Below are 72,089 nucleotides of genomic sequence, written 5' to 3'. Positions count from 1 at the left end.
GGGGAGCGGAGCCTACCGAAATGAATGGCAACAATCAATAACAATCATATGCAAACAAGATGATGCATGAGCATGGCATGAGAATGCAAGGTGATATACTAATATAATGAACATGTATTGGGTTTGAAGTTGATTTGAATCAAATTCAATATCACTTCAATCGAGGTATTCTCGGATACCGATTTAATTGATTCGACCTGATGCTCAGATCAACTTGATGTTAGCATGCATGAGATGTCATGTTAAGGTACTGGTTTGTTATTAGAACAATGTTTGACCATGTCAAGCAAGAAGAAATTTAAATACTTTTCATGTTCTAATTAAAAGTATTTATAAGAATTGACTTATTCATTAATCTACATGTTTGGGTTCTGTAACTTTTTCAAACATGATTGAAAATAGCATATTCAGATTCCTTGAATTTTTCTGATACTTTTTCATATATAAATTATTTTCATTGGAGTTACAGATTAATTTCTATGAATTTTTCAAATTTTAAACATTTCTGGAATTATTTTTATACTAGAAAATACTTTTATTGCATCAGCATGACATCAGCAGGTCCAACTGGCCGTTGAAAGTCAAACCTGACCAGTGGGACCCACTGGTCAGTCTCTCTGGTCAATTTTAGATTAGGATTAATCTTATTTAGTTAATTAAACTCATTGGACCCACATGTCAGTGTCTTATTAATTTAACTGATTTATTTTTATTATCTCTAATCTTGCCAGAGGCTGGCCCCACAAGTCAGTGGCTCAGGCCAGCCGAGATCCACCGGCGGCGAGGTCGTCCTCGCTGGCGGGGAGCCTCCGGCGAGCACCAGAACGTCGGGGGGGGGGGGGGCTCGGAAATGACGCACAGAGGGCCAAACGCACGGCTGAGACCATGGGAGGAACGGCCACTCGATGGCGCGCACGATGGGACAAGCCCTAGGGGCTGGGGTGGCCGGGATCAACGCCGGCGATGAGCTTGGCGGCGACCAAGTTCGGCCATCGTCGAAGCCATCTAATACAGGGGCAAAACGCGCGGGGCTGGGAACTGAACGCATCTACAAGATGTCCTGGGGCTGTTGGTGGCCTCAGACTGACCATCCCGTCACCGGAGGGCTGCCGGCGACGAGCTGCAGCGGCGGTCCTCGTCGGGCTCCGATGGAACTAAGCCTAGAGGAGGGGATCGACGGGGAGAGCTTAGGGGAAATGACCGAATGCTCACGGGGAGTGCAGTGGTGGCGCTAGTCTGCTCGGGGATGGCCTGGAGAGGGAGAGCGTCGGTGGCGATCTTCGGTGACCCGAGGAAGAAGACGACAGCTGCGCGTCGATTCACTGCATCTGGGCGTCGGGCTCGTGGCTAGGAAGCTTCAGGGGGTTGCGGCGGAGCTAATGCGCGGCTCAGAAGGAAGGGAGGTCGGTTAGAACGACGACGAGCTCGAGCTCTGCTCGGGCTCTAATGGCGGCAGAAGGAGGGAGGAGAGATCCGAGAGGAGGGGGAGAACTGGCATTGGGAATGGATAGGGGCGGCCTCGGGGAGCTTATCCCCGGCCTTGCTAGCGCGAGGTGGCGGCCAGGCAGGCCCACAGGTGCGTGGCCGCGTCGGAGAACGCGGCGGCCACCTCCTGCTCCTACTGGCGCGGGGGAGGACACGACTGAGGAAGATGGGCTGGGCCGGCTAGGCGACAGGTAAGAGTTTTCCATTTTCTTTCTGTTTTGCTATTTCACTGATTTTCTATTTATTTCAACTCCCAAATAAAATGTAAAAACTATGTTGAGCATCTTAGAATATTTGTTGGAATATTTCCAACCTTCATAAAGTTTTCAACATTTTTGAAGATTTAAAGTTTCTGATTTCAAATTTAAAATTTTGAAACCAGTAGCTTTTTGCATTTATTTAAAATTCTTAAATTGTCAAGAAAAAGGTTTACTTCATTGCTCATTTACTTTCATGATTTATCAGAAAGTTTGAACTTTTCTTGAGGGCATTTTGGATTCATTGATTTTAACTAGTTTGAGATTTCCTTTATTTAAAGAAGTGGCTAGGGTTTGAGTTTTCCTTCACCTCTTTCTTTGATCTTGTTGAAAATTCTTAGATGCAAATGCAAAGAAGACATGAGCACAAGACTAACTTGCTTAAGGTGTCAGGGATGTGACAGCTCACCCCCACTCAAAAGAATCTCGTCCCGAGATTTAGAAGTCGTCGGGAATAACGCAGGATACTCAAGTCGGAGACGATCCTCTCTTTCCCAAGTTGCCTCCTTTTCAGAATGATTTGACCATTGAACTTTAAGAAACTTGAGGTTTCGACGTCGAGTGGTACGCTCAGCTTGATCAAGAATACGCACGGGGTATTCTCGGTATGAAAGGTTATCTTGGAGATCAAGCGTCTCGTGGTCCACTTCACGGATAGGATCCGAAAAGCAACGCCTGAGTTGCGAGACGTGGAAGACATCATGAACCTTGGAAAGATGTGGAGGAAGTTCCAACTGATAGGCAACTTCTCCTCGTTTGGCAAGAATGCGAAAAGGACCAATGTAACGAGGAGCCAATTTGCTCTTGATACCGCATCGTTGGGTACCCTTCAAAGGTGTAACCCGAAGGTAAGCCTTCTCGTCAACTTCAAAGGTCACAGCCGTATGATGACGATCATATTGGCTCTTTTGACGAGACTCGGCTGTTTTCAACTTTTCACGAATAATGCGAACCTGCTCTTCTGCATCCTGGATCATATCCGGGCCAAAGAGTTGCCTCTCTCCGGTTTCTGACCAATTAAGAGGTGTTCGACATCTTCGTCCATAGAGAACTTCAAAAGGAGCTTTGCCCAAGCTTGATTGGTAACTATTGTAATAAGCGAATTCGGCGAATGGAAGACACTTCTCCCAATTCATACCGAACGATATAACACAAGCTCGGAGCATATCTTCTAGAATTTGATTCACTCTTTCTACTTGACCACTTGATTGGGGATGGAAAGCAGTGCTAAAAGATAAGTGAGTCCCCATGGCATTCTGAAAACTTTCCCAGAAGCGAGAAGTAAAGATACTTCCACGGTCCGAGTTAATCTCCACGGGAACACCATGAAGAGACACTATTCGGGAGATATATAACTCTGCTAGCTGGCTAGCTGTTATACTCTCACGAACAGGAAGAAAATGAGCCACTTTGGAAAGACGGTCAATGACCACAAAGATAGCATTATTTCCTTTCTTGGTCTTGGGAAATCCGGTAATGAAATCCATACTAAATTTATCCCATTTCCATTCAGGAATAGCTAGAGGTTGAAGGGTGCCAGCAGGCCTTTGATGTTCTGCCTTAACTCGACGACAAACGTCGCAGTTAGCGACGAACTCAGCAATTTCTCTATTCATCCTAGTCCACCAGAACCTCTGGCATAGGTCCTGATACATCTTAGTACTACCGGGATGAATGGTGAGAGGAGAATCATGAGCCTCCTTAAGGATTAACTGCCTTAGATGTGGGTTCTTAGGAACCACTAGACGATTCTGGAAGAACACAACACCTTGATCGTTCATGGAAAATTCTTTAGCGTTTCGGCTAAAAATATTCTCCTTGATCCGTGATATACCCTTGTCACGTTTTGGCCAGCTATAATTTGATCCTTAAGAGTAGGCTTCGCCACCAGGGTAGAAGGGAATCCTTGAGGAACAATATGAAGATTCAACTTCCGAAAGTCCTCATGGAGATGTGGTTGACCTTGTTGTAGCATCAAATTGTTACAATAAGATTTACGGCTTAGTGCATCGGCCATAACATTGGCCTTCCCCGGGGTGTAAGTTATCCCTAAGTCGTAATCCGAGATCAACTCAACCTACCGTCTTTGCCTGAGATTCAAATCCGGCTGGGTGAAGATATATTTCAGACTTTGGTGATCAGTGAATATTTCGCAACAATTACGCAGAAGGTAATGTCGCCAGGTTTTTAGTGCATGGACCACAGCTGCAAGCTCAAGGTCATGTGTGGGATAATTATCCTCATGTGGACGCAACTGTCGAGATGCGTATGCGATCACATGACGATCTTGCATGAGAATGCAACCTAATCCTTGTCGCGATGCGTCGCAATAGATAACAAAGTCCTTAGAAAAATCTGGTGGTAGCAACACAGGTGCGGAAGTCAAGCGTCTTTCAGTTCTTGAAAACTATGCTCGCACTGTGGTGTCCACTCGAACTTTTTGTCCTTCTTGAGGAGTTCAGTTAGAGGCTTTTCAACCTTGGATAAATTCTCGACGAAGCGGCGACAATAGCTCGCTAGACCACGAAAACTCCTAACTTGCTTAACCGATTCAGGTTGAGTCCAATCAAGGACAGCTTGAACTCTCTCGGGTTTGACAGCAATATCCTTACCAGAGATTACGTGTCCTAGATAGGTCACTTCTGGTAACCAGAATTCACATTTTGAAAACATGGCATAAAGGCGATGCTCTCGAAGTTTCATCAATACCAGCCTTAGATGCTCGGCATGTTCTTGTTCGTTCTTCGAGTAGATGAGAATATCATCGAGGTATACCACGACGAATTTATCCAAATACTCCATGAAGATTTAATTTATCAGACGAGAGAAGGTGGCTGGGGCATTGGTTAAACTGAAGGACATGACGGTGTACTCGTATTGGCCATAACGAGTAACAAAAGCCGTTTTTGGAATGTCCCCGTTCTTGATCTTGATTTGATGGTAACCCAACCTCAAATCCATTTTGGAGAAGAATGAGGATCCAGCGAGCTGATCATACAGGTCGTTGATCCTGGGGAGCGGATACTTGTTCTTTATGGTGACCAGATTAACTGGTCGGTAATCTACAACCATCCGATCCGTTCCGTCATTCTTCTTAACGAAGGGGACGAGACAAGCCCAAGGAGAAGAGCTAGGACGAATGAAACCTTTGTTCAAGGCCTCATCTAATTGCTTCTTAAGTTCGGCTAGCTCCAGGGGTGCCATCTTATATGGTCTTCTGGCTATTGGGACAGTTCCCGGAACAAGGTCTATCACGAACTCTACATCTCTGTCAGGTGGAATTCCTGGCAGTTCCTCTGGAAAAACATCCGGGAAGTCACGGACTACCGGAATGTCTTCAGGTTCCGGAAGAGGGTTGGCATTTAAGGAATAGAGTTGGCATTTGGCAGCTCGAGTAGAGACATTTACTATCTCACCCGAGGGATGGGTAAGCTGGACATTTCTAGAATGAGTATCAATCTTGGCATAGTGAGCTGACATCCAGTCCATGCCCAAGATGATATTAATATCCAAAAATTTCAAGGCTATCAATGAGGCTAGAAAAACTAGCCTGTCTACTAGAATTTCATTGTCATAGGTTATCCTAGAGGTTCGCCATTTACTACCAGGGGTTTGGACAACCAATGGGATTGGCATATCAGAAAAAGACATGTTATGCAACTGTGCATAACTTTCTGAAATGAAGGAATGAGAAGACCCAGTGTCAAAGAGAACGGACGCTGGGTGATGATTAACAAGAAGCGTACCCAGCATGACGTCGGGATCCTTTGCAGCTTCTTCTGCTGACACATAGTTCACACGGCCACATGCAGGAGTTGGCTTCACATAGTAAGCTTTGCCCGACTTGGCTTGCCCGACAGACTTTCCGGGTTGCTTGGCACCCACATTCTGAGGACACTCACGGGAATAGTGCCCTGGTTCTGCACACTAGTAGCATATCACTTGGTTGGCACGTGGTGCAGCATTGCTAGCTGGACCACCATAAGCTTTTGCTGGAGGGTTGGCCTGATTCGTCTGAGGCGCCATGTAGGATGGCCTCAGAGTGTATCTTGGCGGCAGAGAACTGTTCGGAACCCACAGCCTACGTTTTGGAAACGGGGAACCAGAAGACGAGCCGAAGTCATGGGAGTGCTTCCTTGTGGCTTCGAAGTCAGTATGACCAGTCTCGGCACTGATCGCTTTGTTGACCGGGGCTTGAAAGCTTGCACACTCATGGAGGCGCAGATCACGATGGAGCTCAGGGCTCAGACCCTTACGGAACCTTGCTTGCTTCTTGGCATCAGTAGACACCTCCTCTGTTGCGTAGCGGGCGAGGTTACCGAACTCGCGGCTATAGGCATCCACAGACAACTTGCCCTGAGTGAAGGCACAAAACTCCTCTCTCTTTCTGTCCATCAGGCCCTCTAGAATATGGTGCAGACGAAAAGCTGCACTGAAGTCTGCCCAGGTGGCGGCTGGTTCAGCGGGACGCATAGCTTCAAAGTTTTCCCACCAGAGATTGGCGGGTCCTTCCAGGAAATATGACGCAAAGGTCACCTTGTCGGCCTCAGACACATTCGCAGAGCGAATCTTGCGTGAGATGCTGCACAACCAGTCATCAGCGTCGAGGGGATCGACGAAATGATGAAACTTTGGAGGATTCAGCTTCACAAAGTCGTTGAGGGACACTGCAGCGTTCCTAGGCTGATGAGTCGTATTCTGCTCAATAAGCTCTAACAGTCGGTTAGTCTCCCTTTTATTTCTCTCTGCCTCAAGCATCACTTCCGCCAGAGAGGGCGGGTGAGGCAGGTCTTCCTGCGACGCTTGACTACCCTCGCCTTGCTCATGACCAGGGGCACGGTTCAACCTGGTGAACACCATCCTGACAAACAAACTCACAGCTTAGACCAATATCATATCAATACTAGCTATGGATTAAGAATGTACTGAACACACGGAATGAGGAAATGAATATCCGAACAACATGGTAACAAGCATCTGCTATATATACACCATGGTTCATACACACCCTTACATAGTTCAGTACAACCTTAACCGGGGAGCAACTACTGAAATTATGAAACTACTCATCAGAGGCTTACAACCTTCCTATACATTATTTATCTAGGCCTCCAGAATTCATTTCACATTACAGGGATACTTCACAAGTCACGCAGGACTGTGAACGTACGGCTACTACCATACTATCCGTCTGCTCATAGCTCAGGCATCCGCATAGAACATCTCAGAGAGATTACCTCCATGACCTCGAAGCTCAACCTGGGGATCAGGAAACACTCTAGCCTGAGATCCCCGGGATCCATAAGGACACGGATGTGGCCTTGGTCCCCTGACTGGTGGTAAGAGGGGTCCCCGAAGAGGTGTGACTCCTCCTATAGCTGGCCAGTCAACGTGAGCCGGAAGATGGGTCCTAACAGGGTTCAGCATCTCCAACTCTCCATACCCTGTCTGGACTACCGGTGCTAGCTACGTCAAAGTCGTCCACAGACGGGCACGGGTAGCATATAGCTCCATGCGGAGAGCACGAGCATCCGTGTCTCTGTTCTCTAGCATCTCAACAGTGGACTGCAGTAGTGGATCCTCCATAGAAGAATCAAAATAGACTCCATTGAGGTATCCCTCTTCACCAGGCTGAGAGGCCGGAACATAGCAGAAATCTGAATTCTGCAGCAGTGCATGTCTCACTCTCATAATGGTCAGCATTGAATAGGCAGCATCTTGTACTGCCATGTCAACAGTGACTCCCAACCCATAGGACCAATGGATTGGCTTCTCAGCTCCAGGGTAGTCTGGAAATACCCTAACAGTGCAGATGTACAGGCTCTGGTTGAAGTCTCGGTACTGTTCCTCCACTGTGTACTCGGGGTACCAGCGGTAACCGCACACCGACATCACCCTGACCAGCATGGCCGTATGACCCGGCACATCAATGCACCTGGTCAGACGTACCACCTGATGGGAAGGACGGCCAGGCATCTGTAAATAGAGAGTAATGCAAAAGCATTAGAGCTCGGAATGCAAAATTGGGCAGCATAACGGGTGTCAATGCTCAAAAACAAATTTTGAGACAACCCAAAATGGAATAGCGTAACCACTCAACTATCAAGTTCAACTCTCTGATCATCAAACTTACTTCCCTTTTCCCAGGAATGAAGGAAACCCAATATCTCTTAACCCGTATTCCTATAATCTACGGATCAAAAACACGAGCCTAGAAGAAGATGAGTAACCTAGTCCTTAATTCCCGTAGAAAAGACGAGGATGACCAGAATAGAATAACTTGAGAAGAGAACAAGAGTCTTACGTCCCCTTCCTCAAACAATTCCCTTATATATAACTAAAGCAATTCTAGACTCAACTTCGACCAGTTTGGCTTAGTAATCCTATAGTCAGTTAGGCTCTGATACCAACGCTGTCGGGACCCTCATTCTAAGCCATAGGAATCTAGCCTGTAACACATCGCATCCCTTTGCGGTCTCACGCACGGTTAACTCCACGGCTGCAGCCTTACCTTAGCCGGCACCGTTTGCGTCTTTTGACTCACGTATGCAATAGTGTCGCTAGCATTCCAATGTCAAAGAACTCGGATCGACATGTCTAGTCATAAACCAAAGTGGCGGTACCGCACAAGGACATGCATACATGACCCAACAAAGCAGGTGTCGGTCATCAGCGAATGTAGACGAGTCGTAGCAAGCTACAAGGACTCTATTACATTGCGTGACATTTCCCTAAAGGGGACAGACACAACAGCTAAGAAGGACACATGCCGGTCAACCAATGTGTCCGGATCAGTAGCGAACTACCAAGGCTCGTTGGATCACAAAGGGGCATTTCCTTGTAAGGAGTGCTACTAAAGTTCACGACTAGGTAATCGAACCCCATACATATCAAGTACGACACACGTACGCATGGCATACCGATATGTATAGATACATCGATGGCATCACAACATAACCATAAACATACAAGCTTTATTTAAGAGGCTCGGAAGAGCGACACACATAATATTACACATTAAGGGTCTCACGACCCATAATAGCAGTCATTTAGTTACAAGCCAACGGAAGAGTTTTAAACTGTCTGAGTACGGACGGGACAACTAGAAGGCACATGGCCTGACTATACTACAGATCCAACGTAGGGCCAGATCGTAGTTGGGACACCAGCTACTCGTCGTCGTCGATGTCTACGAAGAACCCTCCTTTAGAGTCATTAGCAACCTCTGCAACATTTATTAAGCAAACATGAGTATGAAGGTACTCAGCAAGACTTCAGGATATCTAACTACTCATGCAAGGTATCAAAAGAGTATTGTGGGGTTTCATGCGGAAACCCAGCATCTTACTCGTGGCTAAACAACTTGCATTTTTAAATAATTTTGACAACTTGATTTCTCGCACACGACTCCACTAACACCACAACAATACACTATCGTGGAATCATTCCGTCTCCATACGGAATTGATGTCCACGACACTCACGCTTATCTTGACAATTTTATGAGTAGCCATTGAAGTTATCTATGAACAACATATGTTTCCAAGTAGTCCATATCCGCGGACGCGGCTATTCGAATAGATCATAACCCTGTAGGGGTGTACTTCGTCACACACGCTCTCGCCACTTATCGCCATGTGCACGTCATGCACCTCGACAACCTTCAAGCGGAAGCCCAGCGAGGGAGTCGGCCACGACCGTTAACCACACTAGTACCTGGTCCAGGTTTATCGCCCTATCTGAGAGTAACCCGTACAGAAGTCCGGCCGAGGTTTCCGCCACGGCCTCAAACGATGTGCGTAGGGTTCCCAAGCCCACCATCCGGGTGCCACTTGGTACACCGTGCCACTGCCTACCGCATCATAGCCCACCTCTCAGGTCAGCACTATGCACGGCCTCCAGCATTACTATAAACACCAGAAACTACTTGCAACTCCTGGACCGAGTACTAAGCGATTAATAGGCCGAGCGGGGTTTTATTTCAGGGCCCAGCATGTGGTAGTATCTAGTCTTGGATTACATACACGGACCTAGTTACTAAGGACGGTTCCAATGCAACAACCCGCCATGTACTCCTACACAGCCTTTCACCGGTACCTTTACCAAATCAGGATAAACACACAACCTTTGCTTACCGAACACATTCTCACAATTCTTTTCATCTCCCAGATGACAGACCATACACAACTCTAAGCATAGCATGCATAGCAGGATAAGGCACATCATGGCTCAAGCAACTACTAGGTGTGCTAGGTTGCAAGGTTCGGCTATTTACTGTGACAAGGTTAGGTCATGCAAAGGAAGTGGGTTCAACTAACGTGGCAAAAGCAGTTGAAGCATTTGATCCTAATGCAATAAATAAGTGCAGGAGCAAGAACATGGGATTTATCGGGATGATCAAAATGGTTGCTTGCCTTGTTTCTCAAAGGAGGGACAATATCCGTCAGACGGATATTCGGTGGAATCCGGGGGAGCGGAGCCTACCGAAATGAATGGCAACAATCAATAACAATCGTATGCAAACAAGATGATGCATGAGCATGGCATGAGAATGCAAGGTGATATACTAATATAATGAACAGATCAACTTGATGTTAGCATGCATGAGATGTCATGTTAAGGTACTGGTTTGTTATTAGAACAATGTTTGACCACGTCAAACAAGAAGAAATTTAAATACTTTTCATGTTCTAATTAAAATTATTTATAAGAATTGACTTATTCATTAATCTACATGTTTGGGTTCTGTAACTTTTTCAAACATGATTGAAAATAGCATATTCAGATTGCTTGAATTTTTCTGATACTTTTTCATATATAAATTATTTTCATTGGAGTTACAGATTAATTTCTATGAATTTCTGAAGTTTTAAATATTTCTAGAATTATTTTTATACTAGAAAATACTTTTATTGCATCAGCATGACATCAGCAGGTCCAACTGGCCTTTGAAAGTCAAACCTGACAAGTGGGACCCACTGGTCAGTCTCTCTGGTCAATTTTAGATTAGGATTAATCTTATTTAGTTAATTAAACTCACTGGACCCACAGGTGAGTGTCTTATTAATTTAACTGATTTATTTTTATTATCTCTAATCTTGCCAGAGGCTGGCCCCACCATTCAGTGGCTCAGGCCAGCCGAGATCCATCGGCGGCGAGGTCGTCCTCGCCGGCGGGGAGCCTCCAGCGAGCACCAGAACGTCGGGGGGGGGGCTCGGAAATGACGCACAGAGGGCAAACGCACGACTGAGACCATGGGAGGAACGACCACTCAATGGAGCGCACGATGGGACAAGCCCCAGGGGCTGGGGTGGCCGGGATCAACGCCGGCGATGAGCTTGGCGGCGACCATGTTCGGCCATCGTCGAAGCCATCGAATACAGGGGCAAAATGCACGGGGCTGGGCACTGAACGCATCTACAAGATGTCCTAATTTTGTTGGTGGCCTCAGACTGACCAACCCGTCACCGGAGGGCTGCCAGCGACAAGCTGCAGCGGCGGTCCTCGTCGGGCTCCGATGGAACTAAGCCTAGAGGAGGGGATCGACGGGGAGAGCTTAGGGGAAATGACCGAATGCTCACGGCGAGTGCAGTGGTGGCGCTAGTCTGCTCGGGGATGGCCTGGAGAGGGAGAGCTTCGGCGGCGATCTTCGGTGACCCGAGGAAGAAGACGACAGCTGCGCGTCGATTCACTGCATCTGGGCGTCGGGCTCGTGGCTAGGAAGCTTCAGGGGGTTGCGGCGGAGCTAATGCGCGGCTCAGAAGGAAGGGAGGTCGGCTAGAACGACGACGAGCTCGAGCTCTGCTCGGGCTCTAATGGCGGCAGAAGGAGGGCGGAGAGACCCGAGAGGAGGGGGAGAACTGGCGCTGGGAATGGATAGGGGTGGCCTCGGGGAGCTTATCCCCGGCCTTGCCAGCGCGAGGCGGCGGCCAGGTAGGCGCACAGGTGCGTGGCCGTGCCGGAGAACGCGGCGGCCACCTCCTGCTCCTACTGGCGCGGGGGAGGAGACGACTGAGGAAGATGGGCTGGGCCGGCTAGGCGACATGTAAGAGTTTTCCATTTTCTTTCTGTTTTTGTTTCTGTTTTGCTATTTCACTAATTTTCTATTTATTTCAACTCCCAAATAAAATGTAAAAACTATGTTGAGCACCCTAGAATATTTTTTGGAATATTTCCAACCATTCATAAAGTTTTCAACATTTTTGAAGATTTAAAGTTTCTTATTTCAAATTTAAAATTTGAAACTAGTAGCTTTTTGCATTTATTTAAAATGCTTAAATTGTCAAGAAAAAGGTTTACTTCATTGCTCATTTACTTTCATGATTTATCAGAAAGTTTGAACTTTTCTTGAGGGCATTTTGGATTCATTGATTTTAACTAGTTTGAGATTTCCTTTAATTAAAGAATTGGCTAGGGTTTGAGTTTTCCTTCACCTCTTTCTTTGATCTTGTTGAAAATTCTTAGATACAAATGCAAAGAAGACATGAGCACAAGACTAACATGCTTAAGGTGTGAGGGATGTGACAATTTCTATGCAACTTGTGGTAATTTGTGATGGACTAGTTGGAGCACCCCTGGAGGGTTAAATCTTTCAAAAAAGACATGCCCGCGGTTATGTGGCAACGTGGAAACTTTGTTTAACATCCGGTTCTAGATAACTTGAAGTAAGTTTAACATACTGAGTGCGTAACTGTGACTGTCTCTTTCGTGAGTTTCTTCTCCGATCGAATACACAGTGGGGTTCTGTCTGACGTAAGTAGGTTTTCAGGATCATTTGTTTGATCATCAGTAGTTCAAGTCCGCTACGCGTAGATCACCCCCCTCTTATTCTTGTACTCGTAAGTTAGCCACCTCATATAAATCCTTAGTCGCTTGCTGCAACCTCACCACTTAACCATACCGATCACCCATTAAGCTTTGCTAGTCTTGATACCTTTGGAAATGGGATTGCTGAGCCCCCCGTGGCTCACAGTTTACTACAACACTAGTTGCAGGAATAGGTAAAGGGTTACATGACGCGAGCGCGTTGATTGTTCCTTTGGAGTTTCTCATCCTTCTTCATCGATCTAGGATGGGTTGCATGCTAGCAGCCTGGGATAGCAAGGATGGACGTCGTTCTTTTATCGTTTGTTTTCATCCGTAGATGGACCTTGCTCTTATTCATGATGCTTGTATGTATTGTACTGATGTGACTCTGATGTAGCTTGTGGCGAGTGTAAGCCAACTCCTTATACTCATCTTTTCAGTGCATGTACTTGTAACGATGTCCATCCTTGCGAAACGACGAGATGCGTCTCTATCACTGTCGGGGCCCTCGCACCAAAATAAGTATAGGACCACATCTTGGGCGTTACAAGTTGGTATTTTGAGTCGAGTTGAGTCTTGTGAAAAACTATTTTGAGTCTTAGTTATATCAGAGAGTAGGTTTCTTTTTTCTCCTCGTCTCTGCTCTCGTGAGGTTCACGACTTAGGAAATTTTAATTCTACTCCTCTTCTCACTCAACAAAAAAATTAGGATCATGCGGATATTTTTGGAATCTATATGATGTCGATGTGACGGAGTTCTGACTTGGTGTCTCCTGCTGGGTTGATTTAATTCCGGGGAGTTCAGTTCCAAGGGATTCTTGAGCATATCGTTATCATTCAGATTTCTTAGTATCTCAGGACGGAGGATGTTCAAAATTGATTCAATACTAGTAGTGGCGAGATAACCCCGACATCCCTAGTACTGGTGCAGAGAGTTCGGGGGTACTGTGATACTAAGTACCGTTGTGATTACGAGGATCTAAGATAGATGATTTTCCGAGATCTCTGGTTATGTGTTGATGGATGTGATACACTCGATGGGTAGTGTTATTGCTAGGAGTTGAGTGATGGATTTGACTCCTTGTATCTGTGGACCCGATTGCATGACCAGAAAATTTCAGGAGTTCTTAGGCGGGAATTCAAGTAGTTACTTATAGGACAATCTTCCAGCAGATGCATGATGTGAGGTTGGTGTTCGACATCTAGTGGATTCATTTGTTCACGATCGTCTTACAGTGGTTCTCGTTGTGTCTTAAAGAGTCCTTGTAGCTTGCTATGACTCAGGGACGCTTCGTATGTCGTGTGCACTACCTTGTACATGATGGCTAATGTAGGATAGAGCCTGTGGGATCCTATCCACGAAAATATCGGACGAAATCTCTGTCATGAATTTGTTCTGGCTTGTTTCATAAGACGCATCCTTTGTTTTCTTAGAATATGGTAATTCGATTTGCTTCGATGTCAAATAGTGATTCATAACTTTCCAAGAGGTGTTCTCACATTTTTATGGTAATGCAAATTCTTTTGCTCAATCAAGTTCGTTTATCAATTCTTTTCAACCGGTGTGCTTCTCTTCAAGTGAATTCAATCTTCTTCAAGATTTTCATCATCAATCTCTCATTTCTTTCCGGAGTTCATCTCATCTGTCCCAAGTTGTCTTTGGTTTCCCCGCACTCTCTCCCTATTCTTCAATATTTCAGTCGTCATCCAAGTGCATTTCAATTCATTATTGCTTCCACTATTTCTTCTTCTGTTTCATAACCGGTGATTCATTGTGAAGATTCTCATGATTTCTTAGTTCCAAATTATTAATTCTTGTTCTCTTTTCTAGTAAATTCAATTCAAGCTGTTAGTCCTCATCATGTTCTTTCCATCCTGTAAATGATTTTTTTCCATGTTCATATTCTCATCTAGTCTTTCCTGTTTTTCATCCCTCTCTATTTTATCCGGAGTGTTGAAGATATCTCAAGTGTTTCTTATTTTCAGCCCTTTCAATTATTTTGAGGTTCTCACCTCATCAAGTTTTCAGCGTACCGGTGCATAATCCACATGCTTTTCCAGGATCTTATTTGGCTTTCTAATCTATTCCGAAGATCTATAATTATTTTCTACTATGACATAAGTATAAATTTAGTCAGTCATATCCCTTATCCAAGATCGTTTCAAATTCATTTTTATCATTGGCTCAACTTTTATTTTTTTTATTATTCCGGAGTGTCTCAATTGTTCTTGGTTGTGTTCTCCTCATCATTCTCAGCTCGGAAGACCGCGGGAGTGTTTCTCTTCAATCTTGCTCCATTCTCTTAAAGATTGTCATATTAGCTTAGTGTTATCTTCTCAATTGTTTTCGATCATGAGAAATTCCTTCCATATCTAACTGGTGCATTACAATATTGTTTTCTTTTATCGATCCTCCGACGGCCATCATTTCAGAAACAAATTTCGTTCTCACCTTTCAGCTTTCATCCTCAAATTGTTCTCAATTGTTGTTTCTCCGTTTGTCTCTCAATTATTCCGGTGCCTTGTTCGAGTTTTCCTTCTAGGTGGGTCATGATCTCTTCATTCTCATGTATCTCCATTCATTCTTGTTATCCCCATTCATTCCAATTCTTATCGGTGTCTCCTTCAAGACTTCTTCAAGTTTGTTCCCATATCTCTCCTCAATCTTTTCAAGAAGAATAAGTGGTATGCTAAATGCGTTGTTGGTCGTCAATTTAACTTGATGAATGATAAGCATAACATCATTCTTATTCATGTTTCGTCAAATGATTTCAATTCTTCTTTTGGAGTGGCTCATGATATCAAATTTTGTATCCCAAGTGCTTCATCTTTTCAATCCGGAGTTCCTCCAGTGGTTCTTCATGGTGATTCATCTAGGTTTTAATTCATTCTCAAGGTGTTCTTCAAGATTCTTCTGGTAGTACCTCAAGTATTCTTTCTCTGCATTCGCAAGTGCAAATCTTCTTCCGTTTTCCTTGAGGTGGTATTATAACATTCTTGTTAGTGGAGGAATCTCGAGGAGTAGTTGTTGCAAGAATTAAATATGTAAACCCACCGATTCTATGATCATGAGATATTTTCAAACCCATGATTTGTTCATTGAGCTATCTTGGTTAGATTTCACCTAAAGCTTTGTCTGAGAATTGTTGCTATTATGGTGTTGCCATTAATCCATGCTTTCAATGTTTCCTCCTCGCGTAAGAAGTTTTGCCATTCTTGTTGCATCCAATCAATCCTTGTTTCTGTTAGTGGCTGGATGTCACCTCATTATTTTGGAATGGTTTTAATAAGTCCACTACAAGCGTGTTCTCTTCGTTGTTGGTTTGCCAACAACTCCGTTCAATCCTTCTTCTAGATGGTTCTCAAATTCCCAGAGAGGAGGTGATTTGGTCTAGCATTATCCAATCACACCACTTGGGGTTAATGATGACGAGAAAATGGGGCGATAGAAAAATACTAACTTCGCGTCCATGTCATAGAGACAGATAGAATATAGTATTTAAAGTGCGCCAATGTAAACTAGACAAATATCAAGTATTGCAGGTACTTTATTTCCAGCACTCTTACATTTACATAAAAGAACTGTTAATTACATCTCCGAAGAGAAAACCCCTGATTAAGAATTCCAACATTTCTAATACAAAGGATTACATGACATATGACTATTACAAAATATAAAAAAATAAAATGGAAGATCCTCCTCGCTGTCGTCAATGCCGGCATGCTCGGGGGAGCTTTGAACTTTGTTGATGTTATCACATGTAATACCTTTCATTTTATATTTTTCTTCGACTTATACTGATATTGGCAGTACATGTATGCATGCTTGAATGGCTTTATCAATTTATAAATATATTTATATTAGTTTAGGCTCTTATAGCATTGGAGCAATTTATAAATATAATTTTATATGACAATGGCCAGAGTTTATGACTTTAACATTTTATTTGGATTTATATTACTTGTATTACTACTAAGACCATGTAACACTCATATTGTGTCCGTGTGTAGCGTAACCAAGCAAGATCGGTTTATGACATGTGATTTTGGTGATGCTAATAGTTTAGGCTCTTATAGCATTGGAGCAATTTTATAAATAATACTTATATGACGTCGACGCCGGATGTTGGAAGGAGCAGTTAATCTTCTTCAAATAATCATGATGTTTGGTAATATATACATGACATATTTTAACCATCATATTTACTTGATTTTACTCACATTAGTTTGATCATGCGAAATATTCCTAAGTGCATGCATGGGTTATTTAATATGCCCGATCAATTAATCAACCTTTATGTTTGTTTTGTCATAAGCGGATTGTACTTTTGATTATACTATATGGTTTTCCTTAATGATTAATTGTCGCATGCACTAAAGGGCTAAAGGATCATGTGCGTGGTATTTCCTACATGCACGAGAATTTAAGCAATGCATGGTATGCTTGTCATACAATATTTTATTTGAGTTAACATATTTACTTGGCGAGCTTCACTTATTTTACTACCAAAATATTTGGTGTGATAACATAGTTTTGGTTTAGCTAGGCATACTATTTGATTTCATCTTACTTTGCATCATAGGGTAAATGACACATATGGAGGGTGCAACATGATTTAGTGATATACATTTGAAGTGACTTGGCTTATGTCAATATGACCAATCCAAGCACAATCTTTATCTCTAGATACATTTAGAGTACACCTTGGTTTGTGTCAATATGACCAAACCAATGGCATGATTTTATCGAGTTAAATAGTTTTAGTGCAACTTGGTTCATGTCAATGTGACCAAACCAAGAGGCCCAACTTAATGATATGTGAATTTAGAGATATTTAGATACCATCATGAATCAATAAATGTCAAATTTCAGGAATATGTGTTTCTTAGTGCCACTTGGTTTGTGTCAATATAACCAAACCAAGGGCCAATATTTTATCAAGATGTCAATTTTTTATAACAACTTGGTTTGTGTCAATGTAACCAAACCAAGAGTTATGAGGAGAAAACTCCATTGTTGTGTCAATATAACCAACCAAGAAGTAAGAACACATCTGGCAAATATGAAGAAAGATTCCCTAGTTTGTGTCAATGTAACCAAACTCGAGAATTATGAAATAAAACTCCATGGTTGTGTCAATATAACCAACCAAGAAGTAAAAATCATGCATGTAGCCAATATGAAGAAATATTTCCTAGTTTGTGTCAATATAACCAAACTAGAGAATAGGAAGAGGAAGCTCCATGGTTGTGTCAATATAACCAACCAAAGAGCAAGAAAAGAACTACAATCCCATCTTCTTCGAGCCTTTTTTTTCTTTCACGTATGGAATAGTGCAAGGGCAGTATGAGTTCAATTTGCCGTGTTTCTCACCTTGGCGGTAGAGTCGGACGAGCGGCCCGCGGTGATGTCGGCAATGACGAGACGAACGGCCGGCGACCACGACAACAAGCGGACGGCCGGCAGCGACGAAGCGATAGGTGAATGATGTGCTTGACGATGGATCCACCCAGTGGTTGGATTACTGGTGTGTATGGGACCAGTGGCTGGATGTATGAATGAGCAACGATGGGGAGCAGTGGCTGGATGTATGAATGAGCAACGATGGGGAGCAGTGGCTGGATGTATGAATGAGCAACGATGGGGAGCAGTGGCTGGATGTATGAATGAGCAACGATGGAATGAATGAATGAGCCGACCGCTGGATGGATAATGTGATTGACGATGAATCCAACCAGCCCCTCTATACACTGCCGGGTTGGTATATATAGGATCGAGGACACTAGCGGGAGGCCTCCGGCTGGGCGTGGTCACGTCATGTGATCGTGGGATCGTGGGAGTTTTGACCACGTTCTTCTGATTGTGTAGAACCGAATGGACCGTTCCTTTGATTTTTCTAACGGGCTTCAAGAGTTTAATTGGGTAAGCTTCAACTGATTATCATAAGTTAATGCATGCAGGCCTTACGCATTCGGGCCATGGGCTAGCTAATTACTCGATTAGCTCTTAATCTTGCTGCATAATTAATCCATGCATAACATATGCATGTACTTAGCCCATACTTTCAGCGCGTACGTAGATGTTTATTTATGTGGGCTAGCTAGGCCAAATTAGTTGTTGTGACATGGAAAAGTATTTCTTCTACTGATAATTATATGACGGTTTGATATTTTCCGTCATACATCACCGTACGCTATATTATTTTATACGAACATTATTGTGCCAATATTTCTTTTAGCGGTGACAGAATAATGTTCATAAATAACATTTTGGTGATATTTGCATTTGGGTCAACGTTGGAATTTAGCCGCTGATGATGGCGTATGTATATGAAAGTCATATGTCATGTAGTTTGTACGACAATATGTCTCTTTTTTTGTTGTTGTTATTTTATGTTGAGACGCGCGGCGAAAATTCATCATTGTATCCTTTTTTCGTGTATTCGGTGATTCACTATCTTATTTGATTATTTTGTGTAAATGATTTTATTTACATAATATCTAAGCACTATGTTTTACTTCGGCCGAAATCGGTGTCAACAGTTAATCTTCGTAATCATGATCCTGACTTCCTATAGGTCTTCCGCAAGTTTAGCATTGACTTTCCAGACTTCTACTTTCACAATGACATTCTCTCTTTCTAACTGGGAGGACTCCACTTTTTGTGTGAGCATATTGCAGATGAAGTGGCTTTTTGGTTTCTGACATTTGTCCACATGGTGCCCTAGATCACCACAATTATAGCATATCACTAGGGCATAGGACAACAAACCACTGGAAGAAGTAGGAGGGGCCTTAGAAGCTGCCTTTATTTTTCTTCCTCTCCAAATTCTTATTCTGAGTTCTCCCCCCACCCTCGGAACCATAGGATTAATTCCACAGATCAGAACCCCCACCTAGAGCAGGCTGCCCTGTTGCTCATGAGGGGCAGGACCAAACCATTGCGATGGCACTCCACCCCATTATTGTTTGCATCTCCATTTCGTATCTAATATATATGTCCTCTGTTTGTTTTCCTATGCATTGATTCAGAGCCCATGCTTGTAGAATTTACAGCATTTCCCTGTGAGTTCAGTGGTTTAATGAAGGTTTCAGTTCCCCTGTATTTATTTCTTCATCTGTACCTATTGCCATGATGTAGCCCAGCAGAAAATAGAATTATGTTGGTCTGTGTAGTGTGTACTACCAATTTATGATTGGTTTCCTTTTATGTCCGAGCATTTGCATAATTTGACAGGACATGTTGTAGCTTAGCATGCACGCTCAACTCCCTTTGGGGATTATCCGCTACATGCATGGGGGTTGGCCTGATGTGCCACTACTAAGGGAAACCCTACTAGTAGTGCTGGATATATTAGTAGCAGTAGCGCTGGTCCACGCGCTACTGGCAGCGCTACTGGTAAGTCTAGTAGCAGCGCTTGATCACAGAAAGCGCTGCTGCTAAGCAGCGCTACTACTAATATTTTCTAGCGCTACTGCTAACGTTTACTATCAGAATGCACCATCATCAACAATATTAGCAGTATTCAGAATATTCACATAACAACTCATATAACTCATATTCATATAACTCATATAACTCATATTCATATAACTCATACTCATTTAACTCATATAACTCATACTCATTTAACAACTCATATAACTCATATAACTCATATTCATATAACTCATACTCATATAGCTCATACTCATATAGCTCATACTCATATAACTCAAATTCATATAACTCATACTCATATAGCTCATACTCATACAACTCATACTCATATAACTCATACTTATATAGCTCATATTCATATAACTCATACTCATATAACTCATACTCATATCACTAATAATAATCGAGTTGACGCCTCATGGTGCAGGCGGTGGCAACCCAAATATAAGGAACCATCACCGGATCATAGCTCGGGTGATGTCCCTGGAGAACCTGCCAGGTATTGGAGAACCTGGCATCCAACGCAACCATGTATAGATAGACGTGCTGGTCCTCCTCCCTCACACGACAACGTACCACCTCCGTGGGGGCCAGCTCCCTCGTCACCGATAATGGCCCATGCGACCGCCACCAAAGAAGCTCTGAGTAAACGACGAGACCAGGATTCCACACCAAGGTGCGCCCCCCGGAAGGTAGCACCTCCCAGTGCCCGCCCGGCGGAGCCCAGTCCCGCACATGCTGACGCCTATCAAGCAGGTGGCCACAACCGAGTGGACGACGAGGATGCGGGATGGGCATCGTAGACGTCGCGACAAATTCCTCTGAAAAAAATAGCTCATGTTCAATGTTTGAACGGAATATTACATGGCAACATCATATGACAAATTAACCAAATATTACATAGGATATCTCAAGAGAAAATGGCAACATCATATGACAAAAACTACTGGAATCCAGTAATTTGCCATCAGCTAGTTCTTTGTCGTCTGCTGGCTAATGGCAAAGAAGCTCTTTGCCGTCAGCTGACCTAAAGCTGACAGTAAAGGGGTCACTGATGGTAAAAAGAATGTTTGCCATTGGCCAGGGCTTTGCCATCTGCCTATAGACGGCAAATAGACCTAGGGCACACGGCAAAGAGGACAGATGGGTCCCACTAGACCTTGGGCCTGGCCAGGTCCAACGGACGGGCTCTTTGCCGTCCGCCTGGCCTTTGCCATCCGCCGTTGGGCCCTTTGCCGTCCGCGGGTAGACGGCAAAGCTGACGACCGTTATCCCCTAGCCCCTCGCTCCACTACCCCACTCCCCACTCTGTCTCTCTCTACACCATCGTGCGCGCCTCCCTCCTGCACCACCGGCGGCCGGCCACCCCTGCGCCGCCCCCTACACCGACCCCTGCGCCACCCCCTCCGCCGTCCCCTCACCTGGCCCCCACCGCCGACACCACTCCCCCCCACCGCTGCCACCACTGCCCCCCGCCACCGCACAGCACCCCATCGCCGCCACCACTGCCCCCCGCCGCCGCACTGCCCCCGGCGACGCCCCACTTCCCCGTCACACTCATCCTCCTCGCCGCGCCCACGCCCCAACCGCCCCCGCCGGTGAGTCCCCTCATTTTTTTTGCTTTTCCTTATTTTTATTTATGTTAAATTAGTTAGGTTAGTTTTTTAGTTTATTAGGTTAGTTAGGTTGTTAAATTATTTTAGTTTAGGTTCTGTTTTAGTTTAGGTTTAGTTAGGTTAGTTTCCTGTTTAGTAAAGGAGAAAAGGAGAAGAAGAAGAAGGAGAAAGGAGAAGAAGAAGAAGGAGAAAGGAGAAGAAGAAGAAGGAGAAAGGAGAAGAAGAAGAAGGAGAAAAGAGAAGAAAAAAAAGAAAAAGAAAAAAAAGAAGAAGAAAAAAAAAAGAAGAAGAAGGAAAAGGAAGGGAAGGAGAAGAAAGAAGAAGAAGAAGAAGAAGGAAAAGGAAGGGAAGGAGAAGAAGAAGAAGAAGAAGAAGAAGAAGAAGAAGAAGAAGAAGAATAAGAAGGAAAAGGAAGGGAAGGAGAAGAAGGAGAAGAAGAAGAAGGAGAAAGAAGAAGAAGAAGAAGGAGAAAGGAGAAGAAGAAAAAATAAGAAGAAGAAGGAAAAGAAGAAGAAGGAAAAGGAATGGAAGGAGAAGAAAGAAGAAGAAGAAGAAGAAAAATAGGAGAGGAAGAGAAGAATAAGAGGAAAAAAGAAAATAATAATAATAATAATAATAAGATGAAGAATAAGAAGAAGAGAAGAAGAAAACAAGAAGAAGGAGAAGAAGAATAAGAGGAAAAAATAAAAAAGAAAATAAGAAGAAGAAGAAGAAGAAGAAGAAGAAGAAGTAGAAGAAGAAGAAGTAGAAGAAGTAGAAGAAGAAGAAGAAGAAGAAGAAGAAGAAGAAGAAGAAGAAGAAGAAGAAGAAGAAGAAGAAGAAGACAAGAAGTAGAAGAAGAAGGAGAAGAAGAATAAGAGGAAAAAAGAAAAAAGAAAATAAGAATAAGAAGCAGAAGAAGAAGAAGAAGAAGAAGAAGAAGAAGAGAAGAAAAGAAGAAGAAGGAGAAGAATAATAAGAGGAAAAAAGAAAAAAGAAAATAAGAAGAAGAAGAAGAAGAAGAGGAAAAAATAAAAAGGAAAATAAGAGTTAGGTCACATATTTTTTGATTATCTTATAAAAACATCATATTTGTGTTGATCGGGTGAATTTCAATGTGTAGTTGTTCGACGACCTCCACGTGCGTTGGACGAGCTCCGCCCCTACGTTTGTTGGTGTGCGCAAATGACTTCTCCTCCTACCCCCTTAATTTGCTCTGTCCCGGTCTTCGTGCCGATGAAACTTGCTATCTATATATAGGTTTCTTCAACCATGAGTATGCGTGACCAGTATGCGTTTCCCGTTCGAAAGGGCGACATCTATAAATATGCATGTCTTTGCATATTTATAACAGACATCCTTTTGAATTGTCCAACATTATCCATGGACAGCCCGAGTATGTGTAGATTGGGTTCGTTTTCCCGTATGTTGTGCTCTCGATCCGATGCGGAATTTCGTCAGTGCCTCCCTGTTGTTCTCCTGATGCACATCCTCTCTGTTTATTGCGGAGACGTGTATCAGGAGAAGAGCGGGGAGGTGCTGCTGAAATTTTGCGTTGGATCCGGAGCAGAGCATGGGAAAACGAACCCAATCTACACATACTCGGGTGGGATTAGGACCTATCTTTACCTATTAGCATGTAGGTTGCTTGGACGTAATAAAAATGGCGAACCTGATTAACCGATGAATATAAATGCTAAATTATATATAAATATATTTCTTCTGTCTTTAGTAGCTACGCAAGATGAGTGATCGTGCGTGGATGTATACCGGTCACCCTAGTCAGAAAAAGATGACGAAAGAATGGTTTGTAAAAACAAAGGAATTTGTGAAAGCCGCATTCGCAAATGGCCAGGAAAGAAACTATTGCCCCTGTCCTGGATCCGACAACTATAAAAAGATGACAGAGGCTGTAATGATTAAACACCTGCAGAGGAGGGGTTTTAAGCCTAATTATACGGTGTGGAAATTTCATGGTGAGTCTATACAACGCACAAGGGCTGAGGTGGTCCGTCGTCGCACGGACGAGCATGGTACCGGGATCGAACACATGGTGCAAGACTTTGATGATGCTCGGGATTCGGAACATGAGATGGAGGAATCTGCAAAGGCCTTTTATGAAATGTTGGAGTCTTCAAAACGTCCTCTCCATGAGCACACTGAGCTTTGTTAGCTGGATGCAATTGCACAAGTAATGGCTCTGAAGGCTCAGTTCAACTTGGGAAGAGAATGCTACGACGCGATGATTACACTATTTGGACGTTTCCTACCCAAAGGCCATGTCATGCCTGCAAACCTGTACCAGTCGGACAAAATACTTCGTGTACTTAAGATGCCCTATTAGAAGATAGATGCATGTGAGAAAGGATGTGTCTTATTTAGGAAGGAGTATGCACACTTGGACTATTGTCCCAATTGCGAGTCTTGCAGGTATCTTGTGGTAGACAACGGTATGGGTGAGAAGAGGCAGACCAAAATCGCAGTTAGTGTTCTTCGGTATATGCCAATCGTACCAAGACTCCAACGTCTTTTCATGGTCGAAGAGACAGCCAGACAGATGACATGGCACAAATTGGGCAAAAGAACCGAACTAGATGCGGATGGGAATAAGATGATGGTACACACATCGGATGGGGAAGCGTGGAAACATTTCGATGGATTACATCAGGATAAAGCGGCAGATCCAAGGAATCCTCGAGTCTGCGCCGCCACGGATGGTTTTAATCCCTTCGGCATGACGGCAACGCAATACAGTTGTTGGCCTGTATTTGTCATTCCACTCAATCTCCCCCCCGGGCAGATTATGCAAAGAAAGAACATATTTCTCACATTGATAATTCCAGGGCCCAATTATCCGGGGAAGAATATGAATGTGTACCTGCAACCGCTTAAGGATGAATTGGAATAAGCTTGGGATAATGGGGTCAAGACATACGATGCCGCTAGAAAAGAAAACTTCAAAATGCATGTGTGGTACATGTACCCTATGCATGACTTGCCAGCGTATGCGCTATTCTCTGGATGGTGTGTGCATGGAAGGTTCCCGTGCCCCCAATGCAAGGCAGCTCTTCAATTTCATTGGTTGCAGGAGGGTCGGAAGTATTCCTGCTTTGACTTGCATAGACAGTTCCTGGATCCTGACCATCAGTTCAGAAAAGACAAGAAGAACTTTACGAAAGGTAAAGTTGTCAAAAACATGGCACCACCTGCGTTCACAGGCCAACAAATCGTGGATCAGTTAAACGCCCTCGAGACTGATCCAGAGCGTCGAGGGTATAATTCAAAACACGCCTGGACTCACAAGCCATGCTTCTGTGATCTGCCTTACTTCAAAGACCTCCTTCTTCCACACAATATCGACATGATGCACACTGAAAAGAATATCGGAGAGGCTATTTTTGGTACATTGTTCGACATAGATGGGAAGACAAAGTATAATATTAAGGCTAGAGTCGATCAAGAGACACTATGTCATAGACCGTTACAAAACATGCGAGAAGGCAAAGGAAAGTAGAAGTGGTCGAAGCCAAAGGCCTGGTTCAATCTTGGAAGGCCAGCTATGAGGGAAATTATCTTGGGGGTCAAAATGCACTTGATGTTCCCCGATGGGTATGCAGCGAATCTAAAGAGGGGAGGGAGTCTTGAAAAATTAAAAATCTTTGGTCTCAAGAGTCATGATTGGCACATATGGCTAGAGCGGGTGATGCCGGTGATGTTACGTGGCTTTATTCCTGAGGATGAATGGCTAGTACTGGCGGAGCTGAGCTATTTCTTCCGTGTTCTTTGTGCGAAAGAATTGTCGCCTGGCGTGGTAGAAGACATGGAGGAGTTTGCACCAGAGTTGTTGTGCAAGTTAGAGAAGATTTTTCCACCGGGCTTCTTTAATCCAATGCAGCATTTGATTTTACATCTACCGACCGAGGCAAGATTGGGTGGTCCCGTGCAAGATCGTTGGTGCTATGCAACTGAGAGGATGCAGAAGACCCTTCGAGCTAAATGTAAAAATAAGCGTAGAATTGTAGCATCGATGGCTGAGGCATTCATTACTGAGGAGGTGGCAAACTTTGTGACAGCACACTACGAAGCCAAAAATCATCATTTGCATAATCCAAAGCCTCGGCACAATGATGCAGACCCTAAAAAAGGTGGGTCCAACCTCAGCCTATTCAAAGGGAAGCTCGCACCAGCCGGTGCTTCGAAACCAATAATGCTGGATGTCGAAGAATGGCGGAACATTTCGTTGTATATCTTAAACAACCTAACAGAAGTGTGGCTGTACATCGAGTGAGTTCTCGACACATTTTCCCGTAACTTCTAATTCATTTGAACTGCTCTTATTCCCGGATATTTCAAACGGCCGTTACGTCGTCAAATTCTCGGATGGAGCGGTGATCGAAAATGATTCCGTCGAAGAGTATGAGCTTCTGTGAAAGACAGGAGGCGGCTATCCCGGTTCATCTCTTGGTTCAAACAAACTGTAATTATCAATAATGGACCATTTCATTATTGGTCTAACTTGCGGCTAATGCAAGAACTGTTTCGTATTAAACTTGTAGGCTAATTCAGAGTCTATGAATGCCGAATTGAGACAAGTCGCTAATGGTTTTGACTCTAATGTCCGTTCATTTGAGAAATACAACATCAACGGGTATCTCTTTCATACCTTTGGCAAAGAGATATCTATGCCTGACTAGAAATCTACAAATTGTGGTGTCTCTGCTATCGGCGAAGGTGTTATCGAGTATTATGGAAGAGTTGAAGCAATTTATGAACTTCAATTCTATGGTGAAAACCCACCGAAAGTCGTAGTCTTCAAATGTAATTGGTTCCAGCCGAAAAAGACTAGAAGGACTCATGAACATATAGGACTAGTCGAAATCAATCCAAACACCCATTTAGATGTTCCCGATGTCTATGTTACGGCCCAACGGCCACCCAAGTTTTCTATCTACCGTGGGCATGCCAAACGGATAAGAATCTGGAAGGTTTGTGTGTTGTTTATAAAGTGCCGCCACATGTCAGACCACCTGTCCCAAATGAACAGGATTATGAACCTCACATTAACCCACACACATATGATGGAGAATTCTTCCAAGAAACACGTATTTCCAAGAAATGTTTCGAGAACCGCCATGCTTCACCCAAGAACATTGAAGTAGACAGTGACAATGAATCCGACTCCAGCCCTGAGCTGGAACCAGAAGACCTGCAACTCGTAGAGGTTACTGATGCGGATGACCTGTCAATGCTTCAACGATTAAAGGAAGGCCTTTCACAACTTCAGCCCGTTGAACCCGACGAGCACGTCATTCATGAAGACATGCGTGATAGTGATGATGATGATGCATTTATTGATGATGATTATTAGTTTGTAAGATTCACAACTTAAATTATATATATTTTAATCTTTATTATTCATGTACATATTATTATTCATGTCAATTATTCAATTTTTTTATGTTGTACTAATTTCTTTTAATCTTTATCATGGCAGGTCACCAGGTATGGAAAGATGGTGGGCGCTGGTCTAGATCACTCGACGGGTTCTTCCCAGGCGTCCTGCACGAGGGGTGGTACATCCCTTCCACCCCTATCTCTCCGTAGAGCCTTGGCAGACAGTCTGACGACACCACCCGTGGGTTCTTCTTCGTCAGCGGCATTGCCCACTGGGAGAGGTGCTGGTCGGGTAGGGAAGAAGGGGAAGGGTACATGGAGAGGTGGTGGCCGCGGAAGATCCAGGAGGACTGTTGAGCCGTCCTCGCCACCACCACCAGGTCATTCACCCGAGCATAGGACTACTATGGTCGACCCATTTGCGGAGGAGGCTACGGAGACTCCGTTCCAGGAGCTTGTTGTTGACGGGCATTCGTCCCATGAGACTCCGGTCCAGGAGCAGCCTCGGGTCGAGGTGCATTCGGCCTAGGAGCAGCCGGAGGAGACTACGGTTACGGAGGCTTCACCCGACGTGGAGAGGCCCGGATGGGAGACCTGGCCGGATTGTACCGGGTTGCCGGATTGGACCGAGGGTCCCGATGGCTCAGGGGGCGGGGATGGCGGGGATGAGGTTACAGATAGTGAGGGCGATGTGCAGGTGGATGGGGCCACCGTGTACAAGCATGGTAGTACACGTCTCCCAGTCGCGCCGGCTACCCGCGAGCAGAGGCCGGTGATTAAACCTGAAGGAGATAGGTAAGTACATTTACTCTTTTTTTAGCTTTTGCCTTCAAGTTTGTTCAAATATCTAATGCGTTGACCTTATCATACTGCAGGGGATGGGTACACCCTCTTGGAGTCCGCAGGCCGAACTCCGTCCTTGGTGTGCTTTGCCGGACAAATTTCCCGGGGTTTGTCACGTTTCCTGGTGAGGGTCAGGTTCCTACACTAGGATTTTCCTGGGAGCACTACTAGGCTGCGCAGGCCCCGCCGGAGGAGATTATAGATGGTGTCTTCTGCCACACGAGGGCCGAGATGGTGATCAAGAGCTTTTGGGTAAATTATCCTTTTACAGAATCTAAAATTAACAATATAGCTAATTATTGTACTAATCGGTGTTTTCATGTTTGATTGCAGACCTTCTATAGGTGTGAGGATGGATATGAGGAGGAGGCGGCTAGGGTTCTCGAGGCCGAGTGTAGGCGGTTACTACAGAACTTGCGCCACGAGGCTCGGCCGCATGCTATTCGAGATTACTACGCCACACGTGGTATTAAGAAGCAGGATTGCCGCGGAATGTTTCTGAAGAAGGAGCAATACATGAAGGTAATTACCTATTCTTAAGTCCTTCTACGTAGTTTTCTTGATTTCATTCATAGGCGTAGCGCTGAAAATTCTTTCTAATAACTTATAGGTGCCCCAGAGATGGTGTGCGGATAAGATGGATTGTTGGGAGGCGTTGGTTGATGAGTGGTGCACAGGCAGCTGGCGAGCCGTCCACGAGAATGCGAAGGATCGGCGTAGCCAAATGGTTGGTGTGACACATCATCAAGGCAGCGCCAACTTACTTCAGTTTGGACGAAACTGGGTATGTGATTTGCTTCATGATTCATGCAATTCATTCTTGATGCTAATATTTCGTTCCTCTCTTTTAGGCGCATCACAATAAGACGGAGATGCCACACTAGTACGAACTTTATGGCATGGCCCATACTGCCTCGTACAAGAAGGCGAATGCATTCTCTGAGTCTGACCTGGATGATCCCAATAACTTCACCAACATATCATCCCACCAGAAGCTCGTGGCATACAGGGACGCGGGGAAGGCTACGAAAGGGGATGACTTTAACCCTGGCCAGGAACCTTTGGATCCAGAGCTGGTGATGATATCTGGTGGCTGGAGGCCCCATGGCTCGATAGCCATTGGAGATGGGATAATACGTTGTCCACTCACTCTTGCGGAGATCAAGGCGCGCCAGTCGAGCAGCTGTCCTGAGATAACGCGTCATCCACGGCCAGTCGAACTTGCCATCGAGGTTAGTTGTACGGACTAAGAACACTTTCATCCATTTCATTATGTGTGTCACCATATATCATTACTGTGGTAACGAGGAATCACTACAAGAAATATGCTCATACATGACGTTCTTTCAGATGTCGTTGATGAATTCGTCATAAATCTATGACGATTTCATCCGAGATTGTCGTAAGCCGTTTGAGGGGATCAAATCTACATATAAATTACGACGATGTGAGTCAAAAACAACATAACCGCATAAGTTGAGATCGTCATAACTTTTACGACGATTATAAAAATGTCGTAACATGTTCTAACTATGTTGACATGTCACTCGTGGGTCCATTCTATCCCACCTCATCCTAGTTTGTGAAGCAACCTCATCCTAGCTTGATTTTTGCAAATATTTTCGAGTATCTATGAAGAAGTAGATACTTCTATACCTAAAAAATATTTTTGGAAAAAAGAAATAGCAAACTATAATGCACCTACAGTTCAAATTTGACCCGTTTCCAACTGAATTAAGGAAAACTTGTCTTTTTCACGAGAGGTGGATAATTTTTTTTGACACCCAACCATTTGGTCAATTGTACATTAAATATGCCTAGTATTTTAGAGAAATGATTTGGTCCAACTTCGCATCAAATATATGGTAGGTCCTTGACAAAAAAACTCATTTTAAGCATTCCAAAAATGGAAAATGAGGTTAATATCTTAAATGTTTACCGTGAATAAGAGGATAAAAACTACTCTCTCCGTAAAATAATATAAGAGCATTTAGATCACTATTCTAGTGATGCAAACACTTTTAAAATAGTTTATAGAGGGGGTATAAAAGAAACAAAAAACAAAATTATACTCCCTCCGTTCCTAAATATAAGTCTTTTAAGAGATTCCGCTAGGAGTCTACATATAGATCAAAATGAGTGAATCTACACTATATATATCCGTATGTATTTTATTAGTGTAATCTCTAGAAAGACTTATATTTAGGAAAGGAGGGAGTATAAGCTTAACTCTGATTGGTGAAATTAGTTGTGGGATGGATTGATGACATGGCAAACATCTGTCCATCCATCCGTCCGTCCCTCCATCCATCCTAGCACTCCTCTGATCCTCTCTCTCTCTCTCTGGCAGCAACCCCCTCTCTCTCAGCGCACCCGAACCCTAGCCCGCTCCTCGATCCAGATCCCGTGCAGTCGCCTCCCACCGCGACTCCCTCTCCCCTCGCAGCCGATCTACACCCTCCTTCTCCCCCACAAGATCCAGATCCCTTGCAGACTCCTCCCACTGTGGCTTCTGGGTGCTCTCTAGCCCGCCCATGGCTTCTGTGGCGGCGAGATCCGGCCTCCGCTCCCTGGCGGCGCATGCCAGGGCCCCCGGCTCGGCCCCGACCGGACGCCGCATGTCCACCTCCGCCCACGACGACGCAGGCCATGGGCATAAAAAATGTCATTACCACCAGACCGGACGCCGAGCCACCGACGAAGCACAGCTCCTCAGTCCCCACCCCACCACCCCACCTCGCCCCGGAGCGCAGCGTAGCGCGGCCGTCCCACCATCCGCCCTCGGCGCGGAGGCGATGGCGGATGGGTCTTCGTCGTCGTCGTGGGGCCCGAGCCCCACGACGGTGATGGCGCTAGTGGCGCTGCTCGGGCTCGGCGTCCCGGCCTACATCGTCGGCCCGCCGCTCTACTCGCACGTCGCCGAGGCATTCGAACGCTCGTCGGGGGCCTGCCACGCGTGCGCCTGCGACTGCGATGCGCTCCCGCTGCCCCAGCTCCCCGAAGGTACCCCTCTTGCTGTCGGTGCCCCCTGGCCCGACCTACTCGCTCAGATCTCCCTGCAAGCCCACTGCAATTCCTTTATGTCTGTGATTTCGTTCAATGTGCTTGTAGCCGCTGGCTATCGCGTTCCGCTGTGGACGAGACACGATAGGGTTGGGAATAGGCTACGAACTTGGCATGATACATTAAATTAGGAGATCTGTGGATTTTGATGGGGGCGTTCTAACCTGTGAATTCAAAATCGTAACATGCGTGCATAGATTAGCTTACTCCGTTTGTTCAATGCGTATGCATCAGATTTATATATGCCTGGCCTTGCCATGGCTGATTGATTATAACCTTAGGCATGCTTCAAGTTTGGGGTGGGTGGGACAAAGGTGTTTTCAGTTATTCAGAAGTCAGAGCATTGGTTCAGGTTGTAGCCGAGTAATTATGTTTCCAGTTATTCGGAAGTCAGAACATTGGTTAAGGTTGTAGCCGAGCAATCATATATGGTCACTGGACAAGATATGTTGAATGTATAACACGCCATGGTAATGAACAACGATGACAAAGCTGTCATCAGTGCTTCAAGAAACATGAACGCACTCTCGTCAACACACTAAATTCAGCCTAATATCCGGTCTATGCAGGAGACAAAGAATATGAGAGGGAGAGAGAAGGAATTTAAGGAGGGAAGAAGAGAGTGGAAAGAGGAGTGGGAGTCAACGACCGAGCGTCGGTTTGCGTTGGTGGGTCGGGCACACTTGGATCACTCACTTTCTTCGTCCCCTCCTCACCCCTTGCAGCCGCTCTCCCGTGTCCTGCCTGCTGCCACTGCCTCGACGCTCTCTCAACCTTTCATTACCATGGCGTGTTATACATTACCTTTACTGTCACGCATGGAAACCTTTAAAAAATATCATTACTAGTCTGTGGATTTGTGTTCCTTTTTAACTGTCAAGCTCCTAATCGTTGTTGCTCTGTAGTGGCCGTAGATGAGAACAACTTCTTTATTCAAATCTCGTATTGCACACTGAATTAGTCCAATGTGTGCATTTACACCTCTTTTCAACTATGTGATACAACAGAAGTCGAGCCTTCATGAATGAATTCTCTGTCTTTGCTGCATGATTTCAGTTATCTTTCTTCAGACATGGCTTGTTTACATGACTAACTGAGGTTTTGTTGGTTATCTTCACATATGGTATAGCAATGTTCCTCGTACCAAGCTGGTGCAGTACAAGGGGCAGCAGAACTGGGTTAATGTCTCTGGGAGCATCTGGTCTTTCCGGGAGGCGGAACTCAGATCAAGCATGGTGCTCTCGGTGTGACGATGAACGCTCTCGGTGAGCATCTGGTCTTTCCGGGGGACGGGGTGACGATGGCGGCTCTCGGTGTGGACCTCGACGCCGATGAACGCCACTTCCTCGTCGGCCTCCACGTCGCCCATGTCCGGCAAACCCGCCATCTACGACCGTGAGAATCCCTCCTGATCTCCTTTCTATTGTGTATTTTTTCATCTCCGCCTAGATCTGATCTGTACAAGCTACCGCTGCTGCTGCTGCAGGTAGTCAAGGACGCTCTCATCCTCATGGCGGCGGCTGCTACTGCTGCAGGTGGACAAGGACGCCCTCATCCTCATGGTTGTTGCTGCTGCAGGTGGACAAGAAGCCCTGAAGAATTTGGTGAGCTCCACCACATGTGTACATCTGATTTGATACAAATTCGTGCGCCATGTGTGATTATTTTTTTCAGATGTGTGTGTTAGATATTCTTTTAACTTCTAGCACGAGGGTAGAGTAGCGTCAGAGACAAGGAGCTGTATGAGGGAGATTTTTTCAACCTTTTTCGTTAGCGTAATTTATAAGTATTTTCTGTTCCAAGGACTTCTAGTGCTCGAGCTGTCTACTAATGAATCGTTGGACAGGGATAGTCAATAACTCTGAGTTGTCTTTAAGGAGGGGGTAGGGTGAATAGTCAATAGTACTGAATTCTTATAGGCACCTATTTCTGAATCTCTTTTTTAGGCAGAATAGACAACCGACAACTATCTCTTGAATTTCTTAGACACAACCGGCAATAACACTGCAATGTAATTGCAGGCAATTTATTTCTGCATTTCTATAGAACCTGGGAACTATGCTATTGATCTCTCTAACAAGCTGGGAATCTCACCCTGACACTTGGCCATTAATTACTTCAGGTTCCTGGATTATGAACTTTTGCGGGAGCACAGTATGCTCCAACCAAGATGCCCTTGATCATTACTACCAGCACCGCATCGACACCCGTCTGCCCATCGAGATCACGGTCAGCCCTTGTTCCAGAACCCACGCAGATGCCCTTGATTATCACACGCAACAATTGTTCATCAGTTACTTGCCGTACCAAATTTAGGCCTATTTTTATAACTGACTAGTTGTTTGTTGTGCCACTAGATGGGCGAGCTGAAGAAGCTGGTGGAGGACGGCAAGATAAAGTACGTCGGCCTGCGGAGGCCTCCGCTTCCACCATTAGAAGAGCCCATGCCGTCCATCCCATCGCCGTCGTGCAACTCGAGTGGTTGCTCTGGACCAGAGACTCTGAAGACGAGATCATCCCTACCTACAGGTCCAAACCTTCTCATTTCAATTCAGACATATACTGGATACTGCATCGTCATATTGTTCTCTTCTTAGTTCTTAATTACCCTGCGATTGCCAACACCGGTAGATAAAAACCTTGACCCATGGAAACTCCATCGGTAGATAAAAAAGGAACCACCATTAGGCGTGAAAATAGTTGGTACAGGATTAAAGAGAAAGTTACATAATAAAGATGGTCCCTTGTGTTAGTGTAAAAACGCAATTGTCACGATCACCGTTAGCAAAAGAAAAACAAAGAAAACCTTTACCCACAAAGAAAACCTTGACCCATGGAAACTCCACCGGTAGATAAAAAAGGAACTACCATCAGGCGTGAAAATAGTTGGTACTATAGATGCCCATCTATCAGCAGTGTTCATGACTTGATCATGCACTGCACGCTACTAGGAGAACCACCACATCAGTCCGACAGCAACACATAATCCCGATGGTAGCGTTTGCAACTGTCACACCCTAATCACGTTACTCTGCATAATTTGAATGGCTCCACCTTCAAAGTTTTACCCAGACATCAGTGCAGCGTCTTCATTTGATAAATTCATCCCATGATTGGATGGCTGCTGCAATTGGCGTCACTGCTAAGCAAAAGATTTACGCCAACTAGCGGTCAAGCGATTCACCCCCTCGCCACCATTCAGTTGTGTCGCTGGTGACGCCTACTCCCATCGATTGGAAAGTAGTTATGTATACATAAATTAAATGCTCCAGATAATTTTTAGTCTTATAATTTGATTATATATCCTCTTCAAATTGTTCGTGGTAATTAGGTCCATAACTTTAAGATGGAGTTCGTTCTTTTTTTGCGGGAAAATTTAATTAGTTCGTCCCTTAATTTTATAGCTTCAACAGAAAATAGTGCCATTGATGTTACGTCCATATATATATGTGTGTGGTATAGCTCATGTTTAATGTGTTACTTTATATATGTGTGTGGTATAGCTCATGTTTAATGTGTTACTTCATGGTATACCGGTATAGATAATGTTGAATATGTTACTTCATAGTGTCCCGATAGAGGAAAATACACAAATATTTTCTGTTATTTTCTATAGATGATGAAGTGTATGATCCAGTTTCCAATATGTGTATATTTAGTAACTTGATGAGTTATATTATATAACTAGGAACCTCCTAGGATATTTAAGTGTGTATTTTCAGTTATGCTCTCGCATGGGCGATGCACAGCTCTTAGTGAGGTTTGATTAAACGAGAACAACACCTACTGATTATATGTTTGCACGTGCGCCATGCCGAATTCCTTCTTTTTTAGTAAAACGAACATATTACTTCTATATGTTGTAATGCTTCCCGAACTTCTTTGCTCCCAGAAAAGAATATGTGGGCGTTATTTTCCCATCTATATACCGGTCTTGCTGTTTCTAAAAATAGACATTGAGGATCTATTCACATGTTTTTTCTACACCCTGCTGGGATGCTTGATAGAAGTTTCTATATATGAAAAAAAGCAACAGATGCCAAGCACAATTTACCGACTATCTACAGGAAAATATGTTTCTTTCTACATCCATGGCAAGTCTATCTACGGGGAAAATATATGTATTCTTTGTTATACAAATGGAATAATCTATATAATTGTTATTATTTATACAGAACTGTTTATTCAGTTAAATGTGCTTTTTTTTAGAGTGAAAACTGCCGAGAGCCAAGTTGTATGGGTAAACCAGTACAGTAGTTATGTAGTTGTAGTTGGCCAATATAATCTAATTGGGTTATTCTAGGCTAACATGGACCAGTTATTTAATATTCAAATTTTCTTTCAAGATGCTACTTCCTACATACTGGTGTGCCTAATCTCACTCCACACGAAAAAGAAGTTTGCAATTATACAATAACTTCTAACTCTCCTTTCAACTGATTATTTTTTATTTGAAATATATATTTTTTAGCATGAGCATTAAGGACACAACACATCACTACTATTTGGATAAATTAGGTTGTTCCTCATATGTTGTGCGATCTACTTGATTTGCAGCTAAACTGATCACTCTGTGAAAGTAATGTACTCATGTTGTGCGATCTATTTGATTTTGCAGCTGAGCTTTTTGTGAATGGGGAGATTGTTCAAGGTCTCCGGAGAGGCAGAGAAGGGTGGAGCCTATGCCTTAGAGAGCACTTGATAATAGATTTTGTGATAGCACTTGGTTTGATAGCAGATTTTGTGATACCACTTGGTTTGGTAGCAGATTTTGTACACTTGGCTGTGTAATTTTGTACCTGATTGTACTACAGTTTTGATATCTAGTTGTGCTACAGGTTTTGGCTATATTATCAAATCTTGAAATGTGCTTCAAATTTTATGGTGTGGGCTGTTATTTAGAGATGCTTTAGATTTATGTGTATGGGCTTCAATGTTGTATGAGCTGTTATTTATAGATCCATTAACAGTATAAAAGAAAAAAGTTGCCGAATTCAAAAATGAAAAAGGGCCAAAACTGAAACTGGACCAAATGTATTTGGGAACTAAAAGGCTAGGGCCCAAATTATAACGATACAAAAAATTCAAAAAAAAACTAGAAGTTGCTGTAAATAGGCTAAAGCCCAAAAAGAAGCCCAATAAGAAAAAGCCCAAAAAAAATTAGCCCATGTGGTCAATTGAAATGGGTTGGGCTGATTTCAACCATGATGTTTTATTTTCGTCGTAATTTTGCCACGTAGGACTGCCACGTAGGACTGGGTTTGATTGCCAACGATGATTTATGATCGTCGTAAAGGTTACGACAATCCAGGAATCGTCGTAAAAGTTACGACGATTTCGATCAAAACATCGCTGCTGTTCATTTCTGACGCTCCGTTTTCGACGCTTGGTTTTTCATTGTGAGATCGTCGTAAATTAAAAACTGTGACGATGCAGCGACGAAAAAACAGCGTCGTGTATTAGCATATTCCTTGTAGTGAATGGTGTTTGAGGCTTCTCTTCAGAAAGAGAGAGCGGCAAACCAGGCTGCTCTTGAGAAAGAGAGATTAGCAAGCCAGGCTGCTCTTCAGGCTGCTCTTGATGAGAGGGACCAGACCACGGCACGATTGATTGAGGAGGAGAGGGCCCGGAATGAGGCGGGTCAACGGGCCCTGTACGAGATTTTTGTGGTATGTTTTTTTTCACGTTAGCCAAATCATGTGTAATGTTTGTTTCATTACTAACTAATACGACCCACTCTTAAGGGTCTGTGCGAGAAGAGCGGTCAAGTCCCTCCATCGATGCCCGTCTTCTCTTCAACTGGCACGGTGAGTTTCGTTATAAAATAGTATTCATATTTGAGTGTCATCATGCTAACTGAGACATTGCAAAATATCTTTTCTGCAGAATAACTCCCGAGCGGCATCGCACGACCCTTCTCCATGGCAATCGTCTCCAAACGAAGCCGCCGCGAGCAACCGTGGTGTTTCTCCTCCTTGATGACCACTACGGTAAGTTTATCTTCTCCTCTTTCATATTATCCTTGCTTTAATTTCCCCAAAAAGACATAATTAGCCCATTTAGCTCCAAAATGCCATAATAACCTCAAAATGGCATAAGAACCTTGGTTAGCTCATGAATATTATATACTTAGCTTGTTTTCCTCTAAAATGAGATAATTAGCCCATTTAGCTCCAAAAAGACATAAGTAGGTAATTTAGCTCCAAGAAGAGGAGAAGAGGAGAAGAAATAGGAAAATGAAAAGAAAGAAGAAGAAGAAGAAGAGAAGAAGGAGAAGGAGGAGGAGGAGGAGGAGGAGGAGGAGACGGAGCAGAAGGCCAAGGACCTTCTAGTCCTTCTCCTCCTCCTCCTTCTCCTCCTTCTTCTTGATTTCTTCTTCTTCTTCTCCTCCTCCTCCTCTTTCTTCTCCTCTTTCATATTATCCTTGCTTTAATTTCCCTAACAATGACATAATTAGCCCATTTAGCTCCAAAATGCCATAATAACCTCAAAATGGCATAAGAACCTTGGTTAGCTCATCAATATTATATACTTAGCTTGTTTTCCTCTAAAATGAGATAATTAGCCCATTTAGCTCCAAAAAGACATAATTAGGAAATTTGGCTCCAACAAGAGGAGAAGAGGAGAAGATATAGCAAAAATGAAAAGAAAGAAGAAGAAGAAGAAGAAGAAGAAGAAGAAGAAGAAGAGAGGAAGGAAAAGGAGGAGGAGGAGGAGGAGAAGGAGAAGGCCAAGGACCTTCTAGTCCTTCTCCTCCTCCTCCTTCTCCTCCTTCTCCTCCTTCTTTTTGCTTTCTTCTTCTTCTCCTCCTCCTCCTCTTTCTTCTCCACTTTCATATTATCCTTGCTTTAATTTCCCCAACAATGACATAATTAGCCCATTTAGCTCCAAAATACCATAATAAGCTCAAAATGGCATAAGAACCTTGGTTAGCTCATGAATATTATATACTTAGCTTGTTTTCCTCTAAAATGAGATAATTAGCCCATTTAGCTCCAAAAAGACATAATTAGGTAATTTAGCTCCAAGAAGAGGAGAAGAAATAGGAAAAATGAAAAGAAAGAAGAAGAACAAGAAGGGAAGAAGGAGAAGGAGGAGAAGGACGAGCAGGAGAAGGAGGAGAAGGCCAATGACCTTCTAGTCCTTCTCCTCCTCCTCCTACTCCTCCTTCTAGATATCTTCTTCTTCTCCTCCTCCTCCTCTTTATTCTCCTCTTTCATATTATCATTGCTTTAATTTCCCCAACAATGACATAATTAGCCCATTTAGCTCCAAAATGCCAATATAAGCTCAAAATGGCATAAGAACCTTGGTTGGCTCATGAATATTATATAGTTAGCTTGTTTTCCTCTAAAATGGGATAATTAGCCCATTTAGCTCCAAAAAGACATAGTTAGGTAGTTTAGCTCCAACAAGAGGAGAAGAGGAGAAGAAATAGGAAAAATGAAAAGAAAAAGAAGAAGAAGAAGAAGAAGAAGAAGAAGAAGAAGAAGAGAAGAAGGGGAAGGAGGAGGAGGAGGAGGAGAAGGAGAAGGCCAAGGACCTTCTAGTCCTTCTCCTCCTCCTCCTTCTCCTCCTTCTCCTCCTTCTTCTTGATTTCTTCTTCTTCTCCTCCTCCTCCTCTTTCTTCTCCTCTTTCATATTATCCTTGCTTTAATTTCCCCAACAATGACATAATTAGCCCATTTAGCTGCAAAATACCATAATAAGCTCAAAATGGCATAAGAACCTTGGTTAGCTCATGAATATTATATACTTAGCTTGTTTTCCTCTAAAATGGGATAACTGAACCATTTAGCTCCAAAAAGACATAATTAGGTAATTTAGCTACAACAAGAGGAGAAGAGGAGAAGAAATAGGAAAAATTCAAAGAAAGACGAAGAAGAAGAGAAAAGGAGAAGGAGGAGGACGAGGAGGAGAAGGAGAAGGCCAAGGACCTTCTAGTCGTTCTCCTCCTCCTTCTCCTCCTTGTCCTTCTTCTTATTGATTTCTTCTTCTCCTCCTCCTCCTCCTCTTTCTTCTACTCTTTCATATTATCCTTGCTTTAATTTCCCCAACAATGACATAATTATCCCATTTAGCTCCAAAATACCATAATAAGCTCAAAATGGCATAAGAACCTTGGTTAGCTCATGAATATTATATACTTAGCTTGTTTTCCTCTAAAATGAGATAATTAGCCCATTTAGCTCCAAAAAGACATAATTAGGTAATTTAGCTCCAAGAAGAGGAGAAGAAATAGGAAAAATGAAAAGAAAGAAGAAGAAGAAGAAGAAGAGAAGAAGGAGAAGGAGGAGAAGGAGGAGGAGGAGGAGGAGGAGGAGAAGGAGGAGAAGGAGGAGGAGGAGGAGGAGGAGAAGGAGGAGAAGGCCAAGGACCTTCTAGTCCTCCTCCTCCTCCTTCTCCTCCTTCTTGATTTCTTCTTCTTCTCCTCCTCCTCCTCTTTCTTCTCCTCTTTCATATTATCCTTGCTTTAGTTTCCCCAACAATGACATAATTAGCCCATTTAGCTCCAAAATGCCATAATGAGCTCTAAATGGCATAAGAACCTTGGTTAGCTCATGAATATTATATACTTAGCTTGTTTTCCTCTAAAATGGGATAATTAGCCAATTTAGCTCCAAAAAGACATAGTTAGGTAATTTAGCTCCAACAAGAGGAGAAGAGGAGAAGAAGTAGGAAAAATGAAAAGAAAAAGAAGAAGAAGAAGAAGAAGAAGAAGAAGAAGAAGAGAAAAAGGAGAAGGAGGAGGAGGAGGAGGAGAAGGCCAAGGACCTTCTCGTCCTTCTCCTCCTCCTCCTTCTGCTCCTTCTCCTCCTTCTTGATTTCTTCTTCTTGTCCTCATCCTGCTCTTTCTTCTCCTCTTTCATATTATCCTTGCTTTAATTTCCCCAACAATGACATAATTAGCCCATTAAGCTCCAAAATACCATAATAAGCTCAAAATGGCATAAGAACCTTGGTTAGCTCATGAATATTATATACTTAGCTTGTTTTCCTCTAAAATGGGATAATTAGCCCATTTAGCTCCAAAAAGACATAATTAGGTAATTTAGCTCCAACAAGAGGAGAAGAGGAGAAGAAATAGGAAAAATGAAAAGAAAGAAGAAGAAGAAGAAGAAGAAGAAGAGAAGAAGGAGAAGGAGGACGAGGACGAGGAGAAGGAGAAGGAGAAGGCCAAGGACCTTCTAGTCCTTCTCCTCCTCCTTCTTCTCCTTCTTCTCCTCACTCTTCTTGATTTCTTCTTTTTCTCCTCTTGCTCCTCTTTCTTCTCCTCTTTCATATTGTCCTTGCTTTAATTTCCCCAACAATGACATAATTAGCCCATTTAGCTCCAAAATACCATAATAAGCTCAAAATGTCATAAGAACCTTGGTTAGCTCATGAATATTATATACTTAGCTTGTTTTCCTCTAAAATGGGATAATTTGTCCATTTAGCTCAAAAAAGACATAATTAGGTAATTTAGCTCCAACAAGAGGAGAAGAGGAGAAGAAATAGGAAAAATGAAAAGAAACAAGAAGAAGAAGAAGAAGAAGAAGAAGAAGAAGAGAAGGAGGATGAGGAGGAGAAGGAGAAGGCCAAGGACCTTCTAGTCCTTCTCCTCCTCCTCCTCCTTCTCCTCCTTCTTCTTGATTTCTTCTTCTTCTCCTCCTCCTCCTCTTTCTTCTCCTCTTTCATATTATCCTTGCTTTAGTTTCCCCGACAATGACATAATTAGCCCATTTAGCTCCAAAATGCCATAATGAGCTCTAAATGGCATAAGAACCTTGGTTAGCTCATGAATATTATATACTTAGCTTGTTTTCCTCTAAAATGGGATAATTAGCCAATTTAGCTCCAAAAAGACATAGTTAGGTAATTTAGCTCCAACAAGAGGAGAAGAGGAGAAGAAGTAGGAAAAATGAAAAGAAAAAGAAGAAGAAGAAGAAGAAGAAGAAGAAGAAGAAGAGAAGAAGGAGAAGGAGGAGGAGGAGGAGGAGAAGGCCAAGGACCTTCTCGTCCTTCTCCTCCTCCTCCTTCTGCTCCTTCTCCTCCTTCTTGATTTCTTCTTCTTGTCCTCATCCTGCTCTTTCTTCTCCTCTTTCATATTATCCTTGCTTTAATTTCCCCAACAATGACATAATTAGCCCATTAAGCTCCAAAATACCATAATAAGCTCAAAATGGCATAAGAACCTTGGTTAGCTCATGAATATTATATACTTAGCTTGTTTTCCTCTAAAATGGGATAATTAGCCCATTTAGCTCCAAAAAGACATAATTAGGTAATTTAGCTCCAACAAGAGGAGAAGAGGAGAAGAAATAGGAAAAATGAAAAGAAAGAAGAAGAAGAAGAAGAAGAAGAAGAGAAGAAGGAGAAGGAGGACGAGGACGAGGAGAAGGAGAAGGAGAAGGCCAAGGACCTTCTAGTCCTTCTCCTCCTCCTTCTTCTCCTTCTTCTCCTCACTCTTCTTGATTTCTTCTTTTTCTCCTCTTGCTCCTCTTTCTTCTCCTCTTTCATATTGTCCTTGCTTTAATTTCCCCAACAATGACATAATTAGCCCATTTAGCTCCAAAATTCCATAATAAGCTCAAAATGGCATAAGAACCTTGGTTAGCTCATGAATATTATATACTTAGCTTGTTTTCCTCTAAAATGGGATAATTAGCCCATCTAGCTCCAAAAAGACATAATTAGGTAATTTAGCTCCAACAAGAGGAGAATAGGAGAGGAAATAGGAAAAATGAAAAGAAAGAAGAAGAAGAAGAAGAAGAAGAAGAGATGAGGGAGAAGGAGGAGGAGGAGAAGGAGAAGGCCAAGGACCTTCTAGTCCTTCTCCTCCTCCTCCTCCTCCTCCTTCTCCTCCTTCTTCTTGATTTATTCTTATTTTCCTCCTCCTCCTCTATCTTCTCCTCTTACATATTATCCTTGCTTTAATTTCCCCAACAATGACATAATTAGCCCATTTAGCTCCAAAATACCATAATAAGCTCCAACAAGAGGAGAAGAGGAGAAGAAATAAGAAATATGAAAGAAAGAAGAAGAAGAAGAAGAAGAGAAGAAGGAGAAGGAGGAGGAGGAGGAGAAGGAGAAGGCAAAGGAGCTTCTAGTCCTTCTCCTCCTCCTCCTTCTTCTCCTTCTCCTCCTTCTTCTTGATTTCTTCTTCTTCTCCTCCTCCTCCTCTTTCTTATCCTCTTTTATATCATCCTTGCTTTAATTTCCCCAACAATGACATAATTAGCCCATTTAGCTCCAAAATACCATAATAATCTCAAAATGGCATAAGAACCTTGGTTAGCTCATGAATATTATATACTTAGCTTGTTTTCCTATAAAATGGGATAATTAACCCATTTAGCTCCAAAAATACATAATTAGGTAATTTACCTCCAACAAGAGGAGAAGAGGAGAAAAAATAGGCAAAATGAAAAGAAAGAAGAAGAAGAAGAAGAAGAAGAAGAAGAAGAGAAGAAGGAGAAGGAGGACGAGGACGAGGAGAAGGAGAAGGAGAAGGCCAAGGACCTTCTAGTCCTTCTCCTCCTCCTTCTTCTCCTTCTTCTCCTCACTCTTCTTGATTTCTTCTTTTTCTCCTCTTGCTCCTCTTTCTTCTCCTCTTTCATATTGTCCTTGCTTTAATTTCCCCAACAATGACATAATTAGCCCATTTAGCTCCAAAATACCATAATAAGCTCAAAATGTCATAAGAACCTTGGTTAGCTCATGAATATTATATACTTAGCTTGTTTTCCTCTAAAATGGGATAATTTGTCCATTTAGCTCAAAAAAGACATAATTAGGTAATTTAGCTCCAACAAGAGGAGAAGAGGAGAAGAAATAGGAAAAATGAAAAGAAACAAGAAGAAGAAGAAGAAGAAGAAGAAGAGAAGGAGGATGAGGAGGAGAAGGAGAAGGCCAAGGACCTTCTAGTCCTTCTCCTCCTCCTCCTCCTTCTCCTCCTTCTTCTTGATTTCTTCTTCTTCTCCTCATCCTCCTCTTTCTTCTCCTCTTTCATATTATCCTTGCTTTAATTTCCCCAACAATGACATAATTAGCCCATTTAGCTCCAAAATACCATAATAAGCTCAAAATGGCATAAGAACCTTGGTTAGCTCATGAATATTATATACTTAGCTTGTTTTCCTCTAAAATGGGATAATTAGCCCATATAGCTCCAAAAAGACATAATTAGGTAATTTAGCTCCAACAAGAGGAGAATAGGAGAGGAAATAGGAAAAATGAAAAGAAAGAAGAAGAAGAAGAAGAAGAAGAAGAAGAGATGAGGGAGAAGGAGGAGGAGGAGAAGGAGAAGGCCAAGGACCTTCTAGTCCTTCTCCTCCTCCTCCTCCTCCTCCTTCTCCTCCTTCTTCTTGATTTATTCTTATTTTCCTCCTCCTCCTCTATCTTCTCCTCTTACATATTATCCTTGCTTTAATTTCCCCAACAATGACATAATTAGCCCATTTAGCTCCAAAATACCATAATAAGCTCCAACAAGAGGAGAAGAGGAGAAGAAATAAGAAATATGAAAGAAAGAAGAAGAAGAAGAAGAAGAGAAGAAGGAGAAGGAGGAGGAGGAGGAGAAGGAGAAGGCAAAGGAGCTTCTAGTCCTTCTCCTCCTCCTCCTTCTTCTCCTTCTCCTCCTTCTTCTTGATTTCTTCTTCTTCTCCTCCTCCTCCTCTTTCTTATCCTCTTTCATATCATCCTTGCTTTAATTTCCCCAACAATGACATAATTAGCCCATTTAGCTCCAAAATACCATAATAATCTCAAAATGGCATAAGAACCTTGGTTAGCTCATGAATATTATATACTTAGCTTGTTTTCCTATAAAATGGGATAATTAACCCATTTAGCTCCAAAAATACATAATTAGGTAATTTAGCTCCAACAAGAGGAGAAGAGGAGAAGAAATAGGCAAAATTAAAAGAAAGAAGAAGAAGAAGAAGAAGAGAAGAAGGAGAAGGAGGAGGAGGAGGAGGAGGAGGAGGAGGAGAAGGCCAAGGACCTTCTAGTCCTTCTCCTCCTTCTTCTTGATTTCTTCTTCTTCTCCTCCTCTTCCTCTTTCTTCTCCTCTTTCATATTATCCTTGCTTTAATTAACCCATTTAGCTCCAAAATGCTATAATAAGCTAAAAATGACATAAGAACCTTGGTTAGCTCATGAATATTATATTCTTAGCTTGTTTTCCGCTAAAAATGACATAATTAGCTAAAAAACATCATATTTTGTTCTTCTTCTGACTTTCTTATTCACATTTTTGCAGATTGGATATACTACATGCGTGGAAGCTGGCATTCATGGAGTTGAACAATGTGGACGGATGAACTTTATATGTATATCATCTAGTTTCCATTTGAGTTGATGAACAATGTCGAACTATATGTATATGTATATATATGGATAAACAGTGCAATAGTTTGTATGTTGGTTCTTTCGATAGATGGGGATGTACATTGATTTATATGTATATCATATATGTGTGGTGAATTATATATATGTGTTGGCAAGTATATGTGTGGTGAACTATATATCATATATGTGTGGTGAATTATATAAATGTGATGTCAAATATATATATATATGTGTTGTGAAATAATATAAAAGAAAAAAAACAGGTACTATATGGGCTCTTTGCCGTCTGCCAGCTGATGGCAAAGACCTGTGCCATCAGCTGGCAGATGGCAAAGGTGCCACATGGCACCCAGCTGTACATCCTGGGTTGTCTATATAGGCTCTTTGTCGTCTGCCTCCAGGGTGGGCAGACGACAAAGAAGAGGGCACAGAGGAGGGGGAGGAGGAGGCAGACGGCAAAGAGTGGACAGGGGGGGAGGAGGAGGCAGACGGCAAAGAATAAGGGGGAGGCAGACGGCAAAGAATAAGGGGGAGGCAGACGGCAAAGAATAAGGGGGAGGTAGATGGCAAATCCTCCGTTAACCCCTAACGAAGGCAACGCCTGTCGGCTGCCGTCTCGAGCACTTTGTTGACTGCTCCTAAGAAAAGCTGACGCCAAAGAGCTTTGCCGTCCGCTTTGGGGGGACAGACGGCAAAGAAGGTCCTATGCCGTCGTAGGCTGACGGAGAAATATTGTCGGTTGTGAGATTCTTTGTGGTCTGTTGTTTTGTCTTTGCCGTCCAGGATTTAGTCTTTGCCGTCTGTGATGGCAGACGGGAAAGAAGTTGATTCCTGTAGTGAAATTAAGCAAGTTCATATGACAAAAACTAATTAGCTCATGTTCAAGGGATCAACGATCATGACAACATCATATGACAAATTAACCAAATATGAGTGTGCTTGTTTGCAACTTTGAGGTAGTATGAACTAGAGGGGAGCGAGAGCGTGGTAGTACCGTGCGGGGGCGACGTCGGAGGTGGCCGGGGGCGACATCGGAGGTGGCCGGAGGCGGCGGCGCAACCCTAGGAGAATGACATAAATAGAAATTAAACAATAAGAAATTAGTTGTCAAATATTTTTAAATAAACGACATAAATTACTTAATAAATATGGTTGAGGAACTTAAATAAACAACATATGATGGACACTCTTCTCTCATGTATGGTGGACACTCCCTCACCGATTTTGCGACCGTCGATGATGGTCGCTAGTCCTACTTCCCCTAGTGCATAACAAATATCTAGCACAAGGAGAAGAAGGAGAAGCGACCCCCACGACAACAGTCGGCATTCTTCTTCTCTCATATATGGTGGACACTCCATCACCGATTTTTCGACCATCGATGATGGTCGCTACTCCTACTTCCCCTAGTGCATAACAAATATCTAGCACAAGGAGAAGGACGAGAAGCGACCCCCACGACTACAGTCGGCATTCTTCTTCTCTCATATATGGTGGACACTCCCTCACCGATTTTTTGACCGTCAATGATGGTTGCTACTCCTACTTCCCCTAGTGCATAACAAATATCTAGAAAAAGAAGAAGAAGGATAAACGACCCCCACGACAACAGTCGACATTCTTCTTCTCCCATATATTGTGGACACTCCCTCACCGATTAAACTATTTCTATTAAACACTTACTAAATAAACTATTTCTAATAAACACTTACTAAAAACAGTAAAAAAACTACATTATAATTATATTGAAATATAAGGTAGCACAAGGAAATAAACGAAGAAATATGACAGGTTTATTCTAGCAAATGATTAAATAGTTCCAGGATCACTAGAAATTATCAACTAAACCGTAGAAACTATCCTAAATCAAAGTGTTATATATGAACACAGGCTTATATCAACTAAAAACTATCAACTATGTCTAATTTTTTTACTAATGAGTTAATCATACTAAATCAAAATTGCTATATATCGACTACAAACTATTAACTAAATCAGAATGTTGCATATCAACAAGAAAATATCAACTAGCCTACTAAATCAATATGTAGAAGGGAGGAGGGGTTGTGGATGGAGGAGGGAGGAGGGAGAAGGAGGGGCAACTTATGGAGGGAGGAGGACGGAGGAGGAAGGCGGAGCGAGGAGGGGGGCGGTCGACGGCGAATGGAGGACGGAGCGAGGAGGGGCCGGCCGTCGGTGAAAGGAGGAATGGAGGGAGGACGGAGGAGGTGAGGCAGGGAGGAGGGAGGAGGGGAGGTGACGGCGGCACAGGGAGGAGGGGGATTACCGAGTCCAGGAAGGAGGGGGAGGTGACGGCGACAGAGGGAGGAGGGGTAGTCGACGGCGGCGACGATTGGCGGGGGGCTGAGATGGAGCGACAATGTGAGGGGGATCGGGATTGAGGAAGAGAGAGGGAGCGCACGGGGTAGATAAGGTGGGCATAGCAGCAGCACGGGTTGGTGCCAAGCGCTACAACTAAGTAGACTAGCAGCGGCACTGGTTTAGGAAGGGCGCTACTACTATACCTAGCCTGTCGGGAATGGTGTGGCAATTATAGTAGTAGCGCATTTTATAAGAGCCACGCTACTGATATGAGTTTATTAGTAGCGTTGTTTTTGCACACGCGCTACTGCTAAGTAGCAGCAACGCCTCCTTTTAAAAAGCTCTAGTGGTACGCTTCTGTGTATAAGGTTTTCCCTAGTAGTGTGCACTAGTATCTTGTCTTGCCAAAATTCTGTCTGTTGGTTGTAGTATCAAAATTCTGTTTGATGTTGTAGTCTACTCTAGCATCTATAAATGCGTCTCAGTGGTGGCCAGGTTTATGTTATTTGTAATTTGCATAAACATAACATTGTTATCCAACTTGTATATTCAAATTGTTTATCTAACTTGTCTATAGATTATGCATGACTAACTTGTCTATTCAAATTGTTTGCATTCGTAGGCTGACGGAGGTCATTGTACTTAGCTCCGATGATGAGGCTGCTCCGAGGCCTGCTTCCAAGATGACAACACGAGGTCCCAAGAAAACAGGAAATGCTACTTTTGATAAACATTGTGTGTATGCAAACAAAGTTGCCTTGAATCCCTCACAAGTTAAGATTTTGAGGCGTCGAGTTCGTGATCGAAAGCCAACCATACCCTATTATGTATGCACCATTCAAGAAGCTCACATGATACCTAAGAAGGCAAAAATGGTAAAAAGCATCAAGAAGCATCTTTTTGATAAGTTATCTCGAAATTTTCCTTTTTGACAAGTTGCCCATGTTTTTGTGTGCGTAGTACTTCAACAAGCTGTAGACCACTCAACAGATCAAAAAGTATCTTGCCTCTGAAGAAGAACATTCCCTCGAGGTCTATCATAAAGCAAAGAACATTCCTCAAGTTAGGATGATCTTCAGCAAGGCAAAGAACAAGGGTGCTAGCATAACAACCAATTGGAAGGATGTTGTGGACAAGACCAAGATGAGGAGGGGAGACATCTTTGTGTTTTGGTTCCGCCGTGACTTTGGTGGACTCAAAATCGTAGTTCATAAACTAGTGTAGTGTGATATGTAAGGAAAATGGACAAGTATGTTGTTGCTTTTGGCCTTGGTCATCTAGGGGTTATGGTACTGGTCATGACATGTAAACTGATGGTACTTCTATCTAGGTGTTATGGCACTCGTTATGCTATGTAAGATGATGGTACCTATCTATGTGTTATGATCCTTTTACATCTTCTGCATTTTCTATTATTAGATTTATTTTAAGGTGGCCTGATGGCGTTTTTTTACAAACTGAGGATTGTTATATTCTTCGATTTATTTTAATCAATGACATCAGTGGCACTGATTTTTCCACCTGTTATTTTAAGATGGTCTCGTGGATGTCTGAGGTACCCAGTTTGATCAGTGACAAGTACCCTCTTATTTATTCAGTTATTAAATCATAGTTTATTATAGAATCAAGTTGCAAAAGAGCCAGAAACAAAAATGAGCGCAAAAGATGGTGTTCCCATCAAACATGACAGAATCAAGTTGCCCATACATTACACGGATACATGCTCATAGTGAAATACATAGTTCAGGCAACTGAAAAAGATACAGGCAACTGAACAACTCAAAAAGATAAAGCCAACACAGCAACCACCATAGCTCATACCAAAAGATACTTGTTATATACAAAAAAGGTATAGGCAACTGAAAAAGAGTGAAGCTTGCACATTACTGAAATGACTCGAACAACCAACACAACCACATTAATGTAGATAAATATATGCTGATAAAATGGCTAGCTAGGAAGCTTGCATGAAATGGCGATCAATGTAACAAAAATCTTTAATACATGGTGGTACAAAAGCATGAGGGGAACTGTTTCTAAAAAAACAAAAGGAAACTACAACCAAGACAATCTTCCTTATACTACTCGTCATCGTCGATATCATTCTCGTCGTCGCTACAATATTGGAGGATTGTATCGTCAGTCCCAATCTCTTCATCCTCGCTTTCATGATCATCCACTACCTCCTTCCTCCTTTTCTTCATTCTCTCTACCACTGCAACCTCAACAAACACGCCTCCCCTGTCCCTTCGCAATCTGGTTTGCACATTGGCTTCTTGAGCTTGCACTAGAACTTCTAGGGTGTCATCATCTTGGTATGATAGCCCGATACCACCGGGACCATCTCCTATTTCATTTTCAGTCACACTCCACAAATGCATATGCTAGAACTTTTGCACAACTCGCCAATTTCCAAGCAAACCAGTGTATGCCACATAGAATACCATTGTTGCTTGTGTTGTTAGAATAAAAGGAGCATTCTTGTACCAACATGGTCCAGTGTTAATGCTTACAAAGTGGCCATCATCATTGAATCATGTGTAGTTATTCTTGCAACTAAGATCAAACCAATCATAGCGGAATAAGACGACCGAACAACAGACACCATTGATAGTGTTGTACTGCAGCTTTATGATTCTTTTGAGCTAACCATAGAAGTCGATGGTAGCGCCTTCATGTTCTACCTCGGTAAGAATTCCACTATTCTGTGTCTTTCAATCTTTCTCGCGGTCAATAGTTTGGTACCGGACACCATCAAGAATACACGCAGAATACAATCTCACTCGCTTATCCGGTTAACATGCCAAAGCAAAGACATCGTCACTAACATTGTTCTTCTCATGTAATTTTCCAATCTGCACAAATTAAACCAAAGTGAATAACACACATGGAAAATTACATATCAATATATCAAATGCTAAATATCTCACATGAGTCTTAATCCATTGAGAAAATCCCTTCGCAAGCCATCTATCAACATTGATGATACCTTGTTGGTTCAGCTCTTCCTTGGATAGGCTTTAATGCCAACAAAATAATCAATTAAAGTTTCGGGCCTAAATAATGGGTTCATTCCAACCAGAGAAAAATGATACAATTAAGTGCACGAGAGATGCCATAATCGATATAGGGTTGAACCTCAGGGCAACTTTTGAGGACATACCAAACCATCTTTTCATATTCATCACCAGCAGTCACGTAATCTGAAGCTCCAAGAAAGCTCACACCATGCTTGAAGACCGAGAGATCACCACCTTGCGAATCATCCCACTCTTTGTTTCTACCCGGTCGATTAAATCTCGTTTCCACATCGTTAAAGTACCTCCAGCAAAATTTCAAGCACTCATCGGCAATATATGCTTCAACAATGGATCCCTCCGGTCTGGCCGTGTTTCACACATACTGTGTCAGTGTAAGCAGCCTTCTTTCAATCGGGTACATCCAGCCGTATTGTACAGGTCCTCTAAGCATTGCTCTTCAGGTAAATGGATGGCCAAATGAACCATAACAATGAAGAAAGCTGGAGGGAAAATCTTCTCCAGCTTGCAAAGGATAATTTGGATTTCTTTTTCAAGTCTTTTCAAAACATCTAACTTTGGTGTTTTGCAGCACAACTCATTAAAGAAATTCCCTAGCTTGGCAACCGCTTCATATATTTCCTTATCCATCAAACCTCAAAGTGCCGCCGGTAAAATCCATTGGAGAAGGATGAGACAATCATGTGTTTTCAGGCCTTGAAGCTTGCATCCATGAGGAGAAACACATTTTGCTAGGTTCGCGGCTTATCCATCTGGAAATCTCACATTCATTATATATTAACAGAATGCAAGCTTTTCTTCTTTAGTCATCGTATACCATGCTTCTGGCATTTCGAATGGCTCTCCGTCTTCAGAAGGCTGTAGGTGCAAATCTTCTCTTATGCCCATGTCTTCCAAATCTAGCCTGGAGTTAACCGTGTCCTTTGTCTTTCCTTCAATATTCAAAAATGTACCTAGCAGATTCTCACATATGTTTTTCTCGATGTGCATAACATCGAGATTATGCCTGAACTTCAGGTGTTTCCAGTACTGGAGGTCCCACAAAATAGACCTCCGGTCCCAACATTGACCCTACCCATGCTTTCTTTTCTTTCCATGCTTTCCTGATCTTACATCTTTGACCTTGTCAAGTTGCTGCTCAAGCTCTTCTTCAGTGAATTGTGTTGGCTTGTCGCGAGTTTCAGTCTCGCCGTTAAAATCCTTGCTTTTACGCCAAGGATGCTTGCGAGTAAGAAAACGGCGGTGCCTAGTAAAACATATCTTGCTCCTTATTCTCTTGGAGCAAGGGTCCTTGTCACAACGAACGCATGCTTGATACCCCCCCTGTGGTCCTCCCCGATAAAGTGTGCAGCGCCGGGTAATCATGGATACACCATAAGTTCGCAACACGTAGAATGAACTTCTCGGGACTTCCGGCATCATACGTAAGTACACCCTTCCATAGCAAGAGTAGTTCATCTACGAGGGGATCCATAAAAACATCAAAATCCTTTTCGGGAGAATTTGGACACGGAATTACCAACACCGTCATGACGTTGGACTGATCCATACATGCCCATGGAAAAAGGTTGTATGGAATCACAAATACATGCCACATACTATAGGATGTGCTCATCTTTCCAAATGGATTAAAACCATCACCGCAATGTCGAGTCTAAAATTCCTTGGATCAGCAGCAAATGCTTTATCTAATTTGTCCAACTCTTCCCATGCCTTCCCGTCAGCTGGATGGCTGAGTTCACCCTCCACGGCTTTCCGATTTATCTTGTGCCATTGTACCTCCTCCGATTGTTTCTTTGAAATAAACATCCTCTGCAGCCTTGGAATCAAAGGAAAGTGCCTCAATACCTTCACCGGTATTCGCTTCTTCCCATCAACATTTTTCCACCTGGAGGCATTACATTTTGGACACTTGTCGTGGTGGGCAAACTGCTTCCTAAACAAGACACAGTTATTCGGGAAACATAGCCAAGTCCCAATCTTCTGATTATACTCAATGCTTCATCATAAGATTTGGGAATTTCTCTATATGGATATTGCAAGGTCATGATACGGAGTATTGCATTGAATTGAACATTGGTCATCCGCTAGAAAGACTTGGCGTGAAGTTACTTCATGATGAAGGAAAATCTGGACAATTTACCACCATCACTAGCTGGGCCCTTCGCCTCCTCTAACAGCTCGGCAAATATTGTCTTTTGTTGATCACCTTGTGGTTCCGAATTGTAGAAATCCTTTAACAGCTCAGCAATTCCTTCATCTTCATTTTCACCCTCCTCCTCAAAACCAGCACCCGCTCGCGGATCATCTTGTACATCATTTCCTTCATCAACATGGTGTGGGTCTGCATCAGGTTCAGGTTCAGGTTCATCATGTAAAGGTTCTCCATGATAGACCCACTGATCATATTTGCTTGCCATCCCATAAATCAACAAATGAGCCTCCACAGTTCCTAGAGGTTGTTGTCCACGGTTGAGACAGCTCCGACATGGGCAAAGAATGTGAGCATCCTCGGCAACACTTCTGCGAAAAAATTGCATAAATTCTTTGACTCCTTTTGTATGTTCAATGGAAAGCCTTCTAACTCCTCCTTTAATCCAGCTCATGTCTATCTGCCAAAGACCAAAACATATTGCAACTTAGCATCAATCAAAGCTCAGAGACTAACAGTAGCTAGCAAAAAGCAAACCAAACCTAGATAAATCAATAGTGAGCAATATTATCAATATTGTTTGCATTCAAAGCTAGCAGTAAAAGGCACAAATTTATTACAATGGATTCAGGAGAGAATTTGTTCATCTGGGACATTGTCTTTGGAAATCAGAACAATTTTATTTGGGATATATCATATACTCCAGGAGCAAGCAAAGTGATTTAGGCTTATTTAAACAATCGAGTATTAAAGAGCAAGCAAAGTGATTTAGGCTGATGCTAGAACCCACTACTACAACATTCATCCATGAGACAGCATACTTAAGCAGATTAATTTGGCCACGGACACATGAAGAAGCAGGGGAATAAGTAGCCTCATACCTCGAAGAAGCAGGGGAAGAAGTGCGCCGCTGCCGCCGCCGGACCAGACCTCCGCCGCTCAACGCCGCACACCAGCTCCCTCCGCAGCTCAGCGCCCCCGCACCAGCTATCTCCTCCACTTAGCATGCGCCCCCGCACCAGCTCTCTCCGCCGCTTAGCGTGCGCCCCCGCACCAGCTCCCTCTGCCGCTCAGCGCCCCCGCACCAGGCCCCTCCGTTGGTCACGGTCGCACCAGCCACCACCGTCGGTCACCTTCACATCAACCCCCGCCGCTGGTCACCACCGCATCAGCCCCCGCCGCAGTCACCAGATCCACCGCCGCCAAGTCCTTTTCTGAAAACGGCTAAGCCCAAAACTGCATCCCCCTGCTTGTTAAATCAGAGAAGCGCAGTTGTATCTATCTAAACTTTACTATATACTCATTTAGTTGTATCAACTAACATAAATAAAATGGCTAGCACAGTGGTGCGGACCATGCGCTCTGGGCAGACGACACGTGATTTCGAGTCCTAGTGGTGCTCGAATTTTGGCCATTTACCTGCGTGGTGCACACGATGTGGACAGACCACCAACCAGCCCATTAGCAAGCATGGAGGATAAAATACCAGCCCAATATAAAAGTAAGATGAAAAAATAGCCCAACAGAAAAGTGGTATAAAAAATAGTTCAATACATGGATGAGGTGGGATATAATGGACCCACGATTGTCATGTCAACATAGTTAGAACATGTTACGACATTTTTATAATCGTCGTAAAAGTTATGACGATCTCATAGATTTTTGACTCACATCATCGTAATTTATATGTAGATTTGATCCCCTCAAATGGTTTACGACCATCTCGGATGAAATCGTCATAGATTTATGACGAATTCATCAACGACCTCTTAAAGAACATCATGTATGAGCATATTTCTTGTAGTGAATCAACCTCGGGCCAGTCCTCCTCATGAGTGTTGGTCCACCCACCTAGTAGTCGGCGGTGCCACCTTGGGCAACTCAAGCCATTTGGCTATCGTTCACTGTGCATAGATGGTTGTTTCCCGAGAACGAGATACGCGACTCCTATCGGGTTCATTGACACACCGGGCGGCCTTGCTGGATTAGTTTTACCTTTGACGAATGTCTTGTGCATCGGGATTCCGGTGATGCTTTGGGCTATCTCAGAGTTGAGGTTTTCCACTAAGGAGTCCGACGAGATCGCGAGCTTCGTGATCGGGGATTTCTATGCGGCTTGTGGTAATTTGCGATGGACTAGTTGGAGCACCCCTGCAGGATTAAATCTTTCGGAAAGTTGTGCCCGCGGTTATGTGGCAATGTGGAAACTTTGTTTAACATCCGGTTCTAGATAACTTGAAGTAAGCTTAATTACATTATGCCAACTGAGTGCGTAACCGTGATTGTCTCTTTCGTGATTTCCTTCTCCGATCGACGACACGGTGGGGTAATGTCTGACGTAGGTAGATTTTCAGGATCATTCATTTGATCATCAGTAGTTCACGTCCGCTATGCGTAGATCACCGCCCTCTTATTCTTGTACTCGTAAGTTAGACACCTCAAATAAATGCTTAGTCGCTTGCTGCAGCCTCACCACTTAACCATACCTCACCCATTAAGCTTTGCTAGTCTTGATAACTTTGGATATAGGATTGTTGAGTCCCGTGTTGCTCACAGTTTACTACAACACCAACTATAGGTACATGTAAAGGGTTACTTGACGCGAGCGCGTTGATTGTTTATTTGGAGTTTCTTCTTCTTCATCATCGATCTAGGATGGCTTCCAGGCCGGCAGCCTGGGATAGCAAGGATGGACGTCGTTCTTTTATCGTTTGTTTTCGCCTGTAGACGGACCCTGCTCTTCTTCATGGTGATTGTATGTATTGTACTGATGTGACTCTGATGTAGCTTGCGTCAAGTGTCAGCCAACTCCTTATACTCATCCTTTTAGTACATGTACTTGTAATGATATCCATTCTTGTGAAACAACGAGATACGTTTCTATCCCTATCGAGGCCCTCGCGCCAAACTAAGGATAGGACCGCATCTTGACCGTTAGACCATCGCAACAGCTTGGCATGCTCTTTATTTCTAAACAGGCGTTTCAACCGTTGTATTATAGGAGCATGTATACTGGATCACCTTGGCAGGAACCCTCTTCCTGGGGCACTGGCCCTCAACATCACCAGGGTCATCTCGTGTGATCTTATACCACAATGCACCGCATACCGGGGATGAATTCAAATTCTCGTACTCCTCACCGCGGTAGATGAGGCAGTCATTAGGGAATGCATGTGTCTTTTGCACCTCTAATCCTAGAGGGTAGAGAACTTTCTTTGCTTCGTACGTACTCTCTCGCAATTCATTATCGTTTGGAAGCTTCTTCTTCATTATTTTCAGTAACTTCTCAAATCCCTTGTTAGATAAACCATTCTCTGCCTTCCATTGCAGCAATTCCAGTGTGGTACTAAGATTTGTGTTGACATCTTCACAATTTGGGTACAAACCTTTTTTGTGATCCTCTGACATGTGATCGAACTTAAACTTCTCTTTTTCACTTTCGCATTCTCTCTATGCATAAACAATGACCCGGCGAAGATCATCATCACCGGGCACATCTGGTGCCTCTTGATGTTCAGCTTCCCCCGTTGCAGTATCATCGTATTCAGAGAACATAGGATCCAGATAGTTGTCATCATCATCTTCTTCTTCATTTTCTTCCATTATAAACCCTCTTTCTCTGTGATTGGTCCAAAAATTATAGCGGGGCATGAAACTCTTCTCAAGCAGGTGGAAGTAAAGGGTTTTCGAGGAAGAGTAATCCTTCGTATCCTTACAGACAACACATGGACAATACGTAAACCATTTTGCTTGTTTGCCTAGCCACATTGAGAAAATTATGGACACGCGTAATGTACTCAGAAATGCGCTGGTCACCATACATCCATTGCCGGTTCATCTGCATTATGTAATTAAGTATATAAAAAACCATTACACAACATCATGAAAAGATAAATGACCAAATTAATACAAGTTCATCATCAGATTAAAACCGAAGTATAGTAGTTATTACTACAAAAATAAATACATTAAGTTCACACATAGTTCTCAAAAAACAACATACAACTATGTAAAACATTTAAATGCAACAAAAAATGCGATCAAAATCGCAACTCGATGTAGTTGCTAACCTTTTAGAACACTTGGATATTTAGTGCATAGCTAAATCTTGAGGAAAATGGAGCTTGGAGGTCGAGCTTGGAGGAACGGAGAAGAAAGCTTAAGTGTGGCTCGGGCATTTTATCGAACACCTCATGTGCGCATATAGGCAGAATAGAGCAACAACACACACATCCACCTTCTACAGCCAAAAAAATAGAGGAGAGGGGTGCATGGGTATATATAGGCATTTTATTAGTCCCGGTTGGTGTCTAAACCCAGGACAGAAGACAGGCCTTTCGTCCCGGTTGGAGACACAAACCGGGACTAAAGGTGTTGCGCCACGAGCGAGGCCCTTTAGTCACGGTTGGTGTATGTAACCGGGACTAAAGGTCCCATTCGAACCAGGACTGATGACTGCCGTTCATAACAAAAACGAGGACGAATGTTCTGATTTGGCTAGCACAAAGCCCCGTTTTCTACAAATGATAGAGGAAGGTATAATACACATGTATGTACATTTTCTGAACTAAATAAGTTGAAATGAGAGATATGCAAAAAATAATTTGTCTCTTTGTACGCATCGTGTTTTCAAAGTATTTTGGCCTGAAATTTCACACACACGGATCAAACCCTTGTTTAGTTGTACAATTTTTTTCAGATTCTTTTAATAAAAAATTTAGAATTTTGATTTTTTCAAAAATTTCGGCGTCCACGGGGCCGAGTGCTGAAATGCCATTCTCTTTTTTGTGGCCGAGTATAAAATCCATTTTAGCTTCTCTTTAAACTTTTCCTGCTGTTGTACAAAGTAGGAGCAATCCTTTCGAAGATGCACTAGTAGAAAAAGGGTCTTCCGGCCGAGGGCCGAAAGACCATTAGTCCCAGTTCGGTTTGCCGGAGCATTGGTCCCGGTTCGGTTCACCTAACTAGTCCCGGTTTGGGGAAAAACCCGGGACTAAATATCCTGCGACTCCCAAGTGGCGTGCCGCGGAGCATTAATCCCGGTTTGTAGCACGAACCGGGACTAAAGGGTAGGCTATTAGTCCCTTTTTTAGAAAAAAACCGGGACTAAAGTTCTGCCTATATATACCGTCGCCCCTACCCACACTCTCCTCTATTTTTTGGCTGAAGTGTGCCCATGCCATGCCACCCTTGCCACTCTAGTTCATGCACTTGATGTGTTCGATGAAATGCCCCAGCCACAATAGTTAAGCTTTCTCCTCTCCAAACTCGACCTCCAAACTCCATTTTCCTCAACATTTGTCTACGTTTGGCCGTGCACCAACTCCGCAAGTGTCTTAAAATGTTAGCTACTTCATCCTTTCATCTGTCACTGCTAGTTTAGCTCATTTGAAATGCTCAAATTAACTTCTTAGAGTCTGCACATGTCTAGGGTGTCGTCCCGTTCCCGTCCTCACGTTGTCGATCGCCCCGCTCCGATCTCGTCACGAGCACCACCGTGGTGAGCCTCTTGTTCTTTTCTTCTTTTTCAAAGAAAAAAAATTCTTACTTGTATGATTTAGATACATACTTGTATAAATTACTTACTTTCATTATTTTTTGTTATTATATAATACGATGGTTTTGGTATCCGCCTCCGTCGGCCCTCGTCCTGTCTATGACTTGGATGTGGTATATATTATCTTTTATAACTATTTGTTTTATTTACTGTTTATGACAATTATGACAACCAATGTGACATATATTTTTTAATTTAGGAGATATGTGAACCGGCAATTCCAACCCACATAGAAATTCTTCTCGAGAAGTTAAATTTGGTTGAAAAAGAAAACAAATACTTGAAGGAAAAATTGACAATAATTGAGGACAAGAATATGGAACTGGAGTTGCATGTCGCCGATGTCATCGATGATCGCAAGATGAAGATCGATGTGATGTTGTTGAAGATGGATGCAATGCACTTGAAGATGGATGTAATGCGCATGAAGATTAGGAATGTTAGAAAATATGCCATTGATAAAGAGGCTTGGTATCATTATGCTGTTGGGTCAATTGTTACCTTAGTTGCGATTTTGATCGCATTTGTTGTTGCATTTAAATGTTTTACATAGTTGTATGTTGTTTTATGCATTTTGTAATCCACGGGGACGATATTTTAGTTCGCGATGTTGATGTCACCAGTCAGTTTCTGAACGAGTCCGGCGAGGGAGATGAGTCTCTCAACACACAAGATAGAAGCTCCGGTGAGGTAGACGCCCATGCCATAGGCAAGGGAGGAATCGGCGGCTCCAATGAGGAAGAAGCCAACGAGGGAGAAGCCGACCGCTCTGGCGAGGTGCATATATATATATTAATAAATTAATCCTCTGCTATCTATATACATATATTAACGCTCTTTCTTTTAGCCCTCCGGATCGAGCAAATCTTCAGTATGGATGAAACGAGGCCCAACCAAGAAGCTGGATGACGGTGAGAGATACATGATCGAAACAGTATCAAATACCGAGCAACCAATTGCTCCTACAGATGTAAAGCATAAGTTTGTGAAGGCATGCGGAGTTGTTGTTAGGGACCACATCCCTATCACCACTCGAGAATGGATTAAGCCAAGGGAGGAAGGAGTCTCATATGTCGGCACAGCAGCCAAAGAAAACCTTTGGAGAAAGCACATGCTTCATTTCACCCTGATGGCGCGAGAGGTGGATCCAAATGAGGATAAGCCAAATGGGGAGGAAATGAATAGGCGAAAAGTGGCCCTAGAGAAAAAAGTCAAGGAGTGGGCTCTTAAGAAGATGGCCAATCTGTTCAGGGGCTGGAAAAAAAATTGCACCAGGATTTTATCTTGAAAGATAAGACTCCAGATTTCGATCACGGCTATGAGAAGATTAAAGACTACTGGGCCGAATTTGTGGCGTATAAGAAATCGGAGGAAGCCTTGAAAAAGTCTGCAGCAAATAGGATGAATGGAGGTAAGAAGAAGTACCACCATATTATGGGGCCTGGTGGCTATGGCGCTAAGATGGCTAAGTGGGAAGCACTTGAGGCATCATTTCTCGACATCAATATCACTTCAGAGTCGGTAAAATGGCTCGAACGGGCAAGAAACTGGTTTTACGGGCATGGGTTCTTGTTGGACGCATAAGGGAAGGCAATATATAACCAAAGACACAAAGATAATCCCCTATCCGTCGAGGAGATTAGACGTGCATTACAGGATGTTGAAGAGGGACGATTCTTACCCAATAGAGGGAATGACAAGCTCACACGCGCCCTTGGGAATAAGGAACACAAAGGGAGAGCACGAGGCTAACCAGGCTCCCGCCGTGGATTCTTGCGTTCTCCGAGGAAAGGAAGAAATTTCCCGAAAAAAGCCATCAAAGGAAAAAAGGAAAAGGAGGCACGTGATAAAGTGGCTGAGGCAGACCGACTGCATAATCTAGAAGAAGCAGTAAAGCGGCTGCAGCAGGATCAAATCGACAGACAACAAGGTAGCAACCAATCTCAGCGGCTCATGATAGAAGCTGCATCGAATCGGAAAAGTAGTGTCGCTTCCACGCAGCTCCAGGATGAGGGTGATGATGCACTGACGACGGATCCTCCTCGTCGCTACCGAGTGGATGATATCACAGAGAGCACACCTTGTCAGCTAAAGGTGAAACTTGCTAACTTAAGGTTGACGGTGGCGGTCGGCATGGCCATACCGATTGGACGTAATCCAACTTGGCATTGCTCTCCGGTTCCACAAGGGTACGTTGTCATCGCGGTGGATGAAGTGATGAAATATTATGAGGAGCTGAAGCTCGACCACCCTGCAGGTGAAGATAGGGATTTGACTCAACTTGGAGAAGTCAAGAAACAAACCGTTGTATGGCCAAAGGAGGACATCTTCTTTCCAAATTGGACGCCAAGGCCACCGACTCCTCATAGAAGCAATCCTTCTTCGCCTCCACCTCACCAGTCTCCAGCGCAACCGCCGTCTTCGCCGCCTTACCAATCTCCAGCGCAGCCGTCGTCTTCACCGCCTCACCAGTATCCAGCCCAACCGTCTCCACTGCCGCATCAACCATCTCCACCGCCCCGTCAGCCGTCTCCACCGCCCCGTCAGCCATCTCCACTGCCTCGCCACCGTCTCCACCGCCCCATCAGCGGTCTCCATCCACTCAGGATGAGAGCAAAAAGAGGAAACAGACCACCGCTAGTAGTGGCGGCAGAAAGGGGATCCGATCACCAAAACGTAAGTTCTCGCCCCTCCCAACAGTACCTCATAAGAATATGGTGAAGAGACCTTGGGACTATAATGGAGAGGACAATATTAAGAGGGCACACGCCCATCATGAACAGTGGAAGGCTAAAGTGGCTAACAAGAATGAATCGAAAGAGCCAGAGTATCTGGCCATGCCAGGAGAGCACGCCGCGGTAGTGAAAATGCTGAAAACCTTGAAGATCCCCCGCCACCGATGCAAGCAGACTATGAACGCTCTATTATCAAGTCGGCTCACACAAAAAAGCAAAGGTTGAAGAGTAGTACGTCCAGCGGGAAATCAGTTGCTCAGCTCGGACAACAGAAAAACCAATCATGCCCCCCACTCAAAGTGTATTCTGATACAAATGTGTGCTCTAGCGGAGCTGCGGTCCAGCAGAGGAATGATGAAGCGGCCAAGACTCAAGGCATGTCTATTGATGAGTACTTAAACCATTTGGAGGTATTCAGTGACGTAGAATACACGTACCGGTATGGGTGTCCTCTGGTCAAACCTGAGTTATAGTCAAAGAGCTATCAACAAAAATGTGAAGATTGCATGACTGATACATGCAAGCATGTGCTCAATAAAAAAACTGGCTCTACTTAGCATATGAAGACAAGCATTTTGGGACTAGGCGAGGCGTGATGATGATTGAACTCGAAGAATTATTTCAGTTATACAAACAAGACGCCCTCGACAAATCTATCATCAGTGCCTATTGTTTGTAAGTATTATTAATTTATGTCATTAAGTCTTACTCAGCTCGTTCTTGCATGTATAATCTTACTCATCACTATATTAATTTTGGAGAATGGAGATTCTCGAATGCAAAAGAGGACAAATCTATGACATTGGGCTCGTTGACCCAAATTACAATCATCACCAAAGTGTCGAAACGAATCCCTGCGAGACAGAGAATAACTTGGTACAAGCGTTAAGGTTTTGCAGTACCAAAAGGAAAATACTATTTCCTTACAACTCAAGTGAGTGTTACTATACACACATTATATTTTCGCTTACTCGATGTTACTATAAGTGTACGTATAATTGACTCGTTATGCGCGCGCAGGTTCCACTTTATTTTGTTAATCATTGTACCTGACAATGGACAAGTAATAGTCATGGACCCGAAACGCACACCCCTCACTGAATGGACGAACTTGCAAGAACGCCTCCATAAGTAATTTCAATCATTATGGCACTACATCGGCAACTTCTCGTTCATTTCCTAATAGCAAGGAATTAATATAGAACTCCTTTATTCATTTCCTTTTCTTGGCAGGGCTTGGAAACGGTTCACCGCCAAGCCTCGGGGTGATTGGAAGCCAAAGCTTACATTTAAACAAATAGATGTAAGTAACTACTAGCTATATCCGCGTATTTCTTTTTTCTAGTTTCAATACCATTATAATTCTTGATTATATTTTTGATTGAACTCTGTTCTCGTAAAGTGATTGAGGCAGGAACACGGGAATAATTTATGTGGATACTATGTTTGTGAGTTCGTTCGCCAGACGACCCGTGAGAAGGGCAAAATCCGGGACATCAAAAAATCGAAGTACGATAAACAATACTCACAGCTTTATTTTATTATCGTGAATTGTGTTCGGTTTCATTGATACATATATTGACGCATTCTTTAAATTAGACCGAATGGTTGCGGGACGGTCTTCTACCACAGAAATGTGTACGAGCAATTCAAGAGGAAATTGCCGGATTCTTTGATGCAGAGGTCCTAGATCCCAAGGGAGAATACTATTGCCATTCGATGACAATGATATGAAATGTTATAGTGTAAAAAAGATGCATATATGTGCATGTAACTCGTGTCTACATTTTTTAATTAAGTACGTTCGACAAAGCACGACGGATGAGATGATGTAATATATTCGTGACGATGTGCAATATAGTTGTTCCTTTATTGTTGTGTATGTGCAATATAATTTAGTGCAAAACAAAAATGAAAAAATGCTCAAAACAAATAAATGGGAAAGTAGGGGCAGCAAAATAGCCCCATCCAATTTAGTGCAATACCCTAAATCCAAAAATTGTTCAAAAAAAAAACAGCGAAGAAATAGCCCCGGTTCGTAATACGAACCAGGACTAATACCCCTCCCCCACTCGCTCCCAGCCCCGCCACGTGGAAGGCCATTAGAACAGAGGCTAGCATTAGTCTCGGTTCGCGAACCGGGACTAATGGCCCAACCGAACCGGGGCTAAATGCCTTTTTTCTACTAGTGATGTAATCATTTCTAGTTGTCCAGATCCCCTGTGAAGCATGAATGATGATCTTCAAGGAGAATGGAACATTCAGAAGGTCCTTCAGATTGGCCCGCCAATAATATGATTTCATCTATAAGTGTTTTTTCAGTAGTGTTGAGCTCTCTCTATTGTGCATTGCCTCTAGAATAGGACCACATGGGTGAGGATGACGACAAATGTTCTTCCATCGCAATATTTTGGAGAGTAAAGCCAGGCAGGAACATGCATGGAGAGCATAATCTCACTGCACAAACAGGTTGACGCTACGTGCGCTCGTTCCTTGCGTTAGTGTGGGTGTTGGGTGGAATCTATGGTAGATCATTGTATCTAATATGCATGTGCTGATGGGTTTGAATAATTGATTTACTAGTATCGTGTGCCGCAGTGAGAGGGATGATGGCTGATTGGGCGGGCATTTCTTCCCTGCGAGTCGGGAACTCGGGATTGAGGAAGCTGCCAGGATGCACAGCTGTGTATACTATACCTGGTTGTCATTTTCTGGTAATTTTACCAAGTGTTGCATCCATCTATAGGTTCAGCAAAACCGTTTTAGTTGGCTGAGATTTTCGAAAATTTAATTCAATTTGGAAAATTGTAATTTCATGTGTGTAACTTGCATTTTTTTCAGTTGCAGGTTGCAATCTTTATAAAGGAAAAGTTACCCTTTTCTGAATTAATTGGCATCTGAAAATAACACTCGTCGACACAGAATTGGTAGAACTATTCTAGTAAATCAGAAAACTTAAGAATTGAATATCTGTCACTACTTACTGTTGTTATTATCTTTTTAAACATAATACACACACATGCATACATGTACATACACACAACCCTAAAATGCACATACATACATCCTACTCCTATAAATGAGTACCTTTGAGATATTAAGCCGACATAATATCTTGAGATTGATGAAGTCATTACAAACCCTTTGTAGTGGATGTACAAAACATCTCATTTCGTTGAACGGACATTACCGAAAAGACTTAAATAAAACCAAATAAATATGGGCACGGTGCACCAATAACTAGTCTAAGACAATTGATATTTTATAATTTTAGTAAAGCAACAGGGTTTTTTGCTCTGCTTGTCGGCTTCATGCAATGTAGCATGACGAATTCGTTGGCCAGGCCGTCTCCTTTTTTTTTACTTGGCGGGCATGCCAACGCCTATTGAAAGATTTCTATATCAGCTAACCGATCATGGTAAATATTCTCATGAGAATCAACACATGCAAAGAAAGTTTGTCCACATTGCTTGTCTGAGGATATCATGTGTGCATTTGTTTAGTGTAAGGGCATCTCTAAAATGAATCCTTGTACCTTTATTATATGTCTGGATTATAACGTACGGACAATTTTTGTCATCCAACCAGTCTGTACATACATATTTTGATATCCTAAAAACATGAGGGTTTTGCGAGAGTCCGATCATGCATTTAACCAATACAAAGCCTCCCCATGGTCCTTTTCTCCTTTGTCTTTGTTGGCATGCATGGTCCCCCTCTCCTCCTTCTCTTCTCAACCGGGTATCACAATACAATATTATATCATTCATGTGGTCCCATCCTGTTCTCTCTCTTCCCTTTTAACAGGAATAATTTTTGGGATGGTTATCTCCCGCATCCATGAATCATATGTTAGAAATGCTCAACGTTAGAAATGCACTAAAATCGTAGCAAAGCTTTACAACCTAGATTCTTTCATTTTCAAATCAATTTATGTATCAATAAGCGCTTCCCTTCTATTCCTCTCGCACAAGAAAGGAATAGTTACTCGAGTCCGCTAGTATAGCCCACACTTATATCATTTGGAAATTTAAATTTAAATAATTTCTATGTGAGGTTCATATTTGTTTTTTTCTTATTTCTTTTTCGGCAATCCTGAATTTCATAGAATTGTAAGCTTCATGTTCAATTTCGGACTGAGCAAGTAACAAGTGCCGAAGCTCGAATGGATATTTCTAAGAAATGATGTGGATTGAGCGCTAATGGTGATAGGAAAATCAAGAGTCAACGTCCATGCATGATGGACCACTCATACCAACGTATGTAACGCGGGTAAGACTATATGTAGAAACACTAGCAAAAAAGAACCCCCCCCCTCTCTGGTGGTTCGGGCGGACACCCAGCAAGCCGCCCCGGGAACCCCTTCTCGCCCCCTCCCTCGCCCCACTGTCATCGAAGGATGCTGGTGGGCTAAACCTGCGTGGGCGGATGGCGGCGACAGGGCTCTCTCCCTCTCCTAGGGAAGCGCTTGTGGTGGGGGAGGCTCGGCTCCATCGGTGGCAGCCTGGACGGGGTGGTGGCCCCCTTCTTCCTGGAGGTGGTCTTCATGTAGGTCGCCTTGGCCGTCTGCAGCCAGATCCAGCCCTTTCGAGGCGATTGCGATGGCCAGCGCGTCCAGCGGTGCCGTATGACGGGTGCGGGTGGGGTGGCAGCCCCCTCCTCACCCCGAGCCTCTCGCGTGGGTGGTGTTGTGGTGGTGGCCTGGTGGGCGCCAGATATGGCTCTGTCCCATCTTCCTTGGTAGTTGACGAGGAATGCGGAGGATCTACGCGGCGACGGCGCATTCGCAGCGATTTAGCACTAGTGGGGACAGGGCCTATAGCCCCGGCCCGTAAGGGGCTTTAGTCCCGGTTCACCAAACGGGACTAAAGGGGCGGGACTAAAGGCCTAACCTTTAGTCCCGGCCCTGTTCCAAGCCGGGACCAAAGGTGCTCCACGTGGGCGCCTCGGAGCGCCCTCACGGGCAGGCCCTTTAGTCCCGGGTCTTAACACGGACCGGGACTAAAGAGTTTCTGCGGATTTTGTTTATTTTAGGGTTTTAGGGTTTTAAGGTTTAGGTGTTCGGGAGATTAACGTGATGCCTCGTTTGGTGTTCGGGAATTAGTTTTCATATAATTCTAAATAGAAATAATTATGCATATATATATAAGATTAACTTATCTTACAAGCGAGCATATATATACAATTATATGGAGATCTGAATTATCGGGACTAGAGCCCGTCTATTCGATTACATGGACCAACATCAGTAATGGCCCCTAGCTACACTAAATCGTCCTTTGTCATCTATAGCTTCCGTCCTCAGAAAGGTCACAAGCTCATCTGCAACAGCAATCGCGCGTTGCTCTGGTAGGGACTTCTCCCTCATGGTCGTGTACTATATAAGAAGAGGAGATGAATATGAATATCAATCATGATAACAAAGAATGACGGGTAAAAATAGAGGTGTGAATGTTCATTGCTTACGTCGTATCTGTGATCCTTATGCTCAGAGGTAAACGTGCGAATGGTCTCGCAAACATAGTATCCGCATAGATGCGTCCCCCGTGGCTGCTGGTCGCACTTTACGAGAATATAATATATACAATAAAAATAATAATCTATCATCATAAATGTATTGAAAATAGAAGTATATCATACTACTACTTACCCGAGCCGCTCTAAAGGTCAGCTGCTCAGGCTCGATACCGGGAGTCACGCACTTGAACCGCTTCCAAACCCTGCCCGACAAGGAAAATGATTTGCTAAGTTTTTCATTAATTGATATATCAAAAAATCATCGAAAGAGACCGATAGAGCGCAAGAATGATTGAAATTACCATTGGAGCATGTCATGCAGGCTTTGGAACTGTTCCAAGGGTCTCGATAATGGATCGAAGGCATCAACTCTTCCATTATCAATTTGAATGTCCAACGGAATCCAATGGAAGCTGCACACACACACACACATACACACACACACACACACACACACACATATATATATATATATATGTCAGTAACTTATCAATTACACTTATAAGTGAATGGATACAACAGAGTAAAGACCCTCACCTGAAGTTGTATGGAAACAGTATGTGGTCCCAGAAATTTTGATCTGTTAGAAACCTTAGAAGGTTTTCCTCCGTCTCCTTGGGTTTATCAGTTAGCGTCGCTATATGTATTTTATCTGGGTCAATAAACCCAATATTTAGGATGTTCCTATTTTTACAATCCAGAATCTTCATTCTGCATAATAGAGTACAAGTTATATGTAGACAATGAATTGAAATAACTAAACAAGTTATATGTAGACAACGAATTGAAAAACTTACAGACAATAGCAACTCATAAGCGATTTGTCGAGGGCGTCGGCATTGTACATCTGGAAGAGTTCATCAAAGTCGATATGGATTTCTTCGGGGCGGCCGTAGTATTCCCGTGGGACACTCACCACGATCATCGTTCTCCCATTCTTTGATTCACTTAAGTACCATGTATGCAAGTAACGCATATTTGTTGGGAGATCATCTTTGCTGACCAAAGGCGCTCCCATGACAAACTGTGGCTTAGGGGCTACCACAGCCTTGGGTAACCTGTCGTCTTGGGAAGCCAGAACGTCTTCAACCGGGATACCCCATTCATCCGCCCACTTCTTTGCTAATGCTGAATCTTGCCCCTGCACCAGAGGGGGGACATTCTCGGGTAACACCCTGAGGGGTGGGATCGACTGTTTGGCCTGTTGTCCAAGCTGAGGAACGTCTGATCTTTTTTTGCTTGTAGTTGAACTTGATTTGCTCCCACTTGCACTTGCACATGATCTGCTCTTTTTCACTTCCTTCTGCAATGTGGGTGTATAGTCATCAGGCTTATGGTGTAAGTCATACTGTGATGGAAGGTTCATGAAGTATTTTGCAAATGCTATTTGCTTCTCGATGTATTTCAGGCAGGGCTCGGGTTCCTTCTTTTTCATCTGCGCATCATGATGTTCCTTTGCTATCCTGGCGTTTTCCTCGGCGGTACGATCATAAGGTCTGATAGGAAGATTAGGATGAGGTACCTTTAGGAGGGGCGACAATTTGCGCTTTGGGGAGCTCCGTCGCTTAGAAATCATCGGCGGAGCGTTCTTGCTGGCACACTTCCGCTTAGTATCCGGAGCGGGCGGCGGCGGAGACGGACGACCCAAGTCTGGCGGCGGTGATCGAGATGGACTCGTGTTGTGCTGGCCGTCGTCATGTGGAGGGCTTGGAGGTGATGGAGGTGTAGGTGACCTGCGACGACTCGGAGGCGGTGTTGTCCTTGGGGCCGAGCCTGGAAGCTTGATGTAGTTCTTGTCCCATAGGATGACTCCACCCAGTACTTCTCCGAGTGTCCTCTCATCTTCGGGTCCAGCTATGTTGAGCTCCATATCATGAAACCCCGCCAAGATTTCATCCACCCCGACTTTAGCAAAGCCAGCTGGAATCTCACGGCCATGCCAGCGTGCATCAGGGCCAGAAGGTAAAGCTTGTCCGACGGCCACCTTCATGGATATGTTCTTGAATTTCAGATGGAGTTCACATGATGTTGACTCCTTGATTCCATCCACGGGGTAGCCGGGACCGCCCTCTATCATTCTTCGTGCATCGTAGGGCGGGGCCTCAGATTCAGCCATGCTGCTTTTCCGCTTAGATGGGGCGCCGGTAATATCGCATGCAGGATCTTCCTGGCGCGCTACTCCTCTAAGCTCATCAATCTGCTTCTGTTGCTCGTTAATCCTGGCAAGCAACTGGTTGAACTTGTCATTCTCCTCATCTTGTTGTCGCTTCTTTGCTCTCGCTCGGCTTCTGTAAGTGTCTTGGTCTCTGGCAAACCCAAGCCACCACGGGTAAGAAGGACCAAAGCCTCGCGTTCGTCCTCCATGTTCGTCATTGCCGAGGACCAGCGTGAGCAAATCTTTCTCTCTATCTGCAGTGAACTGTCTTTTTCCCTCCTTAATTTCTTTCACTATCTTTTTCCAATTCTCCCTGGGTATCCTAAGACCGTCACTGCATATGAGGTCCCCTGTTTCTTCGTCGTACGAACCACCATGCGCAAGGAACCAATTTCTTGCTCTCAATTCCCACTCATCACGGAGTGGTTCAGGTATGATGACTTTAGCTAGCAGATCTTGCTCTTTCTTATCCCACTTTGGGATGGCAGTCTCATAGCCCCCTGGCCCCAGCTTGTGGTGATATTTCTACTTGTCGGCATTTTTCTTGTTCTTTTCAGATAATGCCTGGGCATCTTCTGACTCCTTGTACTCTTGAAATGCCTTCCAGTGATTCGCCTGCTTGGCTAGATACCCCTCGAATAGTGGCACTTTCTTTGTCTTCAGATAGTTTTTCCATAGCTTCTTCTTCCAGCTACGGAACAGTTCGGCCATCTTCTTTAGAGTCCACTGCTTGACTTTGGCCCTCAGTTTTTTTGCGGCATCTTCATTCTCACATTCTTACAGGTTGAAATGTGTCATGAGATCATTCCAAAGATTATCTTTGTACCTTTCGGCGACATAGTCACTATCGGCTGCCCCTTTGCGCTTGTTCCACTCCCGAACGCTGATCGGGATGTGATACCTAACGAGAACTCCGCATTGCTTCTTGAATGTGTCAGCAACATTCTTAGGAAGCTTGGGTTTGCCCGTAGGCAATATCACCTCAAAGGTGTAATGCGTCCGTGCATCCAACTTTCTAGTCGGGCCTCGTTTCGTAGCTTTGCTCGATGTGGAGGCCTCAGAGGGAGAAACATTCGTCAAATGAATGTATATGTATACAATATAGAGCTATCTCCAATATTTTTCACATATTACAAGTGATTGTCGAACTTCATATGTATACCTCGCCGGACTTTATTATTTCTCCACCGGCTTCTCTATTAGTGGAGCTATAACCTTCTCCGTCATTGGACCTATCTCCTGCCCCATCGGCTTCATCTTCGTGTCGGTCGACCTCCATTCCATATCCGGAGGGGTTTAGATATGACGACGGAGATTCAGTTGGTTCAACGTCGGGGCCGTCTTTGATTATATCTTCGAGAAGTTCTTCCTCTTCGAGGTTCCTGATATGTGGATCCATAGTTCTGCAAAAAACGGACATTTGATTAACTAATAAACTAACAAACTATATAAGAGGGGTTGGAAACTTCGAAGTGTCATTTTATATAGGAGGACCTTTAGTCCCGGGTCTTGGCTAGAACCTAAACTCTAAAATATGTCTAACGGATTCTCTTAACCTTTAAGGATTTAACAAAATGGCGACATTCTAGATGTGTAGAAAATGATCCTATTTTTCCTGATCTCATCTACCCTTCTATATGTCACACTGTCTAGTGTCAAACGACTTTGTTGAACTTTGTACCAAAAAAGAATTATTCTATCAGGAACTACGTTCCAAAACAACTTTAGTCCCGGGTCGTGGCTCCACACGGGACTCCTAGATTTCTGCATAGTATTCAAAGTAGGAGTACTTTTCCAATTTGAGCATTCAATAAGCAAAACCAAATCGTAAAATAAAGTAGTATTCAAATTAGCATGCATTCAATTATAAGCAAAACTACATCATCTCTTTTGTCCGTACATCGTCGAATATTATCACTAATACTCCTCGAACACTATCATACATATAGCATCACTGATACAGCTAGAACCGTAGCGCCCGACGGGTATCGTCGCGGGCGGTGGACACCCAAAGAGAAGGAACCATCACAGGATCATAGCTCCAGTGAGATCCCTGAAGAACCTGCCAGGTATGCTCGAACCTGCCCTCCAACGCAACCATGTAGCGACGGACGTGCTCATCCTCCTCGCTAACACGGTGACGTACCACCTCCGCGGTGTCCGGAAGCCTCGGCACCATCACTGGCCCACGCGACCGCCACCAAACAAGGATCGGGTCAACAACGGGCTGGCTCCTCACCAACCTATGCCCCCCGGAAGGTAGCACCTCCCAATACCAGCCGGGCGGAGCCCAGTCCCGGACATGGCCCCTCTGATCAAGCAGGTGTCCTCCGCCGAGTCGACGACGAGGATGCGGGATAGGCATCGTAAAATGAACTAAAAAAATAAACTAGTTCTATTAATTTTCTTGCTAAAAATAAACTAATTGTATATGTAGTAAAATAAACTATTAACACTTAAGCATATACAATAGCAAAATTAAGCAATAATCTAAGAAACACTAATTAAGCATCTATATACGTAGAAATGTCTTCTTCTTTCTTATTTTCTTCTCCGCTTCTTCTTCAACTTCTCTTCTTCTACTTATCTTCTTCTACTTCTCATCTTCTTCTATTTTTCCTCTTCTTCTCCTCTCCTCCTCTTCTTATTCTCTTTTTTTCTTCTTTTCTTCTCCTCCTCTTCTTATTTTCCTTTTTCCTAATCTTATTTTCTTATTTTTGTTCATCTTTCTTCTTCTTGTAACCCTAACCTAATTCTAAATATTACTAACCCTAATAATCTAGCACAAACCTAATAACAATAGGAATTAAATGACAAAAAAAATATTTTCTTCTCCTTTTTCTTCTTTTCTTCTCCTTTTTCTTCTTTTCTTCTCCTTTTTCTTCTTTTCCTCTCCTTTTTCTTCTTTTCTTCTCCTTTTTCTTATTTTCTTCCCTTTTTATTCTTTTCTTCTCCTTTTTCTTCTTTTCTTCTCCTTTTTCTTCTTTTCTTCTCCTTTTTCTTTCTTATTTTCTTCTCCTTTTTCTTCTTTTATTCTCCGTTTTCTTCTTTTCTTATCCTTTTTGTTCATTTCTTCCCTTTTTCTTCTTTTCATCTCCTTTTTCTTCTTTTCTTCTCCTTTTTCTTCTTTTCTTCTCCTTTTTCTTCTTTTCTTCTACCGGTCGGAGTGTTGGGAAGGAGGGGGCGGGGGGCTTACCGGCCGGAGTGGGAGGGGGGGGGCGTCGACGACGGCGAGGAGGACGGCAGGCGGCGGCGAGGAGGAGGACGGCGGCGAGGAGGACGGCGGGCAGCCTGACGGCGTCGGGTTCGTCGGTGCCGCGCCGGGCAGGAGAGCCCGAGGAACAAGAATGAAATGCCGATTTGGGTTGGAAATTTCCAACTCCCGCTTATATAGTAGGATCTTTGGTCCCGGTTCGGGGCTCGAACCGGGACTAAAGACACCCTTTAGTCCCGGCTCGAGCCCCGACCCGGGACTAAAGGCCCCTACTTCCGCCTTTTGGTCTGCCGAAAAAGGGCCTTTAGTCCCAGGTCGGGGCTCGAGCCGGGACTAAAGACACCCTTTAGTCCCGGGTGGAGCCACGACCCGGGACTAAAGGCCCGTGCTCGGCAGGCCGCAGGCGAGGGGCTTTAGTCCCGGATCGTGGATCCACCCGGGACTAAAGCCCCTCCGCTGGCTGCACTATAAGTTTAGTCCCACCTCACCCAGCGAGGGGGACTAACACTAGTTTATAAGCCCCGTCGCAGCATCTCCATCGAGCTCCTCTCTAAAGCAGGCTTACGGGCCTAAACTGACTGTAAAATTTAAAAATTGAAACTATATTTGAAATTATGGAGAAAATTAAACTTGAATTCAAAGTGAGGTCACTTTGAATTTAGGTTTAATTTTCTCTATAAATTCTCATATAGTTTCAATTTTTTTCTATTTTCAAAATTAACTATTTTGTTATTTTCAATTAAAAACTATGTTTATTAAAATTGTTTTTTGCATATTTGAGAATTTGACAAAACTATGATAATGAAAAGTGTATAAATTGAATAAATAATTCAAAACTATTTTCTATTTTCAAAATTAATTATTTTGACTATCCAAACTATTAACTATTTTGTTATTTTCAATTAAAAACTATGTTTATTAAAATTCTTTTTGCATATTTGAGAATTTGACAAAACTATGATAATGAAAAGTGTTTGAAATTGAATAAATAAATCAAAACTATTTTATATTTTCAAAATTAATTATTTTGACTATCCAAACTATTAACTATTTTGTTATTTTCAATTAAAAACTATTTTTATTAAAATTCTTTTTGCATATTTCAGAATTTGACAAGACTATGATAATGAAAAGTGTTTGAAATTGAATAAATAATTCAAAACTATTTTCTATTTTCAAAA

This window comes from Hordeum vulgare, chromosome 2H (genome assembly GCF_904849725.1).
Source record: "Hordeum vulgare subsp. vulgare chromosome 2H, MorexV3_pseudomolecules_assembly, whole genome shotgun sequence".
In the NCBI taxonomy this organism is placed as follows: Eukaryota; Viridiplantae; Streptophyta; class Magnoliopsida; order Poales; family Poaceae; genus Hordeum; species Hordeum vulgare.
Note: the sequence above shows the minus strand (reverse complement) of the source record.